At 44.1% G+C, this 60,608-nt stretch overlaps 1 protein-coding gene across 1 annotated transcript; it reads left to right on the forward strand.

Annotated features, from left to right (window-relative positions):
- Window positions 1-4,193: 4,193 nt before the first annotated feature.
- On the forward strand, window positions 4,194-53,819 carry UMODL1 (uromodulin like 1). The gene is made up of 21 exons (XM_069017459.1): window positions 4,194-4,403; window positions 8,946-9,188; window positions 15,549-15,714; window positions 16,122-16,224; window positions 17,297-17,489; window positions 18,331-18,471; window positions 19,245-19,364; window positions 20,634-20,888; window positions 22,331-22,443; window positions 24,964-25,183; window positions 28,980-29,117; window positions 29,684-30,325; window positions 33,287-33,399; window positions 37,881-38,094; window positions 41,032-41,489; window positions 42,300-42,442; window positions 43,555-43,791; window positions 44,624-44,783; window positions 47,374-47,461; window positions 49,989-50,196; window positions 51,729-53,819. Exons 1-20 carry the CDS (start codon window positions 4,316-4,318, stop codon window positions 50,174-50,176), a joined length of 4,023 nt encoding a protein of 1,340 aa, XP_068873560.1. The 5' UTR covers window positions 4,194-4,315; the 3' UTR covers window positions 50,177-50,196; window positions 51,729-53,819.
- The last annotated feature ends 6,789 nt before the right edge of the window (window positions 53,820-60,608 follow it).

The raw sequence follows: 60,608 nt of genomic DNA on the forward strand, positions 1-60,608 counted from the left end.
TTGATTTAAGCCAGTTTTGACAGATCAGCTGCAGGCTCAAAGACAAGTTTCTGCAGTTTTTGTGAAGTTTAGAAGTGTAGAAGAGGGAAGAAACCTTAGCACTGCCCCACTAAGGGAAAGACTGGCTTGAGCTCAAACATTGCTAAATATCTGAAATGCCACAGCAGGAGCAGTTTTTAAGACTGCCCTGATGGTGAGACAAAATTCACTGGGCACCAGAAAATGCAGTCATGGGGCAGAAATCAGGTGGAAATCAGGTCTCATCTGAACTTCTTGTCACCTTCATTGGCAGCATGGTTTTGCCTTTGCCTTCCTGTCCTGGATTTGTTCATTTCCACAATGAGATCTTCAGGACTGGTGGCACCGCCATTCATTCCCACAGTCTGCTGTGGCCACAGCCTGGACTTTCTCAGACTGACAGGATGTAATCAGGCTGAAACTGTAGGAGCCTGGGTGAGGTCTCTGGCTATTTACTGACAGCTGATTTTAAGAGGTTTTTGAGTGGTCAGAAGGTTAAGGGAGGTGGTTCTGCCTCTTCTCTCTGCCTTTGTGAGACCCCACCTGGAATGCTGCATCCAGCTCTGGGGTCCACAACATAAGAAGGCTGTGAACATTTCAGGGTGTATCCAGAGGAGGCCACAAAGATGATCAGAAGGCTGGAACACCTCTGCCATGAAGACAGTCTGAGAGAGCCAGGGTTGTTCATCCTGGAGAAAAGAAGGTTTTGGGGAGAACTTAGAGCACTTTTCAGTGACAAAAGGGGGCTTATAAAAAGGAAGGACATTTTTTGTATGGCCAAATAGTGAGGGGAAAAGGGGCAATGATTTTTAACTGAAGGAGGGCAGGTAAATTAGATATATGGAAGAAATTCTTTACTCTGAGGGTTGCCCAGAGAAATTTTGGATGCCACACCCCTGGAAGCGTTCAAGGCCAGGTTGGATGAGGCTTGGAGAAACCTGGTGTAGTGGGAGGTGTCCCTGCCCATTGCAGGGGGTTGGAACTGGATGATCCTTACGGTTCCTTGCAGCCAAAGCCACTCTGTGATTCCATGACTCTAGGTTAAATGATTTAATAGTTCTCAAGCTTTAGATCCTATTCATCTACAGGAAGATGTGCTGGCTGCTGAAGCACAGAGCAGTTTTTGTTGTATTCCCAGTGATATATTCCTCAAATATATATTCCCAATGAGCCCATGGTCCTGTTCCCCTCATGCAGATCAGTCTGTCTTGAAATATTGTGACCATTTTCCGCATCTGAAATAATGATTGCTTTATAGACAAAATAATACAAAGCAAGAAAGAAATGTTCCAGCAATGACCTTTCTGTGTCAAACCCCTTGCCTAGAGAAGATCAAGATCTTCTAAGTGACTAATTAAATCAGAAGTGAATCTGTCTAAACCAATAAATGCCTAAAAAGTATGATGAGAAAGCCTGCTGTCAGCCACAATATTTCAATTACTGATAGTACAGTCTAGGAGAGTCAAATCCCATCTCTAATAATCTCCTTCTTGATCCTGTAACATTATCCACGAATGGATTTTGATGTGGCTTTTATTGGCACAGCCCTTCCTTGTATAAATTGCAAACTTTAGATCAGTTTAGACATTAGAAACATAACTGCAGAAAGTATAAACAACAGAGCCAGGAGAAGTGATCAGCTCCAGATGACTGTGCCAGGAGGACTGGGATGAGCTCCTTCCAGGCTGGAGCCCAGCTCACTACCAGCACCACACAGGGCTTTTATTCCACAGGATATCTTCTTCTTCTTCTCCTTCTCCGTTCCTCTCTCCACTGTCCTTCCTCACCACCAAAGAGAGACTGGGCAAATCTTCTGGGGCCTGAGATAGAATCACAGAGTCATTTAAGCTGGAAAAGCCCTCCCAGCCCATGGAGTCCCAGCTGTGCCCAGTGCCCACCTTGACCCCAGCCCAGGGCACTGAGTGCCACCTCCAGCCCTTCCTGGGACACCTCCAGGGATGGAGACTCCAAACCTCCCTGGGCAGCCCCTTCCAATGCTTGACAACTCTTTCAGTGAATAAATTCTTCCTGATGTCCAACCTGAACCTCCCTAGAGCAGCTTGAGGCAGTTTCTTCTTTTTCTGTCACTTGTTCCCTGGGAAACAGACAACACCTACTTGAAAGGAATAGGGGAGAAAACACCAAAAATTTATCTGTGAAATACAATGATGGTTACTAAAAATGTAGTTATATGCAGTCATCCATGCCTGTACAGATGGTCAGTTATCCAAAATATCAGTGAATCTGTAGTTTCCCTGCAGGAGACTCTGTGTTGGCTTGTGCTGAGCAAGTGCAACTCATCACGGTAGTACAGAGATCAAGCACTGCTGCAGGGGATGCAGCCCATCATATTAAACTTGCTGCACTTAACAGGACAAGAATGTGGCTGGAAGATGTGGAAAGAGCTGGACAGGACACAGGATGCATCCTTAATTGCCTGAGTGGTCTTTTCCAGTGTCTGCATTGCTAAAAAGTAAATTGCTGTGAGCCTGATTGTAACTGAAGAAATAATGCAGATATAACTCATGGACTTGCATGCAGAACCTCATGGAATTTGCAAATTGCGAGATAAATACACGTGATTTCTGTATCCATTTCTTGTTTGGATTAACCATTCACTGACTTTTCTCAATTTTTTATTTGAAAAAGGGGGTTCTGCACATTCTGTATTTAGGAACCATTTAATTCACTGCTGCAATGCAGTTTCAACTCAGATGCAATCCAATTCACATGCCAGTCTGGCATTGCCTATATTTGAAATTGGACAAGACATATACTTCTTTATAGAGGGACCAAGTAATTTCTAAGTGCTAAAGATCTGGTTTTTGTCAGTTCTAGCCAAAAAATTTCAACAAAGATATTTTTCCCAGGAAATTTAGATTGTTCAAAAAAAAATACAGATCATAAAGAGAAATATTTCTGTTTAAACATTGAATTTCACTGACTTAAGTCATCTTCTTTATGATTATTTATTTATTTATTAGTGGGGTTTTTAAGTCAGATGGCATCCTCTGCCCAGTCTGCAGCCAGGGGCTCATTGTTGCCTCCCTGACAGGAGATGTAGGTGGTGCATCTGTGGATACAGCCTGGCAAGACATCCTGGTGCCAAGAAGCACATTCTCCTTGGAGCAGAAATGTTTCCAAATCAGTTCTTTTTTTTCTTTTTTTAAAATTTTTATTGAAGCATTCTACAGCTGATTTTGGGGTTTTTTTGTTTGTTTGTTTGTTTTTTCCTGGGCAAGCTTTATTTTTCCTTTGTTTTTCTTCCTTTTAATTTTCTTTTCCCCTTGATGAGCTTGATACTTGATTTTCCAAGCCGGAAGAACAGCTCAGAAGTGCCTCAATGCTACAAAAGGCCCCAGCTCTCCTATCTGAACACCCACAAATGAGAGGGTCTGTGGTTCCAGATCCCTTTCATCCACATGGAATTGTCTACAACACTGTGATACCTATTTAAGTGCTTCTCTGAACATATTGCCTCAGCTCCAAGAGCTGTACCTGTGATTTTCCATCCTTTAGTGTGAGCTCCTCAGAAAATATCATCCCGTGTTCACTCCTTGTCTTTGCATGAGCCAAGTGACATTGCACTGAAGTTATTGTCGTGTGTTGGAAAGCTGGAGGCACATCTATCTTGGGAATGTGCCTTCATTATTTAGGCAATAAAACAAAAAAGGATTTTTGGTTTCTCAGACCTGATTCACACCCTGCTTAACAAGGTTCTTGATTGCCTGGCATTGCTCTGGCTTAGGAGATGCTGAAATTGCAGTGAAATGAGGGGCACAATGAAAGCAGCTGGACAAACAGTTTAAACTCAGGAATAAACACTGGCATAGATATTGGCTTTTACTCTTAGTTTGCTTTCAAGGTACAGAATTAAAGACCTTCGAAGTACCACCTGATGTGTGGACAGGAACTGAATTCAGGATGCTTTATACCTGATATCTGAGGTGCGTAAATCTGGCTCTGAGATGTTGAGTTTAAGGTGTGAGAGGGAATAAGTGCTCTGGAGGATAAACAGGGACTAAACCAGCAGCTTTAAAATGCCTTCCTCTCAAAATCAGGCCAGGGGAGCCAAGCTGAACATGCAGAAGAGGCAGATTCCCCAGAGGGAACACGAAGGAGGGAGAACCAGAAAAATTCCCAGCAGAGCCTCTTTGTTTCTGTTGCCAGCATTTATCACCTCCCTGCAAAAGGTAACAAACCCAGAGCACCCTTTTCCCTGATCCAAAAGCCTACCTGTAGGGACAACCAAGCTCTACCACCTTGGAAACAAAGGGATAAGAAAGACTTATCCAGGATGGGCCCTACAATGACCAGGATCACTCTTGTTTCTGTTCTCATCCTCTGGGCTGCTGCACGACAGGGAAGGGGAGATGAAACTACAGGTGAGTGAAGCAAAACTGGCCAGAGGACAGCTTAGTTTGGATGTGGGATAGATATTTCTTTGAAATAAACCAGCCAAGGTGGCCACTCTCTGGAGAACTGGCAATGTCCCAGTGACCATTTAAGGATCCTCTGTTGATAATTAAACAGAGAAAATCTAACCAAGCAAAAACGCAACCTTTGTCTCCAGCCTTTCATCCTCGGGCAAAATCCTTGTCGTTTTCTTTGTGCCAGAAATAAACAAGGAGAATTTCTGCTTTGTCTTCAGTATTGTGCAAATTTTTAATGAAAATTGTCTTTGAAATAAGCTTTAGGAGGAAATGATGTAGTAATGTGCCTGGCAAATTCCTAGAGATGCATAAAATGAGGCTGTAGAAGACATATTTAAATCATCTGTGGTATGGGCTGTAATTTTGAAAAACCCTAACCCAATTGTAACTGCTAAATGAACTCCTAATTTACTCTTCATTTCTGCTTTGATTTATGTAGATGAGAAAATACTGTGATTTTGGCTGCTCTTTGTTGCTTTTCTTTACTTAAGTGGTTTTGTGAGTCTCAGTTAAATATAAACCGTATTTCTTAGAACCTTGCAGACTTTTCTGTTATTCTGTCAAAGCCACAGGTGAAAAGAGGCTTGTAATGATTAGGGCCAACAGAACCCCCATCCTAGTGCCATTTAAAGTAAATGGTGTTGACTTTAAAATTTGGAATTTGTAGAAAAATCGAGCCCGTGATCCATTTTTTTTTTCCATGTTTTTCAAAAGTGAACTTGAATCTGCCCTCCAAGAACCTGTTCCAGCAGACTACTTTTAAGGTTATGTCAAGATAAGAAAGGGGCTTATCTTTTGGTCTTGCTGCTCTCCAGTGAGAAAAGATTTTGCAGATCCCAGTGGTTCCTGTCTCACTTGAGGGGTGAAGTTTCCAGAACTGCAGCTCTGTCTGTGACATAAATGCTGTGAAGCATTTTTTACTGCTCTTTTTTGATCATGCTCTCAGTTCTGACATGGGTTTAACCTTGAGTTCTAAGGAGCCTGCTCCTGTGCAGCCTTTGCTCCCAGGCTTTCCTCTCAGTATTGGTTTCTGTTAATAAAGGGTTTTGCTTTAATTGCTTATGCTCTTGCTTAACATTAAAAAAAAAAAATATATTTTCCCTGATGGTGCTGAAAGCTGGTGGTCTCTGAGAAAAAAATTGTAAAATCCAGAAATGATAGGTGTAACATATCCATACTAACAGCAGGTGACTGCCTTCTGCTGTGCCACTGACTTCAGCTTTGAGTCACTGAAAACAACAGCCAGTGCATTTTAATTCCATTTGATTGTGCCATAATCCCATAGATGGGAGTAATGAGAACAGAAAGCCAATTTGCTAAAGAGCCCAAATTGATCCAAGCCACATTGCTCAGCAGCAAACTGCTGTCAGCAAAATAATTGAACTCTGTGAGTGTCAAAGCTTGTTTTGAACGGTACAGAAGTGATGGGTGGGGCAAAGGTTGGTGGTGCTGCACCTTTCCCTGCCACCTTCAGTCCAACTTCTTCCACTTCCATCTTTTTGTACCACCCTAACCTTATCTCAAAGCTTCTCTTTAGGCTTTGGCAGCCTCATTCTACACCTAGTGTGTGCACATATATATATACCTACTATTAATGTTTAAGTATGAAATATGACTTCATATCTGCTCTGACAGCTGTCGCTTCCAATTATAAACTGTGTCTAATTCTACACCATCTTATTCTCAGTTTCATACCTGTATTTATGTTGCACATTGCTGTAGAGACTAAGCCAGCTCAGCTGACACTGGAATTTTTAACTTTCCAGTGCTACATCCTCGCTGTGGCCTCAGCTCTGCACGGACAACACGAATCCTCAGTGCTCTCCTTACTCAGTTTTTCCCTTCCAGTCCCTGCTTTGCTCTTGCCAGCCTCTACATGAGCTCTGGAGAAAAAGAGGGGTCATAGGGATGAGGAACAAGGCTGAGCTCTTGCTTCTTACCTGCTCTACTCTCCTATAATGTGATTTTATACTATCACAGTCTGGTTCCTTAACACATGAGTTTCTCTTTCTCATTTTCATAGAATAAAATTTGTCCTGCTCCTCCCTCCTTCCCTGGTCACAACAGATGTTTGTGCACTTTCTCCAGGGAAAGGCTGTAACCAAAATTATTTAGGTATTACTTCTGTTCCACTCTGCCATTCAGGTTAAAAACTAATTTAAAAAAGCAGCCAAATAAAAAAGCTGAAGCAAGATTTCCCCCCCCCCCCCACCTACGTGCCTAGAAGCATTTGCAGAGAAAGGTATTCTTGGATCACTCTTAACACATGGCAAGGGAATGCTTTCCAAAATGCAATGACAGCTGCCTGTTTCTTCTCAGGCACTTGTGCCTCATGTGAGGTGTTAATGGATCAAATGCATTGAATAAAAAGCACCCCTTGATCTCTGATTTCTGCTCCAGAACCCACGTTTGTTTTCCTTTCCCCTTCTCCCAGAGAGTTACCCTAAAGTTAGCCAGAAGGAGAGGCCACCTTGCTTTCTCTGGCTCACTTCTCCTTCTGTCTCCTCCTGCACAGCCACAGCTGGGCAGTACTCCATCCCAGCCTTTGGGATCCTCTCCTGGCTCAGGCAGGGTCTGGGCTGGAGCCAGGCTTTGGGACAGGCTTTGAGACAGGCTGGATGACTTCCTGCCCCTCTTGACCACCTCCTTCTACTCCCTACTTAGGCACAAAGAGCAGCCCCGGTGCCTTTCAGGGATGTGAAGACCTTTCAGCCACTCTCCCAGAGCTTCAGGGACCGGGCACAGAGGTGCCCTGCTGGAGGCTGGGCAGGAGGAAGAAGCAAGGAGTGGGGTTTCCAGCTATGCCCTCACTCTCAGTATTTTCCTGCTGACCTGCTCCAAGCAGCAGCACAGAGTCCCTGGAGCCTGCTGGGAGGTCTCTGACTCTCACACGCACTCCCTGGAGCACAACCCGGCATCAGCTCTGCCTTTTGCTGCAGGAGGATGCACAGATGAGTGAGGCAAGCAGGGCTGGGCTTCCAGGGGCCATATCTAGACATCATGTCTAGTCCATGTTTTCTTCTGGACTGTCCCCAGAAGAAAACATGGACTAGACATGATGTCTAGACCCATTTGTGCTACAAATGGAGTGTCCTGTCCAAAGCTCTTTTCCTAGTCCTGCTCAAATTGCACAAATGTCTTTTGTTTAGCTGGAAAGCTAAATGTGATAAAAGCACAGGATTCCTGAAAGCCTAACAATTCTGGTTTGTCTTCTTGAATTGTTTTTAACATGTTTCATCTTTTCAGGCAGGAGATAAGTTGTACAAATAAGATAAGCTGTAAATGTTTTAATTGTATGCCTGTTGTGTATATTGTGTTAGCTTCAGTCTGTCTGTTGGCTGACCCTGGTGCCCTCAGAGCTCTCAGAAAAAAACAGTCCTGCTATATTTGAATCTCTGCAGCTAATTCATATTTATCCTTATTAAAGTTTCTTCTGCTTTGGCTAGAGGATGATACAGGCATTTTAATTCCATCCGATCTGTTTCCCAAATGGGACACAGGGTGACTCAGCCCCTCTGGCTCCTATAACATCTCATTAGGGAGCCAGCCTGATGTCTGTGACATGACTGTAGGTTGCTTACTGCTAATTCTTAAACTCCATCTGCTTTTGTTGCTGTTGTTGGGCTTTCTTTCTGTTGTTTGCTGTTGGGGTTTTTTTCCCTATCCCTGCTGAAGTATTTCAGTTTTAAGTAAAGCATGTAACGAGTTCACTCCTCATCAGAAATGGTTTCAGAACTCTGGAAGCTGAGTCCCTTCCCCAGCCCTGTGTGGAATGATGTCGTTAATGGCCTTATCACTGACTTTGTTTATACTCGAAGTCAATGATGCACTGCAGGTTTCCAGTGGCCTGATCAACAAGGCTTGCTGCAAATGCAGAGAGGCAGCACGGGATCTCCAGGAACACCTTTTGTGTCAATATGTGGAAGTGCTTCCCACTGATGTATGAGTACCCAGTTTTAGCCTAGGGTGATGTCTGAAGGATGTCTTATTCCAGACATCTACTGTGACTCATCTGCCCATGAGTTCCTCGCCCTTTGTTCCCTTCATAACAGGGGGGAGTGATGAAGGCTTTGGCAGCAGGAGGCTGGAGCGGGCATTTAAAGTACTGGGATGACTCTGCCCTGGAAGTGCCTATTGTGCTCTACTGTTAATTTAAATTAACATATGTAAATGTCCTTAATATTAACTTGAGTTAAATTGCCCTTTTTCCACCTCGAACCTGAAGGCACCAAGAACTCTTTGAATTTTCTGCCAATCTGCATCCTTTCATGACCAAAGTGATGCCTATGACAAGCAGTCACTACCAATTCTTTCTCGTGTCTGTTCTTTGAAGTGATGCTCATCCCAACATCAGCCTTCTTGGAAATCATTCATCTGTGTTGGTTCTGTCACTGCTTTCTCATAACACTGTTTTTAACTGGATACTGCAGGGAACTTCTGCTCCGGGGTGACAAGTTAATGCTGATCCCTTTCTTTCCTGTTTCTCTCCCCTAGAAAAAGGGCTCTCTTTGCTTGGGTACCATCTGTGCAACTACACCCTGACCAAAAGTGTGTTTAAAATGGTTACCTACCAGGAGTCCTATGAGAAGAACACATCCTGTGGAGGATGGATCCCGTGGATGGTGTGTCCCCGGACACACTACAGAACACAGTTTCACATGGTCCGAGTCCCTGAAACCATCACTCTCACAGATTGCTGTGAAGGATATGAACAAGTTGGACTCTACTGCTCTCTAGGTAAGTTTTAGTCAGATTAAGAGAGGAAATAAATGCTTCTTAGGGAAGAATTGCTTCAGCTGAGATGTGTAAAGGCTTAATTCAGTTCTAGGCCACAGGTTCCTATTCACTGAAGTAAATGAGTCTGCAAAAATGTACAGTAAACTTTGTCCAACGTGGCAAGGAGTAGACATAGCAGATTAAAGCTCCTCATCCTTGCTCTTTGCCACCCCTAGTCACAAATTCACTAAACTTCCAGGGGAGCCTGAGGAAGGCACCTGCTTCTTACCCCTCCAAGGGCTCATTACCTGTCTGGATTCAGGCCAATATCCCTGGCCAAGAGCAATAATTCACTGCCTGGTGCAGTGTCTGCTCTGAGCCTGCCTGCATTTACACCAGGAGCTTTCTCCTCAAAACTAATTCAGGATGCACTTGGTATAACCTCCTTTGATGTGGAGCAGGGTTTGTTCCCAGTTTACAAACCCAGTTTTGGTTCAAATTTAAAACAACCCACGACCTCAGGGCAACTTGGTACCAGATGCTTTCCAACCAAAACTGCACTAGGACCCATTTTCTTGGGGCTTCTGTGGTTACCTGTGACTATGTGGGAGGTCTGAAAACTGGTGAACTTTTTGGTGGATCTGATCTAACATCTGAGTCTTAATGAGGCTGCTCAGGAAGACTTAATCACCTTCCTTTGTCTCAAGATGGAAACTTTTTCCCCTTCCCACATCAGGGTTACCAGTTGTCAACCAGAAATTCCCAATTTTATCAGAACTTGAGACGTAGATGGAGGGGATTCCTTGGGGAAAAGGAACTTTCTTTTTCTAATGGATAAATTTAGATGCTCTTAAGCTGAACAGGCGTCTTGAATTATCTAAACTGTTGAACTGTTCTGTCATCCAGAAAAGTTCTGCAGGACATAGTTTTGTCCCTATTTTCAGTATGACATTGCATTTTCTCTATTTCCACTCTACAGTAGGGACCTGGGAATTTACACAATCACACACAGGAACACCAGACTGAAAGGAAAGGTCCTGTTGCAGCCCTAGCCCTTGTTTTGGGTCATAAGACTTGGGTGACTCAGATCTATGGGAATGTCCCCAAACCTGCTCCTGCACCGAATCATATAACGTGGCATGAGGGGGGATGAGCCATATGTCCTGTCATGGGATCTGTCAAGAGCAATGTGTTCATCCCACATTTAAGTTGCTTCAGAACACTGGAAAAAGACCTTCCAAACTTTTTTTTCCCCAGGCATTTTCTCCACAGTCACAGGTAGAATATTGTGTCTAGCAGGATTTTAACAGAAGGAAGCGAACACAGAAGTGGTCGATGTGTTTTACTTGTTCCTAAAATGATTTGCTACAGCAGAGAAATTAAAGCATTATTTTTAATTTACTGTATCCTGCCACTGTTTGGCTCCGTGGCTGTTGTGGAGTCTCAGCAAAGCAGAATTTGAGCTGCAGGTTACTGTGTGTCCAAGCAGATTTATCAGACAGGCAAAGGACCTGCTGTTGATCATCTGTATTTTCCAAGCATCAGTTTCACGCTGGGGAAATCTCCAGTATGTCTAATTATGGTTGAAAAGCTACTTCAGTGAAGTCTTTTGGATATACAGGCATGTGTATACATGTGTGCCTGTAAGCATCAAATGGCAAGGCTGAGGTAACCAGAGAAAATGGCTTTTTAGTGCTGTAGTACAAGGAAAGAGCTGTGCCAGCTAAATGTGAAAGAGTTGCCATGGTTGTCACTGTTTGCACAAGAAATCCAGGTGTTTCTGAACCTCTGAAAATCAAGACCATCTTCTTGTGAGGAGAAAAAAAGCACCCTGGTAATGCTTGAAATATTTTTCTCCCAGTATAATCTATGTCTCTTAAAAGCATCTCTAGGGATATTTTAGGCTTGAGAGCTGTTGATGATTCTGTTTCATCTAACAGGAACAAATCTGTAAATCTCTCACTGCAGAATTTCCACCCTGCCCTTGCCATGTTGTTGATACACTGGGCAAGTTTGTCCATGAAGTACTGTGGTCACTCTGACACTTTTTCCTGTCAAAGTTAATTTGGGAATATTTTAAACCATTTAAGGATTTGTATGGCTTCTAGGTGATTTCCGTGTTTACATTATTCCGGTATCTTTGCTTTTCAGGGCATTAGTCATAAATTCTGTGAATGGTAATGCACTGTCTAGACACAGTCTTAAATAAATGATGAGAAGAGAAACTGGAACTGCAGAAATTACTGCACAGCACGCTGCTGAACTACTGTTATTTTCTTCTTGATGTTATCCATGCTGACGTGCTCTCCATCCTGCCAGGAGTGGAAAGGTCTCCACGACCTTTCACAGCAACCTGCTCCTGGCCACTGCTCACCTTCTCTTCCTAGAAGGAAACATTTACCCCTGCCTGGGATATGGCAGGCCATGCTTTTATTTTTTCTTTACTGTTGGGGAAAAAAATGTCTAGATCATTGGTCAAGTTGCTGTGGTATTTCTCACTAGTTGTGTGTCTATCCATTGGGATAGTGCTACAGATACATACACAAATGACTTTGACATTTTGAAATAACAGCTGGAAAGTTAAGTATCTAAAAGTTAGGAAGTGCTGGAATTAATTCTAAAGGTAGAATTAAACAAAACAGCCTTTGTTTTCTCTCTTTGTGCCTGTGCTTGCAGATTAGTGAGTTCTTTTATCTAATCCAGCTTTGCAGTACCCCAAGGACCGCATTTCCCTGTGCCCAGGGATGATGGAGTCCCTCTAAGGAGCTCCTCAGAGTGTGCCATCCTGACCTCCACATTCAGTGCTCTGCTCAGCCTCTCACTGAGTAGAGAATTATTTATCACCTCTTAAGGTGAATCCTGGGGAATTCACAGGCAGCAATTTGTCTTCATGAAGCCTGTGGGAAGTGAGGGAGCTTCTCTGTCTTTCACAGATGGGCACCTGTGCTGCAGAGAAACTGAGATCAAACCATTCTGTGTTGGTTTCAGACCTGCTTTCAGACACCTTGGGTGCAGCTTTAATTTTTTCATAAATTTATTCTGATTTTCATGGTGCTTAGTGCTGCTTTTAACAACATGTGTGGTTGGGGCACAGGGCTGCAGGTCCAGCTCGTGGACCCACAGCTCTGAAAGGTTGTTTCACCATACAAAACTTCTCCCTGCATCTTGTCTTTTAGGTAGAGATAGGATCCAATTCTCCAGGCTTTTTTTCCAGCTGCTTGAATGGATGGTATGGTTACTTCTCCTGGTGACTGGCTTGCTGCCCACTTTCCAGCATAAGATGAAACCAGAGAGCTCCTTATCTGCCATCTAACCCTGCCTGATCCCCAGCTAGGGAGGGAAAGAGTGCATCAGCACGTGATGAAGGCTCGTCTTTAAGCACACATGTACAAAAATACCTTGAAATAAGAAGGCCCAAGACAACTTTAATTGTGGAGTTTTCTGAGAGCACTTGATTTGCATTGTTAAGGTCACACTTTAATCAGAGTGTGCTTTGTGTGCACAGCTTCCCAAGGTTTTCAGAAAAATGTCTGCAAAGTAAAAAAAATGTTCATTGTAGGTGCCCAAGCAGCTCCTCAGCAGGGCTGGGACCTTTCAGAGCTGGCACACAGATGTTCCCATGCTGACTGTAACCAGAGCAGCAGGAGCTGGGGCACAGCTGGCCTGAAAGCCAGGGGACAGTGGTGTCACATATGGGCAGCACTGCAGCTTCAGCCTGCGGTGGGAAGGTGCCAGAATGTCCTATGGGGCTTCACCCAGAAGCAGGTGGCTCTGGCTGCCCTGCAGTTTGGGTCCCTTGTGTGCCCCCAGCAGCTGCAGAAATGGGATTATCGGTGTCCCTGCCTGTTCCCAGTGGTGTCTGCTGATGGGAATCCCTTCTGGGAATTGCCTTGTCCCTTTTTGAGCCCACTGAAGCTGTCAGCCTCCACACACCCTGTGCTGACGAATTGCAGAAGTTCCTTCCCGTTTGGGTAAAGAATTGAGTTCTTTCACCCATTTTATTCTTGTGGGCTTTGGTGAAAACCGGCTCTGCCTCCACCTTGCCTTTGGGATTTTGTAAACCTTGATCACATCCCCCTCAGCCTTCTCCCCTCCAAGGCAAAAGTCCCATCCAGGAAGGGTGTTAAATATTTGTCAGATGCTGGACCAACATAAAACCCTATTAGCCCCTGGAGAGGCAATCAGGATGGAAAATGTCCATCTGAGCAAGCAAAGCTTACCAATGCTCAAAGACCCCAAAACCAGGGTTGTATGATGAAAACTGCCAGCCTGCCTTTGGAACAGACTTTCCCAGGAGCTTTCTCTATAATTTCGTAGATTTGCCTCCCCCTTCTGATACCTGAGACAAATGCAGGGTGCTGGTCCCTGGCTCTGCCACACCTTCTGGATGAAACCGTCCCTTCCAGATGGAAGAAGGGAGAGGGAAGGGGTTATGGCTGAGTTAATGTTGTCCCTCAGCATCACTCTCCTGGGAGATGGCCCATCCTGCAGTCACAGCAGATCCAGCAGCTCTCCAGTGGGCAGGCTGGCAAGTGACCTTTGGTTGCTAAGCTGCAGTTCTGCTTCCATACATTTATGTAAATAACAGAGCAGAAAAGCCTGTACTTCATCCAAATGACAGAGGAGTTGGCTGGCTTGCTCCTCAGTGCTTGCTTGGTAGGTGACTGTCCCCAGCATGATTGAAGAGGAGAGCATAAATTGGATTTCCAAAGTGCATCTGGTACAATTAGGCAGAAATGTGAAGTGAATCCATCTCCGTTTCCGCTGATCCGAAAAGGATGACCTTTTGATTTCAGATAAATATCTGCTGTGGCACCCAGCCAGGATTCAATAGTGTTTTCTGAGATTGCATGTGACTCATTAAACCATTTACACTGCAGTTAAACACACCAAAAAAAGAGACCCAGGTGGGAAAAAAAAGCTGCTTTGAACCTCAAACTTGCTTGAACTGCACCTGAGTCTCAGAGCTGGAGGAATTTACACACCTGGGTCCAGCTTGCCAAGATCCACCTGGTTTGAGCAGTAAGGAGCACTGGTGAACAGGGAATTTCCTAGCACAGGGCAATCCCTTGGTGCTTGTGTTTGTGCAGGCTGCAGTGTGAGAGGCTGCTTAGCTCCCTGCACAGGAGGCTGAGAAGGAGCAATCCCAGGAGACTGGAAATGCGTGTGAGACTCAGCTAAGGGCAACCGAGGCTGTATCACACCTTAATGTGGCTTTAAAAATCAGGAGGGATATTTCTAGGAGAAGGACCTGTTTGGGGGAACCACCTGTAGTGCCAGCCCCAGAGAGAGGAGGACCTGGAATGTGCATGTCGCAGCAAGTTACGTAGATTTAGTTTAAATCTTGATTCATCAAGATCATTTCCCTCATTAAGAAGGTTACTTTGCTGAGGCCAAAAGTGCTAGATTCAATATCCCCTCTGCTTCTCAGAAACCTCACATTTACTCTCATTCAGAGCCTTGGGATAACAGAAATTGGAAAGCCACAGAACTGACTGTTCATGACAGATTTATAGTTTGCTGTGAACCTTTCACTTGCTATGGGCTTTATGACGTCAAACGTGGTTTTCCTGCACCACAACGGTTTCTATTGCAACAATCAGGTTCATTTCTCTCCTGGCTGACTTTAATTGCCCAGTAAAGGATCAAAACCCTGTAGGTGCAAAATGAATGGAAAAGAGAATTCTTTCAGGTTGATTAGAAAGACCAGAGCTGAGCTTTACTTGGAGCCGTGTTTGAGAGTGTGGGTAAAGAAATGAGTTTGTAGGGCTTGGAAATATTTTCTCTTTCCACAGAAGAGATTTTGTGCTGGCACTGACCCAGGACCACTGTCTGCCCTTGGCTTGGGAAGCAGCAACCTCCTGCCTTAGCTGCCCTCTCTGCAGGGCTCTCTGGCATGGGCTACCAACCTCCTGGAGTGGCCAGCTGGAACAGAATTACTGCAACTAAGGTTAAATTTGTGCCACAAAATGTTAAATGAAAGTTCCCAATTTCTACCTTAGACAGTACCTGTTTCCTTTATCATTATGTATTATTTGGATTAGTCACAGCTGACATCAGGCACATTTTCTGTTTCGCAGTGCTTCAGTGTCTCCACATTTAGAAATGTAACTGTCCACCCATCCATCCATAATTATTAATGGAAAGTTATAAATTCAAAATTTCTGTAACAGAAACGTCATGGACAAGAGAAAAATCTGAGAATATTTACACCCTTGGAATGAAATAATGATATTTTAGGCTGCTGTTTTCTCCCCATTAAAACCTCGGAACAGACGTGCTTCTAAAATGAGGAGGAGGTGTTTGCTATAAATTAAATATCACAATTTTGTGGAAACAACTTTCTGTATTTTTGTTCTCAGAAATGTTTTTGTTACTTAGCACTCAACAGATCCAGTGTATTTTCCTCAAGACCTGGTATTTGTCCAGTGAAGGATATGGAAACATCTGATTTTCCTTGCACGTTCGATACTGAATGTCCAGGGCTGAAAAAATGCTGCAGCTCTTCCAAAGGAGCAGGCTGTGTGGATCCCATGCCAGAGGGTATGTTACTGATAAATTCAACACTGCTTCTAATAGAAATATCCTTAATTTTCCCTTCTGAGGGTGGGAGTGGGCAGGAAAACTGTTACCATAGCTCTTCCTAAAACAAATACGGGAATCTGCCTTGGTTGAATTCCAGGATATTCAGCTTCAGTGCTTGCACCCGTGAGCACTGAGTGGTGTGTGGGTGCTGTGGGTCCAGCAAACCTTCACTGGCTCCCTCTCCTTGGCTGGCTCCTCTGCCTGTGGCATATGGCAAATGAGGCAGTAGCTGGTGGCTGTTCGTGGGCCCTTCACATTTGCCAAGTTAAATCTTGCTTTGTTTCCTCAGAGACTCCCTAAAGCTCTGTTGCCTTCTGCAGCACCAGACCTCAGATGACTTGGCTGTTTTATTTCCTACACTGCGAGGAGGACGTTCTGGTACAACGTGACAGTGCTTGTGAAAATGGATTTTAATGAATTAATCCGGGTGGATTCCCACCTTCTGAATCATTCCCGCCTTTTGCACTCCATGGTATGTACAAACACAAACGCTTCCCTCGTTGTGCCCATGATTCTGTTACTCAGGGGCCACTCTTTGCTCCCCCTTTGTTCTGCCAGATTGATTTTTTTGGCCTTATTTCTGATTATTTCTGTATTTCTGATCACTGAATGCCAGCTGTGTCCTTGAGCAGCTCAAGCATAATGAATTTATCAGCTTCTTTAGCAAATTTTTCAGGTCTCTTACCAGGGCAATTTAAAGCCATGCTGAAATAAAGGGGTTTTTCCTGCTTAAGTGGTGCTTGCTCCAGCTCTGTCTCAGTTCACTTTTGGGACTATGACAGACTGGGACCAGACTTCAAGACCTTCAAAGCATGATGTTTTCTGATATGGAATTTCCAGTTAAAGTTTTCCAGAGACAAACCTATCTGCCATAATCTTCTGGCACTGATGGGCAGGAGAATAGAAATGTTAACAAAAGAATGGGTGTAATTCTTCCTCCTATTTGATTTCCCCTTCTCATATCCTAAAAAAGCAAGAAACCCTGGTCCTGTTGCTGTGTAGTAGGGAGCAGAGGGCAAGGATCCACCAAGGCTTTTATATCTTGGTCTAAAACAAGCTATGTGAAAGACAAGCACTCAAGAAATGGGGAATTGAGGTGGAGCTGTTCAATAAGCTTCTTCTCAGAGTGTCCTGCTGTCTGTCCCACTGACTCCTGATGCTCAGCCCACCAGCTGGTCCCTTCTCTCATTCCTGACTCTCAGCTGGGATGGTTTGGTCTCTCTGGGGTCTCTCTGTGGCTCTGAATCCCACCCCTCATCCCGAGTCTATTGCTTTTCCTCTTTTTCTTTCTATTCAGTCCTTCTGCCAAAGCATTTTGAGTTCAGCTCCACACCCCCCCTTAGCTTGGCAGGTCTGTAACATAAATCTGTTGTGAAATGGGGTAATAAGAAGAATTTGCCTTGCATAAATACAGGCCTAACTGTTACCACTTTGCCATGGTGTCTGAATTTCTTTCTACACTCAGATTATGATAAAAACCATTCCATAATTCATGTGCTGGGAAAGGAACAAGGTGCTCCAGTGTTTGCTGCCCTGTTTTGCAGATTACTGGTGCACTGCAGCACCTGAACACCTCTGTGCACCACATCCAGAGTAATTGTGGGGAAATCTACGCTGGGACAGTGCCCTCCCAGGTTCTCCTTGGAATGCACCATCCAGCTCCTCTGGCAGAGGTTTCCTCCTCCTTGAAGGCCATGGTGAAGCGCGTGTATGAAGTGATTGACACTGAAGTGCAAGGTCCTTGATTGTAATTCTGTCATATTTTAGGGGTTTTCATCCCTCTTCGCTTGGGATCTCATTTATATGACCATTAATTTGCTTTCAAAGATAGCATAGAGGACCTTGCAAACTTTGCAAACAAGGCCCTGACCTTTCTGTTAGCAGATGGAGAGTTGATGATTATTTTGGAGTGAGTAGTTTGGAAGGGAATGCTCCTGAACCCTCAATTAAATTTATTTTCTCCCAATAACATAGTTCTTCAGGTGAAAAAGCAAATAGGTGCACATTTGTAGCACAATCATTAGTTGTATTAAACAGGCTCTTAAAAAAATCTGTTTTCTTGGGAAGCAGATGGACTCTGTTGCCATGTTACCTCCAGTAGCTTGCATGAAACAAGTCATATTTATAGTTTGTTAATTACTATAGCATAGTACTACATACTACATTTCAATGGATTAATTTTAAATTCTGTCAATTTACTTATTGCTCTGTATTTATCTGAACATTTTCACTTCTGCAGTGCACCATAAGCACCATTTTCAACTCTTCTTATTCTGTGTTTACCCAGTCCAGCTTTCAGTGAGATCACTGGGTAGTTCTCCTTCCTCCTGTGCTGACATCTCAGGTTTGGATGGCATCCTACAGGTGCAAGCAGGAGCTGCCCCTAACTGTCCTTCAATTCCAAAGAATTGGGGCAAAAACTGATAGGGTGATAACATCCAGACTGGCTTTAACAGCATTAGTGCAGATTTACACTGAATTTATCGTACCCAGAGCCTGATCTACACACATCAGTCAGACGTGTGATCAATCTTGATGCTGCTCTCAATATCTGTGCAAGGTGTGCTCTTCTTCCTAGATGTCAATGAATGTTCCTATGCTGAATTCAATGCTTGCCCTGAGAAAAGCAGCTGTGTAAACCTGGAGGGTCATTACAGCTGCCACCCTCAGCACGAACGTGCCGGGGTCACCCCTCCCCAGCTGAGCCCAAGAAAGGAAGGTAAGAAATGTAGGTCTCACCTTGGGAAATACTGAGGATGTTCCTGCAGGACTTTGTGCTCCTTCACAGGAGGCACCTGCTGGGATTTCTGGAACACAAGTGCCCCTTCTCCTCCTGTTGGGAGAAAATGCCACATAAACCTGTGACCTATTTCTGATTGAAATGCAGGGTATTAATTTCACAGTTTGCTGTTTCATCTATTTCACCCTCAGCTGTCCTCACTCACCTGCCAAAACCTGTTAGCTCCAGACCCTGACTGCTTCTCAGAGCAAGTCACTTGTTGTCAGTGCACCTCCCCAGCCTCCTGAGAAACAATTAATGGCATTATTTCTACTATTTTCTTTTTTCCTGTTTTGACTGCAGCCCAGACTCAGTGGTGGTATGGTTCCACCCCAAGCTGCTGCACTGCTGCTGAGCCCTCTGCTGCAAGCAGCTGGAGTTTGGCACTGGCTGAAATAATTCCTTGTGGTACCAGTTCAGCAAAATATACTTACAGCCCACAGACATCAATGGGCCTGCTAATAGGCTTTAAGCTAATGAGATTAATAACTGCTTGCAGATTCGATGCTTTAGTTAGAAAACAATTTTACAATCCCTTAATCTCAAAAATTAAGGTAATGTATTACTTCATGCTTTTGTGATGTGATAATACTTTTATTTTCTATTTATATTACTTCTATTGCTGCTCTTCATGTGGAAAACATGAATGGTATTATTTTGGATTTGCTTTCTTAGAAATACTCTAACTCTTTGATAATATAATTTTCCCCTAGGCATTGCAGCATTTAGTCCAAGTTCAGCAGTAAATGCTGTTAACACTGGCAGTAGCTCTCCTTCTGTAAGGAAATCAAGTCTCTTGTCCATAACCAACCAATCTACAAATGGTGGGTGCTGTAAGTAACCTTGGATTTTAATGAATGTTTTCTTGATTTGTGATGGGAACAAACCTCAGTAGATTTGTGCTTCTACAGATGATCCAGCCCTTTCAGGCAAGAGTTACCACAATCCTTTTAACAACACCCTGTTCTTCTTGTGGGAGGAAATAGCTTTAAGTGGTTCTTTGAGAGTTCAGAGAGACAGACTGGATATTCTTGATCTTCATCCACAACTTCTGATCAAAGCTGAAGCCAGAGGAATTAAACTGAGGCCCCTCTAGTGCAGGGGGGGAGTGGCTTTTGAGGCATTTCGCAGCTACTTGGCTCAGAGTGCTGGAAATAACTGTGTTCTATTGAAGCAATTTATGAAAACAACCTTTTTTTTTCTTAGTCTAACTGTCAGCATGAAAGAATTGGAGCTGTGGCAGCAGCATGCCCTGGTCTCTGGGTTAGCATGGGGTGTGATGCTCATGTTGGCTGGCCCCAGCTCTCTCCAGCAGAAGTGTCTAGGCTGGGCTCTCTCTCTCTCTCTCACCAGACAGACTGGCTCTGCTGCAGGGCAACTCACCCTACCCAGTTTAGACACCTCCTCCTCCCAGGAGAGGAATCATCTCTGAAGGGCCCTGTCTTTTCCCATTGACATGACAATGATTGCACTGGACTAGAGTGGAAGAACAGGTGAAGTGCTGCATGCCTCTCTGCCCCCAGCCTCTGTTAGCTGGGGTCTGCGTGGGTTTTCCAGGATAAATCCAGGCAACCTTTGCCTGAACAGGTGCATTTTGATGATTAAAGTGACAGGAGGCAAAGCAGGTGTCAACACATGTAGAGTACACAGAGTCACTCTTCCAAAGTTATTCCTGTTGCTTGCACCTGTAGCTCACTGGTTGGTTATTTGTGTGATTGGAGATTTGGAGGAGATTTGGTTGTCCAGAGGAATTGTGGCTGCCTCATCCCTGGAAGTGTTCAAGGCCAGGTTGGATGGGGCTCTGAGCAGCCTGGTCTAGTGGAAGGTGGAACTGGATGGGCTTTCGGGTCCCTTCCAACCCAAACCATTCTAGGACTTTGTGATTCAATGGAAATGCATATACTAGAAGGAAATAAAAAGATTAAGCTCTAAGTCAGTCATGAGGGGACCTGGTAATGTGAGAGGGGAAGATTCTGTCCTGACATAAAGAGGATCTTAGCCTATTGACTGTCAAAGTGCTTGTGTGTAGTGGATTTAGAATAGCACAGTTTAAAGGAGAAATGTTGCTTTTTCTGTGCCAACTCTTCCTGGGGCTGCAGCAGATCCCTCTGCAGTTACAAACCATCGAATCCTCAGCGTTACCAGCAACAGCTTTGAAATGTCCTGGCTTGTCAGTTCCACTCTGAACCACACTTTCCAAGTCCGGGTGCTCAAGGGCAATGAGACTGTGCAAACCCTGAAGACAGAGGAAATGCAAATAGATGTGTCTCACCTGGAAGCAGGTGTGATGTATTCAGTAGAGATCAGTTATGAAACCTGTGGAAAAACCATCATCTCCCGTCAAAATGTTAAAACAGGTAAAGAAACACTTAAAAAAAAAATTAAAATAGATATATACATTCTCTCTCCTCCCTTCTCCTCCCTCCATCCCCACTCACTTGCAGTTCAGCAGTGATCCTGTGCTCCTCACTGAACAGCATTTCCCACCTTCTTCAGCACTTTTTATCTCATCTACTCCAGCATTTATCCAACCCAGAATATCAGGCAGCAGAACTTTGGCCTTAGTTGATAAAGCAGTGCTGGAGCTGATTAGACTATTACAGATATCAGGCTAAGCTATAATTATTTTTTTAAAATTTATTTCTTTGGTGCCTGGCACTGCTTTCTGCTGCCACCTATCTCCCAACAGGCCTCATTTTCTCCTGGTTGATGGCTGTGGCCAGTGGGAAATGCAGGCAACCAGTTTGTCAAGGGCTCAGCTGAGCTAACAAGAGTGCCCAGAGGAAGGGCAGATTCTGTTGAATAGAGGATTAAAGGGAATTACAAGGGCTGAGTAAGAAAGCTGCAGACTACCTGCCCAGTTCTGTTCAATTAACTGGTGATGGTAGCTTCCTGAGGCCCTAGTGTGTTGATCAAACATAATTTTGCTTTTCCCCTAGTCTTAAATTATTTCCTAAGCCTCTGTGCAAATAAAGAAATAAATCTCTCCCATTTCTTTCAAAAAGCAAGCAGTGAACTATTTATTCCTGACCACAGTGAGAAAGCTGCTGTTCATGTTTATCCCTAAGAGCCTTCCCTTTGATCAGATGAGGGATGACTCCAGTTTGGGTCAGAAGGGAATTACTCCTTTTGTGGAGGGAAAGCAGCAGGTCTAGTGGTTATGAAAACAGAGGGCTGAACTTCAGAGTATGAAGTTGGAGCCCTTGAAAAAAAAGAAAAGTTTTCCAAGGATCAGTCCAAGGAGTAACAGCCTCGGGGTGTTTATACAGGACAAAGCAGTTAGAGATTCCTTGGCTCTTGGTTTTGGCTCCTGTGCTCTGTACATTATCTGTCAGGGCTCACCACACAGACAAGGGACATGCACTGCTTTTTGTTGTGTTTTCAGTTTAAGAATGTATTTACTATCCCCACTACCAAGATCAGGAAAATAAATAAATAAAAATTGTGACTGGTGGGCCAGAGATGAGCCCATAGGCAATTCAACTCTGGGTGTAACTTCAAGGCAGGAGCTGCATAGGGCCAGGCCCAGGTATGTGTAAACCCACACATAAAGGTATGTGTAAACCCAGTTCTCATGCAGTTGCAACTAGGCACCTAAATATCTCTTTAGGCTTGATAAAAGTGCATGTTCTCAATGTATCAGAAGCTTGTAGGACCCTATTGATTTTATTTTTTTGATTTAATACCAATCTCTCAATCTTGTCCTCCCTTCTTCCATCGTCAGACATTTGTTCTGGCTACATCAGTTTTAACTGAATCCTTTCCTACTTTGTCAGTGTGTTTAATGTTGTGTCTACAGAGGCCAAGATATTTGCTGTTACTATGAGGATTCTCAACTACAACTTCACTGATGATTTCCATAATTCCAGCAGCTCAGCATATGAGGAATTTTCAAGACTGTTGCTTACAGAGGTAAAATGAAAATATCTCTGGGTGATACAGAGCTTTTTTTTTCAATTTATAATTGATTTAATCGAATAGAGGACTTCATGCCTGGATGAAATATTCCCTCAAAATCATCATACTGTTTCCTGTGACCTTTCTTTATCATTAAAACAAAATTCAACTGACTAGACAGATCAAGCCCTTGGCCTTGTTAGCAATGAAGCCAGTGAGGATTTTCCCCTACAGAAGAGTGAAGGAATTATAAATGCAGGCATGCAACAGAGGCTCCTTTCCTTGGATCTTTAATTTGGCAATAAGCTACCAGTAAATTAACTTGAGGCTTTTTAATGGATTATTGAAATGGCATTCCTGGCACTCATTTCAGCACAGTCTTCTCAATAAATGTCTTACTTCTCTCAAAGCTCTTTCTTCTTTTAGGAAAAGTGTCTGGACCAGGCTTTCTTCTCCAGCCCCATTCCTTGCCTGCACACATGTTGCCACTGTCCACAGTCAGGTGTAATCAGCCAGAAACAAAACTTGAGTCATGAAGTCTAATACCAGCTCTCAGCTTCCCAAAAAAAAAAAAAAAAAAAAAGATGGAGCAATCTCCTACAGTTTTGTTGCACAGAACAGGGCCCATACAGTGGAATTGGGATCTCCATCCAAAACAAGGCTTCCCCAAAACAAAGGGTGACTCATAATCATGTGTGAATTTAAATGCAACAGAAAACCCCAAAACGATAATGGAGTTTTACGTTCAAGGGCAGCAGAGAAGAGGCATTTGCCCAAAAGAAATTGCAAGTTGAACCTCCCGACGTGGTTTTATTTCCCATAGTTGCAAAGTGTTCACTTTTGTTGTGTAAGAGGATTTTGGTGAGTGAGTCTTCTCTGAGATTAATGCAGACCTAATGGGCTTCATCGGGTTGGGAAGAAAAAGGAGCATCACCCATCTGTGTTGCTTCTGCTTCCTTGGGTGTTGGGGAGCACAACATCCCCTTCTCACTTCTTCTCTCCTCATTTTCTTGCCTTCCTACCCTGATGTGAGCCTGGACCAGTTAAACAGCTTGTTTGTAGGAATCTTTTTGAGCAAGCTCTGACTGAATAGGCACAAAGCTGTGCTGACTTATGGCTCTGTGATTTGTGCTCCAAGGCATGCTCTGAGGTGTATGCAGGAACAAAAGGCTCAAGCAAGGAGCTCCCTTCTAGACATGTAAGGTAAAACTGCCAGCTCCTGCATAGCTCAAATACTGACAGCAGTGTGCCAGCTTTAATTTTCAGAGTAATGCCATTTGTTCAGCTGAAGTGTCTGCTCACTGGTTTGGTAATTAACCATGATGTAATTGTGATACTGCCTTGAAGCTGGGCTGTCTCAAACACCTTTTTTTTGAAGTTATCCACCTCCATTTTTCTTGTCTCTTACCCATGAGATTTCTTTGATTTTGGACTCAGCTGCAGGCTGAACTTGAACTGGGGAGTTTCAAATGCTCCCCGGGAACTAAAGCCATACCCACACTTGTAAATAAAACAAAATATGTATGTGAAATATAGAGATAACATCAAGGCTCTGCTGCATGCACTTACCAGAACAGTTCAGCTCTGTTGCAGGCAAACAGGTCCAGGGGGAATTCTGCTCCCTTGAGCCAAAATTTGGAAGTTGGTTTGTAGGACCAGTGGTCAGATGGATACAGTTTTCAAAGGTGTCATAGAATCATATAGTCACAGAATGGTTTGGGTTGGGAGAGACCTTGAGGATCATCTAGTTCCAAACCCCTGCCAAGGCCAGGGACACCTTCCACCAGACCAGGTTGCTCAGAACCTTGTTAAACCTGGCCTTGAACACGTCCAGGGATCCACAGCTTCTCTGGACAACCTATGCCAGGGCTTCACCACCCTCATAGTAAAGAAGTTTTTCCTGATATCTAATCTAACCCTACTCTCTGTCAGTTTGAAGTCATTCCCCTTTGTCCTGTCACTCCAGGCCCTTGTAAATAGTCTTGCCTCATTTTTCCAGTAAGTTCTCCTCAGGTACTGGAAGGTCACAATTAAGTCTCCCCAGAGCCTTCTGTTTTCCAGGCTGAACAATCCCAATTCTCTCAGCCTTTCCTGACAACAGAGCTGTTCTGATCTTGTTGCGTCCTCTGGCCTCTCTCCAGCAGCTCCACGTCCTTCCTGTGCTGGGCCCCAGGGCTGGGGCAGTTCTGCAGGTGGGCTCTCACCTGAGCACAGGGGCACAGGGGCACAATCCCCCCTTTCCTGCTGCCCAGGCTGATTTTGGTGAAGCCCAGCACAGGGGGGGTTTCTGGGTCCCAGCACACACAGCCAGGGCATGTCCAGCCTCTCATCCACCAGCACTCCCAAGTTCTTCTCAGCAGGGTTGCACCAAGGAGACTCATATTACTTTGTGCCACAGTAATCTCTGAAAAAGAAGACTTCTCAAACACTTTGAAACTTTTCTTTTTACAGCATCTTCTATGTTGTGTTTATATAAATATTTAAAGAGGTACCTGTTGGCTTCCTCATTCTCAATGCTTCTCTCCCTTTGTTCAGCTTGAAAATTCATTTCCACCCAATATTTCTGCCTTGTACAAATCTGGGAAGCTGAAAATGAAGATTGAATCCCTGGCAGCAGGAAGCATCATTGTGAGGCTCAGGATCACCGTGCAGGATCCCGAGTTTCCAGTGGATGCCTCCTCGTTTGCCCCAGTGCTTTCCTACCTGCACAATGGCTCTGTGCTTGTGGTGGATGAGCAAAACACTGCAGTAGAAGGTAATCTTTATTACTATTTTTTCAAAGAAGAAAGCAAGGCTTGTGTTTTGATCACGTGCAGTATCACCAGTATTCTTCACAAAATAGCGAAACAAAGGATGTGGTTTGTTGAAGAGAAAACCATGATGTGAGAATTCTTCCAGGGGTTTTATCCATAAGCCCAGAAGGGCCAGCCAAAGGGACATTGGCTGTCCCCAGGTACCTGCAGGCACTGCTTCCCCTCACTGTGTTGAACCCGAGTGGAGCCCTTGGCTTCCCTATTCATTTTCCTCCCTCTCCTCTCTGTCCCTGGCTGGAAGTTTGCCATATCTTCTGGTGCTGAATGGCAGACAGGATTACTGTGGAATATTTGTAGCCTTTAGATACACACACCCTCCAGACAGTGTTGTGCTCCAAGACTGGGGGACTGTATTTGGGCCAGGGTTTAAGAAAAGAAATCTAACATCTTCACTCTAGAAACCCAGCCAGAGAAATTCCCAAATGTCCTTACTGTGAATAGGACTGAAGAAACATGCATGGAATTTACATTAAACCAGGCCTTTGTTTGATCTTCAGTAATCAACACTTTTATCTTCAAAGGACTGAGTTCTGTCCTCAGGTTTCCCAGCTGACAGAGACAGCAGAGTTCAGAAAGTTGCCTAAGTCAACAGAATGGGTTATTCTTCTCTCTCTGTATTAAGCCTTTAAAAGCTTATTTACTGTGAGCAGGAAAAACTCCCTTTGGAACTGCAGAGCATACGGAGGTTAAGGAGAACAGGAGAGGAAAAAACCAGGAGACAAATTGCACTCGAAGCCTACAAATATCACAGTGGCAACAGAGACTGAACTGCAAGATGCTGATGTGTGCCAAAATACTTTATAACTGTTATTGATCCTGGGACCAAAAGGCTGAGGAGGAAGAAGGCAATAGCTCTGGACTGTCACTTCAGCTGCAGAAAACCAAGTGGCTTCCACACTTATCCAGGAGCACAGCCAACACCTCCACTCCTCTGTAGGGGCTGAGAAAAGGTGTTGCAGTGCTAGGTTTGGTTTAGCAAGCTGCAGCTTTCCCGGAGAGCACAGCTGGGCTGCTTAGGGCAGGGCAGACATTCTGCCCTCCTGTAGTCCTTTTGGACTTCCCTGAGCTCCTGCTCCGACTAGCTGGGCTCTGCAACACAGTGATGGCAAAGCAGGCGAGAAGGGTCTCTCCATCAGGAGCCTTTATTGTTTCCTGTTGTTAGCTGGTTCCCAGAACCAGAGTGCCCAAGAGAGGCCTCATGGTCGGGCAGCAGAGGGGTTTTCTCAGGGGCCCAGGGGCAGTACATGGGCAGAGCTGGGGTACAGGAACCAACAGGGAGAACCTGAGGGAGTGGCCAGGGCTAGGGACAAGGGGAAGGGGGGGAACAATGTGGAATAAGAAAAGCAGTGGGTAAATAGACCACCACAAAAAGGGGTTTATTTCTTAGGTCTATCCAAAGAAGAGTTTCTTCAACATGAGTTTCCTAAGTGGAAAATAAGGAGTGAAACACACGAAGGAAGGACTTGTATAATGGGGTGTTTTGCTTCCTGACCCCAGAGAGGCCCAGGACATGACCTTTGGCAATAAACCCACCCAGATCCTGTCCCCTGGATCCTCCCTGCAGCCTGGCCACCAGGAGGCTTTGTGCTTGGTTTAGTGACAGTCCATTTATCTGTCAAAAGCAGGGATGAGAAGTCAGAAAGGACAGCACAACAGAAGGGAGTGGACCAGATCTCTTCGAAGATTCATAAATTATTAAGTTGACTGCCATGATGAAGAGAAACAATAAAATCTGTTGCATGGGGCATGGTAAGAGAAGAGAAAGGGATGTGTACTGAGTCAGGCCCAAGATCCTTTAGCACAATATCACATCCTCAGTACCAGCCAGGAGCCAATTCCTGGAGAAGGCATCGCCTACCACTAATAATCCCGTAGCCAACAACTGTTTTCAGCTCCAGTACTCCCTGAATCCAGAGGAATTTCTTTGGGTTTCTCCTCCATGAATGTCCCCCATGAAATCAGACAAATCTTTAGCATCTGCAACATCATTCGGGAGGGAATTTCACAGATTTTTACCCTTTGCACATACCCCTTACAGGTATAATACGTAATCAGAATGTACACAAGGGTGGCTTTTTAAAAAATTTTTGGACTAGGACTGTTGGTTGAGGTGTGTGTGTAGAGAAGTGCCAAAGGTGAAAGGCCAGAGAGGTGCCAAGAGTGCAGAAAAAGAATCCAAAACACATCTTGGCTGAGATGTGATGGTTTAGAGAGGAAGAAAGTGCAGTGTGTGTGTGTGGACGTGCACAAGTGATGCACCAGTCAGCGCCAATGTTTTGACCTGATGCATGATTGAACGTGGCCATCAGAGGTGAAGGAATTTGCTTAAAAAGCCGTGCTAAGTGAGGAGAAAGGAAACCCTCAGAGACAATGGAGGCAGTGAATGTAAGTGATTTGGCAATTAGCATCTCTCAGATGGCGTTGGAAGCCAGCAAGAGTCACAATTACTTCATAGCAGCTGTAAGGAATTCACGAGATTTCATCTCTGGTGTTCAGTCGATCCCGCACCCTTCTGCATTCCCTCTAAGTGGCTTAGGCTGGAACGTGGTATGGCAGCTGCTGGCCACAGGCACATGAAATTGTCTAATGGAAACTATCATGGACACAGCAATTACCCAATGACAAAAAAGTAAAAAGAATTGAAATACTAGCTGGAAGGCAGGAAAAGCAAGCAGCAAGATGAGTGCATGTGTGTGCATACACAGGGAATGGGGCACTCCTTTGTTTCAGAGAAATAATCATCCTTATTAATCTGCAGGTTTGCAGGACAAGGACTTATGTTAATTTGTTATTCAGAACAATTTTCTAGGCTCTGATCAGAATGATTTGTCCCAAGACACAGTTTTTAGCCTCATTTGCTGCTCTCCCTCTCTCAGGGCTCTGAGGCAGCGAAGGTGAGTGCACGAGGGAATCACACGGGGAAGGCTCACCTGGGATTCACTGGCATTGTTCATGTTCAAAGGACTAATTCAGCCTTTGCAACTTTTCTGGAACAGGGTGTGAATGGCAACACAAGACTCCAGATATAAATTCCTCAAAGGAGAAGAGACTCAGCAATAAAATAGGTCTACAACTGCATGAAAAAGCATCTCTAACTGATTCAGAGCAGCTGAAATCAAACATAAGGAACACCCTTAGAGCATCTTCATGCATTGATGAATCAGGATGTCTTTTCTGACACTACTAGAAAGAGGGTCACAGTTTTACAGTATTACTATTGAGAAGAAAAATTGTATAAAAAGAGATTTTGCCCTTAGCACTTCCTCTGTTAAGAACAGAAGAGTGCTTCCCGTGGGAGTTACTAGCATTTACTTTCTATTTGAAGCAGATTATTTGGATTAAGTCTCTATTTAACGTTGTATCTGCTGGTAGCTAGTGGTAACAGATCTATTAATTACCTGATACATCTGGAGGTGCTGTACACAGAGCTCGGTATAGTGAGTGCTTTTGATATAATTGTAGTACAAACCTCGAGCATTTTTTCACTTTAAATGTGTTTACTTCTAAAAACAATTATTTAAAAAGTTTTTACTCAGAGAAAATACTTTTCAGAGTACAAGAAAAAGAAAATAACAAAACATAGTGTTCTGCATCACTCAGAACTTGGCTGACAGGTAAACGATGAAAAAGGAAGACCACATAAATACATTTAAAAAGGACTACTTAATGATTATTTCTACCTCAAGGCAGCCAGCAGGGAGGCTCTCTCTGACCCATGTTCTTGTTTTGGTCCCACAGACTGGGATGAATGTGCTTCCCAAGCTGAGAATGACTGCTCTGTGTTTGCAGAGTGTATCAATTTGATGGGCTCCTACCTGTGCAGAACCAAGACAACCGTGGATACCAACCCAACCCAACCTGGAAGAAACTGTGAGGGTGAGAAAAAGGCTGGCATGTAGTTTTTCTTTGCCATGAAACATTGGAATAAGTTGTGGGTTTTCACATCTGCTTTTATTGCATCTGTTCATATAATTGCACCTTTGCAGTCTGTGCCTGAGGGATTGTATATGACCGATCTGAAACTTTATTTATTTATTTATTTGGAAAAAAAAACCCCTATATATATATATATATTTGTATATTTCCAGATGAAATCTCCCTGAGATCCTCCTTGATAAGCCTGATAACTTCAAGGAGTACTTTTCCCTCTTTGCTATGTCTGTGGCTAATTTCCTCCCATTGAGTTGATCCATGGCCTTGCCAACCAGACCCAGGAGACCCAGGAATCAACTCTGCTTCTTTGTGTCAGCACAAGCCCATAAAAATCAGATTCAACCCCATAAAAATCACAAATTCTACAATGTGTTCATGAACATCCAACACCTGTTTTTGTAAGGCTGCCATGGGGGCTTGAGTGGCCTTGGGGCCATTTTCAGGCCAGGCCCTGGTGCCTCCTCACCCAGTTTGAGGCCCCATTTCAAGGAGTGTTTACTGTGTTGCAGGTGAGATTGTGGATCCTCTCACTGAAACCATGGCTCCTGAAATAAGAAACAGCACAGACTTTACTCTTGAAGAAGGAAGCCCTGCAGGCCCTGCTCCCACTGCCACCAGCGGGACGGTGGCTGCTGCAGACCCGGAGTCAAGCACCGTCACACTCCTCCCTGCTGCTGTGCTGCCCCTGGGTGACAAACAAGCATCCCACAGTCCCACCAGTGCTCCTCCAACCCCTTGGGAAAAAGGTCTGGCCCCACAGATGGGTTTCAGCAGGGACAGCAGCCCCACGGCCACGGGGGTCACACCCAGCGGGGCACTGGCCGTGGGCACAGAAGCCACAAGTCCATCACAGCAAAGCTCCGTGGCCAAGGCTGCTCTCCCAAATGTGCCCATGGGCACGGCCAGGCAAGAGCAACTCAGTTCAGTTTGGCTGTCTCCAAATCAAACAGCCTCTGCTGCCACCAGGACTCACACGGGAGGTGGCCCTGACACAGCTCTGCTGGGCACAGGGAACATTCCCACCCTCAACGCCACTCTCAGAGCAGATGGAGAGGTGGGGAGAGAGAAGAGCTCTTGGTCTGAGGAGCACACTGGAGCCCTGGGGTCACCTGCTTTGCCAGGCACCTCTGCAGCCCCCAGCCCAGACCGCAGTGAGTACACATCCCACGGGATCTGCACATGTGGGAATTCAGCTGGGGGAGAAGCAAAGCCCCACTCAGAGTTGGGAAAAAGGCATCTAAAACTATTTTTTTCAATGTCAAAGTAATTTTCTTGTTGTCTGCAATTTTTTCTATATCAATGATATTTTCTGCAGGAATCGGCACTCTCTCTTTTCTAAATCAGCTTGTGAAAACGATTCCTCTTCCTGGCAATTTAGCAGTTGCTTTTATTGATGTTACATTTCTTCAGCTCAAAGAGGAGGAAGCACATCAAAGAGTGCACTGCGAGTGGCTCACGGCAACATTTGCTGCTTGCCCTTTTGCCGCAATCCTGGTTTTCCCTGCAGCCTCTGGCACCGGGGCACTGCAGCAGCAGCTGTCTATGGAGTTAACTTAGGGAGCTGGGGAGGAAAAGGACCTGCCTTCCCATTCCTCTCAGCAGAGGATGATTAGTCAGAGTCCTTCACAAATCCCCTGTGAGGCAGGAGCTGCCTGGAAACCTGTGAGACAGAGTTTCAAGAGCTGTAATTGAGAGCAACAAGGCTGGCAAAGGTTTCATCTGTTTGGGTTTGGGCAGACGTGTTGCAGCTAATGAGGGGATTTTTCTGTTGGTTGGAGATGAATCATATGTCAAAGAATCAGATTTGGTCTTAAAATTACAGTTTTGTTTGAGATAGGACAGCTGCTGTCTCTGCCCATCACTAAATATATTTTTTTTCTGTAGTGTGTCACTATTCAGTTTGCCTATGTCAGTTCTGCTTCTGCTTGTCTTTGTTGTGTCTCTCATGCCCTCCACACCTCTCTGATCCCAAGTCACACTTCACTCTGCTCTTTTCTCTCCCCCTCCCCTGTGATCTCGTGTTCCTGGTGGTCTCCACTCATCCAGCCCCACTTCTGGTTCTCCTTCATTCCTTTCTCCCTGGAAAATGCCTTTTTCAGCCATGTAAGGCCAGTTCTGCTGCTTCTCCAGCCTCTCTCCTCCCCCAGCCCTGCTCCCCTCCTGCCACCCTGCCCTGCCTTTTTTAGGAGGAGAGAAGACAGGAGCTGAACAGGGCATTGGCGCAGCCCTGTTCAGCTCCTGTCTTCTGTCCTCCTAAAAAATGTGTTTGGTTTTTTTTTAATGAAAACAAAGTGAGTTTGCGGTTTGTTTGTTTGTTTGTTTGTTTTAAGTATAAAATTAGCTAATTTTAACTGACAAAAAAACCCCATAAAGGTTGTTTTCTCCCAGCTGGAAAACAAACGGAAGGATTCTACACAAAAAAAAGTTCAGTTCGTAAAAACTTGTTTTATATTCCTTATGAGTCAAATATTTAACCAAGAGCTTTTGCTGGGAAAGAAGCTTGTGAAAGGATTATGCCTAAGGAATAAGAGCAAGAGTGACCAGAGTGGCATCTCACTAGCCCAGGGCAGCAAATTCAGAGGGCAAATGCCCACATTTGGTGAAGTTTCATATGCAGCTCCTCCTTGTGGCATCACCTCTGACCTGGAGGCTCAACCTCAGCCAATTTTTCATAGTCTGGTCTTTTAAATACCAGGGTTTTTTTATTATTATTTGAGAATTGTTCAGAACATTTTCCCCTCTCGCCTGAGATGTGTTTTATCCCCTAAATACCTGTGTTCATGTGACAGGACAAGAGATGGCAAAAAAACCCTGCCCAAATCCTTTGATCTGACTGGTGGTGGTGAGGGCTCCTTTGGGATCAGAATTATGCTGGGATAAAGGAACCCTCCTTCAGTGGTGTCGCGGGTTGGGGCTAACCTATGACAAGTGGCTTGCTTCAAGCAGGCATTTCTCCCCTCCTCTGCAAAGCTTTACCTGATTATTAATTCTTTTTCTCCAGTATCTGTCCCAGTTCAAATGATTATTTTTCCAGTGTGAGTAGAACTTTGATGTAAAGTCATCCACAGAGTTTATGCAGAGCTTTATAATTCCTGCTGCTTCAAGGAAAGCAGCTAAAATGGGAGATGAAAACTGAATGTAGGAGTCTGACAGTGTCAGAGCTGGAACCTGGTGCCTGGTATCCTGTGGAGATGCACTCAGGTGTGTGCAGGGAGGAAAGCAGGTTGCTACACCAGAAAGTAAAGACTGGTAACTTGATTCACAATTTTAAACTGAATCCTTAGCCAGATGACAAAGTTCTTGAAGTTTTGGGTGAAGACTATCCTATATTTATATAAACCATTGAGACATTAGGTCTTGCTGTGCCAGGAGTGATGATTTGTTAGGAGCTGGGGGCAGAGTGGAGGCAATTTGCTGGCAATGGTCACAGTGTTGGGTGATAGCAGTCATCACTAAATGGATGCCAGGGGCACAAATCGTGCCTTGAGAAGCCCTTTCTCTCATCTCTGATCACCTTCAGTGACCACAGTAACAATGCCAAACCCAGAGATATTGGGAAACACAGAGAAATCGGGAAATAAACTAAAATGTTTGAGTCTGCCTTAATGCCATTCAGCAGATGTGAATTAATGGGGAAGTGTACACCCAGCTGGGATTCATCCTGTCCCACCACAGCTGTCCAAAGTGTGGATGTCTAAGCTCAGGCAGCCACCCAGCCTTCCTCTGAGGCTGCAAGGAGGACTTGGTGCTGCAGTGGTTTCCCTCTGGAGGGATTGGTGGGACAACCAGCTGAGCCTGGGAGAGCAATTCCAGTGCCCGAATAGAGCAGCATTTCAGACATCCCAGAGCATCCAAGGCAGAGCTGGCAGATAAAAGACCTACAGGAGGTCAGTGCCTTTCTCGAGAATCGTCTGGGGCTCTGACAGGGCAGACTAAGATGCTGGGTGTCTTATTTTTAGACTTTTGGGGTTTTGGCTACATTTCAGAGGGCTGGCCTTCTGCTGCTATGGGTTGATGGATGTGGCCAGGAATGTTGGACACTGTCACATACCTGTCCATGCACTACAGTCCATAAAACACATATTTAAATTGTCTTTTTTCTTACTTTGCAGACTTCCAGAAACTTAGTGGCACAGTTTGGATAACAAACATGGAATACTTTCCAGGCTTTAGCAATACAAGCAGTGAGGAATATCAGACCTTTGCACAGCTCTTTGTTGATGAAGTAAGTGGGGAAGAAGGACGTGACCTGTTACCTGTCTCAGTAAAACCCCATGTATGGTCTTTTCCCCCAAAGCCTGGATAACTCATGTGTGTCACTTGACACACCTGTAGGGTCTGGCTTCCCCTGACTGCCTGAGATGAGTGTGGATCTTTAGAGGGAGATCAGGATTTTGGGATTCTCTGGTGCCTCCATGTCCTCTGCTTCTCATGCCTGGTTATACTGAATTATTGATCTCCTCCAGGGGTGTGCTGGAAAGTTAATGGAACTCACAAAGTGCTCTGATACCCTTGCCCTGAACAGCACTATACTAATTAGCTGAATGATTGTTGTTATCTTTTGTAGCAGTACCTCCAGGCTGGGAGTTCTTGTAATCATCCTGGATTTTGTAGCCCCATATCTGGAAAGGGAGTGGTTTCTTGAAAAGTCACCTCTGCCCTCACTTCTAATTAGAGTGCAGGATATCAAAGCACAACATGGTATCTGCAGTACCTTTAACCCTCTCAGGATTCTCGGGCATTGCCTTTGACAGTATCTAATATTGTAGTGAATTTATCAGAAGTTTGCTCCTTCTGATGCTCCCTCAAACACACCCATGCCTGGAAAGCTTCTGGTTATGCTGGGCTGCTTTATTGCCTTCCTTATCTCCCCTTCACTGTCTGTGTTTTCAGAGGCCTTGATAAGTGTGGTGATAAATCCATCACTGGCAATTTTATGGGTTTTCAAATCCTGCAGAAGCCTCCCCAGACTTACTGGGGACAGAGCCACGATGTGCCACTGGAATACAGCTGTCACAGGGGCACAGGGCACAGGCCAGCCCAGCCTGGGGTCACAGACGGCTGCAGGGAGGGAAGAGGGTGATCCATTTATCCTTCCTGGACATCAAATCAGTTTCCCACTGGTCCTGACTGGTTTGCACCTTTCTGGGTGTGTTAGGAGAGCACAGCTTTCCTGGAGCTGCTTTGGCCCCAAGCTGTCACATCAGAAAAACTGTGACAAAACGAGAGTGATGTGATTAGCAAAGTGAAAAGGGAGCAATTCTCCATTGACCTCGCTCTCATTCAGCACCACACTCTGCCCGAGGCTGTTTTAGAACAGCACAGTATTGAAATGGACTGAAATTAATGTATTTTCTTCGTTCAGTCAGGTATCTTAGTCCAGAAAATCATGAGGACTAATATATTTAGGAAAAATTGTAAAATGGTTGCATAAAGGAACAAAACAAAGTTTTGTGTCAGTTTTACCTGGGTCTCAAGTTTTCAGGCAGAAAGTGATTGCTTGTGATTATAAGGAACTAACTCCTTTTCCCAGCACTCTGGTTTCGTGGATCAGCTGGAGAGATGTGTTAGTGTTGATTCCTTCCACCTCTGAGCCACTGTATATGGGCTATAATTGCATAGCTGCTGTAAATAATATTACAAATATTGCATTTCTAGATGCCAAAGAAAATTTAGGAGACCAGAAAAATCTGTATAATTTCTTTTCAGGTTATGAGGACCAGAAATGGGTCTTTTAAAGTAAATGAGGAAAGTTTTATGAGCTTTAAAAGCACTCTCAGGTTCCAGTTAAATACAGTTTGGCAGAGATTTTTTTTTAAACTTTGGACTCACCATCTACAATTCAGAGGATTTATAAATCCTAATGTGTATAATGTTCTTTAGCCCCAGCACTTAAGTGCCATGTGGTTAAACTGGCAGCACAGCAAATGGAAATATCATCCTTTAAATAATGTGTAGATGAGAAGGAGGTAAAAACTTGATGTTACAACTTGCACTGTCATTGTCCAGGCCAGTTCCACCGCCTTTCTTGTAATGCAGCTTAAAAAAAAACATGGCTAAAGGTAAAAGAGTATTTAAGTCCTGGGATTCATTCAGCTTGTGTTTTGCAACACCCCAAAAAGAGTACCATGGCATGTCCTCAAGAAAATCAGTCGGGAAAGAAAAAGGTTTGAGTTGAAAACACATTCACTGAGGTGCAATAAATTCCCAAGTGGAAAGCTTGTTTTGAATTTGGGTGTCTTAAACTTAGCTGAGTGACAAGAGGTGTGAAACTAATAAATGATAATGCCTTATGAAGGTGACCCCCTCATTTGGAAGGCACAAAGCCTATGTTTGTGTAGCTGAATGCACCTAAAATGATTGCAGTTAAAGCCATCTGAATATGGGATGAGTGTTGGTACAGGGATTAAGGAAGTTTCACTATTCCAGTGTAATTTCACCCCTTTTTTAGTTTGAGTTTGCCCACATCCACATCCTGGAAGCTGCTGCTGATGGTGGCTGGGCAGATGTGTGCTCTGGTCCCTTCTTCCTGAAGGTGCAGCCAAACCACAGACACTGGGGAGGGATTTTTAAAAAAACAGAGTGAAAAAACAGGATTCATGCAGTTTTCTGTTCAAATTCATTTACCTTTTACTTACTTATTCCCAGTTACCAGACTGTCAGTGCACTCCCTGCTTAGGTTTCCTTTGTGTGCTACAGAAATTGCAGTACAATGACAGACCTGAAGAAAATTTCTCTTGTAAGAAAACCCCATACTCAAGGGTATTATATATTGAATATTTCTGTCCAAAACGTTCAGTTCCCCCCCCCCCTCCTTTTTTTTCTAGCCCTGCCTCATCAAGCATTATTTTGATAACCCGGGGTGTGGTACCTGTTGGGAAATCCTGGAGTCTCTTGGATAAAGGGTTTTGTAGTGTCACCTAGTGGCTAAATACAAATACTGTGAATGTGCCCCGACGCTTTTCAAGCTCCGAGTCCTGCTTTGGGAGGAAAAATAGGAATAAGGACAGAAACAAAACAAACAAACAAACACTGTAGCCAGCTGGGGACCGGGCTCTGCTCCCAGGGAACAAAGGACAGGACAAGAGGAAACGGCCCCAAGCTGGGCCAGGGGAGGCTCAGGTTGGACACCAGGAGGAATTTCCGCATGGAAAGGGAGCTCAGGCCTTGGCAGGGGCTGCCCAGGGAGGTTTGGAGTGCCCATCCCTGGAGGTGTCCACGGAAGGGCTGGAGGTGGCACTCAGTGCTCTGGGCTGGGGACAAGGTGGGGATTGGCCAAAGGTTTGACTTGATGATCTCAGAGGTCTTTTCCAGCCTAAGTGATTCTGTGATTCTGTGAAAAAAAAGAACTGATAAAATGAAATTTCAGGATAGACAGGGAAAGAGGATGAAATCAGGGTGGGCTAAGAGGATGTCACAGGTGTCTGTGTTTAATGTTGAGAACTTCAGACAAAAACTATGAAAGCTGAAAACTTAGGTCTGAACTCCAAATTTCAGTACCTGCTTGTGAAACAGCAGAAAGAAAGAGTAGAAGGAGCCCAAGAGGCCCTGTCTTAGTGAAATGGGAGATTTGGGGTCTGACAGGGCCAACCTACATTCTGCCCAGGTTTTTAGAGAGGAGTCAGCTGTCTCCATCCTCCCAGCTCTGCCTGCGTGCTCCATGGGGCACCCCAAGCTTTGCTGAGTGGGACTTGCAGGCACATGGGAGCCCTTTCCAGGGGCACACGTGGGGTTTGCTCTGTGCCATGTTACCTTGGCACCCAGCACGAGAAACACATCAGCTCTGGTGACTCAGGAAAGGGCTCAGGAAAGGGCTGCAGGACACCTGCAAATCCTGGCACCGCCTCAGGGCTGGGTATCAGACAGCAGGGAAGTCAGGGCTGGGTAGTGCACAGCAGGCAGGGCACAAGGGGTGCAGAAGCTGTGAGAATCCAGCACTAAAGGCACCAGGCTCTGTGTGTGGGTGCAAGGCAAACAAGGATGCTTCTCCTGATGCCTCCCAGCGCTTGCCTCTTCCCTGGGCTCTTCCTGGTGGGTGTCACTGCTGGGGTCCCCGAGCATTACCACTGAAATAAACTTGGCCTTAAACTCATGGCTGAAATCCAGCCCTGCTGCTCCAGATATTTCCTGCAGGAATCATGCAGAGGAAGATGTGGTTGGAGGTGGCCACAGTGTAGCCTCCACCTGCCCCCTTAATACCCTGGTCTGGGCATTTAAAAAGAGGTGGGTTTTGCTTGGCTCTGGTGAGAAATCAGCTGTAAAGCAAGGCTTGAAGGTTACCTGCTCTAAGTTGTAACACTTCTGGGCTGAGAGAGCCCTCTGAGGCAGTGTGGAGTGTCAGGAGAATCTTTAGTTCCACCAGCAATTCCTTGCACTGGATTGCTCCTCTCCCCAGAGGCGTTTTGAGAGGCTGAACATGGGATTGTCCCTGCAGTCCCCTCCCTGCCTTTCTGTTAGCAGAGGCAAGGTCTTGTGCCAAATGACAGATGAGATATCTTAATCGCTTGGCTTGTTTAATATTCATGCTTAAATATGCACCACATCCTTCAGCTGCTCTGGAATGAAAATGTTACAAACCAAAAGGTCAATTTTCTGCTGCTTCCCTCCAGAGAAGGAAGCACAACACTCATTTCTGGGCAGTGTACACAGCCTGAAATGTAATTGCTCCGTCTGCCCACGTCCATGTACATTTTGTTTTTATTCCAGGTGCATAAATCTCTGCCCCTTGAGGTGCTTCAGCAGATGGATGCTGGTCTGATTAAAGTGCTGGTAACGGGTGTTACTAATGGGACCACAGTGGTAAGTTTCAATCTGCTGGTTGCAGAAGATGTGGATGTCCACCACGTCATCACCACTTTTCGTGAGGCCTTCGAACACAGCTCCTACTTCACCATTGACAGGAGCAGCCTCTCCATGCACAGTAAGGAGCAGCTTGTGCCCCAGTAGCTCTTCAGAACTAGACAGATGACAAAGGCTATTATTAATCTGTATCTTCTGAGGTGAAAGCATCTGGAAAACACACGGATGAAAAGCCTTTCTCTCTCCTTATATTGCTCCTGCTTATCCATCCAATAAGTTTTTCAGAGAACACCCATAGGTGATGTAGGAAGTGAGGTACCACTGATCCAAAAGGATAAAACCAACTGGTCTTTTTGCCTATATCCAGAATCAGTTTTAGAGAGAAAAAGGCAAGGGGATGTGATGCCTTTTCCTGGTCTTAAAATCAAGAATCAAGCATGGTTAGGAGGGAAAAAGGGATTTTACCTTGGTATTTATTTTAAGGATCCTTAGGTGCACACGTCCAGGTTGAATGCACTCCAATGCACACCGCAGTGCACACACACAATAGATCGAGTATCACGTTATAGGTGTTACTAATTAGCAAATCTATCAAAGATTTCCCAATTAGAGGCTCAAGTGAGCCCCCCTCCCCAAGGAACCTTCCCCTGGATGGTTCTATCTTAGTTTACAGAATGTGTTCTGGAGAGGACCTTGGGCTCTGGGGCACACTGATCCCTAAATACAAAGCTTCTAAAATATTTACTCTCCTAAGCTTGACAAACAAGTCCAAGAATGCAGGCAAAAAGCACTAGGAATACAGAAGTTGTAAAAAGGTATAACAGGGGTACAAAAGAAAAGGCAAAAAATCATCACGGCATCAGATGTTAGAAAAAGTGGTCATGACTTGAGGGGTTTATAAGCTACCAGTGGAAATGGGTCCCTGAACACAGCCGTAACTAGCACTGTTTAAAATTCTTCAAGAACACATTACCCTGTGCTTTGCACTGATAATTTTTCCATGAGATAGGAATCCCAAGAAGTAAATGAACATGTGAATTCTTCTGCAGTGGGAATAGTTGTTTCCCTCACACACCTGTGGGTCTTCAGGTGAAAGCCCACACTTTGCCAAGCCCAGCATGATGGCTGATTTTACAACTTCTTTTCTTTTGTATGTAATTGAGGTAAGTAAGAAGAAACATTAGTCTCCTGACTAAGAGAATTCTGCTGAATTCTGTTTCACAAGTCACCTCTGAAAAAAATACCAAATCACTGGGAATTTATAGGATCACAACTATCTTGTGGTAGTGCTTTGTAGAGTGCTTGCCCCCTTCAAACCTGGGCTAAAACAAAGGGTTTGTTGCAGGGACAGGTCCCCATAGAGCAGTGGTTGGTGCTGCTTTCTGAGTCCTGCCTATGGTATGGTTTGCCCTGGTTTTTAGATTTTGGAAAGAGAAAGAGAAGTAAAAGCATGTTTCTCCCCTCAAAAATGAAAATTTTGGCCAGGTAAAAATTAAGACAGCAACTAGACTGCAACCTGGACCAGTCACACAAGCTTTCTACTTCGCTTATGCTGGGCATTTACTCAGCATCTCCTCAGGAGTGTGAAATGGGGAAAAACTGAGGAGGCCCCTGGGGTTAGAAGCATCCCCTTGGGCTGTTGAGCACTTCAGGATGAGAATGTACTATATTAATATTTAATGCTGTAAGGTTCTATTAACAGTTCTGTTTCTCATATTTGCCTCAAAAAATAGACAGGATTGCCAAGATTATTGGTGATTTTCATTAGCAGAGGCAGAGGGGACAGAGGAGGTAATAGAGAAGGTAACAGAAAGTACTTGATAGGTGGCTTGACCTCTGTATGGCAGCAGGGAGGAAATGCTGGTGTTACAAACTACCTTTTTGTATGAGCTGATTCCTCTGGCTTCTCTCTTTCCTCAGGCCATTTGTTAGCTGATGTATGATGGGTCTTTAATCTCCTAAATTCTCTTAGGCTTCTTCAGTAATTTATATTTGGTTTTGTAACCACGGCGATAAAGAATGTTTTTACTGAAGCCACAGCGATTTGTCAATTGACACCAGCCTTTGTTCAGTTTTGTTTAACTAAGATATTAATGTGATAACAAGTTTCTGGGAGATCCAGCTCTGCAGGAGCTCCAACTTTATTTTCTTTCCTCTATTGTGCAAATCAGCAACTTTTTCATTCAGGGCATTTCTAGAAGCTGGGCAGTTCCAGAAGGATTTATGTATGTGTACAGATTTTATATATTGTTTGGGAAAGAGATGGTATTTTTATGTTTAAGCAACTAAAATTATTTAAGGGAAGTTTTGAGCGATGAGACACGTTGTTCATGCTTCCCTGAAAATGGAGTTTATTATCTTGATTCTCTCTCAGTCAGTAGTGGGTGAATACTCAGGGTATAACCAGGGAGTAACCCCAGACCTGTGCTGGATGTTGGGTGTTTGACACACACATTGATCTGAACCTGTGCTTCCCTCTTCGCCCACTTTTCCTTCCTGGAACCATTACTGATTGCTGCATTTGTTCATCTCTCTGAGGAGACACTTGTGCAATATGGGGCTGCCACATGAGGTTTGTCCCACACTTCTCCCAAAATGGGTTTTCCAAAGCACTCAAGGTCCCATCTTTTGGGTAGTAACTGGTCACAAATGAGGCCAGGTTTTTTGTCAAACTCCTTTCTATGCCCCCAGCCAGAACTGGGCAGTCTCCTACAGCTCCAGGCAAAAACATACAAGCACTTGTTGAGCAACTTCCAGTGGGGGATATTGTGCAAGTACTGATCTTCCAAAAGCTGTATGTACATGTGTTACACACTAATTAGTGCAGCTACCAGGAAATAAAGCACTTCAGCTTTACTGATGGGCACTTTATGTGTCTCTTGGGCTCCTTTTTTAAAAAAGCCCCAGCTTGGGCAGTAAGTAGAGCAGGTTAAAAGAACAAAAGAAGCTAGTTTCCTGCCAGTGACTGTGAGTTTCCTCCTAAGAGTTTGCTTTTGCCTGATGAGACCAATCTGAACTTGTAAATCACAACAGTTCCTTTATTTTTGGCACTCTTCAGCATTTCCCTTCAGCCAGAAGGCAACAGTGACGGATGAGAAACCTGTGCACAGCACAGTTCTGCCTGTGACATCTTTGCAAACCTCAACTCGTGTTTCCTCCCCTGCTTCACTGGACTTCTCTCCTGCTGAGCATGAAGCTCTGGAGGACACCATGTTCTCCAGCACAGTGCTGCCTCCTCTCACCATGGATCCCATGGCAACTCTTGATGTTTCTCCTCGAGCATCTCCAGTCCCCCTTGTCAAACCCACCCAGGAGGTTTCCATTCAAGACGCAGTGAGCGTGTTTTGTGAAATTGAGAGGATCGTCCTCGCCATCCAGAAGAGATTCTTGCAGCAGGAGTCTATCCCAGAGAGTTCCCTGTTCCTGGGGGAGCCTGGCTGCAATGTGAGCACCAGCAATGGCACCCACGTTGTGCTGCAGGCAGCCTGGAGTGACTGTGGCACCCAAGTTGAGACCGTAAGTCCTCTGATCAAGGGAATGCCAACAAGCTCTGGAACGCTTTTTTTTCTCTCTTTCAGGAGGGGAGAGGCAGTGGAAGACCCTTAGTTGGGTGTACAGTCTATTAGTTGCTGAAATTCCTTTGGAGAAAGAAATCCCCTTCCTGTGACGGAAAATTACCTCTCAGTGTGTGATGAGAAGCATGAATGAGAAGGGGACTCTTTGAGGTCAGGCAGCAAAACTCAAGGGCCTCTCCAAACTGAGAGACACTTACCATGCCTCTTCTGGGTTCCCTTTGCAGCTGTCTTTTCTTAAAAGCAATTTCATTGTCTCATGCTGACAAATACTTCAGTTGCTACCAGGTGTGGGGACAAAGAGTGCTAGCTCTCTTCAGACCCCAAACCACTGGCTATGCTCAGACCATGCCTAGGTACAGAAATTCACTTGATGATCATTCACAATGATCATTGCCCCATCCCTGGAAGGGTTCAAGACCCGGTTAGATGGGGCTCTGAGCAACCTGGTCTAGTGGAATGTGTCCCTGCCCATGGCAGGGGGTTTGGAACTTAATGACTTTTAAAGTCCCTTCCAGCCAAAGCTGTTCTGTGATTGTATGATTCTGTGATATGGTAAAAAGGTAAAAAGGGGGAAGACTGGTGGATTTTCATTGTCTCCCTGTGCAGCAACAAAGATACTGGAGGTTTAATCTGTTTGATTTTTGCCGTCAGGAGAGTGGGGAACACCCAAGCACCTGAAGATGGAAAGCTCTGCTATGTCCCTGGAAACACTGATGTTCACAGGCTGTGCTTTCTCCTTTCTGTGCTGCAGAACATGACTACTACTGTAGTGAAAACCACCCTTCGGAATGAGGTTTCTGCTCAGGGAATAATCCACCACTTGAGCATTGCCAGTCCCATTCACTGCGTGTTTCAGAACGATGTCTTGACTTCCTCTGGGTACACTGCAGAAGGGTGAGGAACAACTCTCTCTGTTTGAAATGCTGCTGCATTGGGAAAACTCCCAGGGACTGTAGCTGTATCCAGTGACAGTTCTTGGATCAGTCTGCCAGCCTGGGAGTGCTGTGCTCAGGAGATCCCTGCTATGTGCTTCTCTTCTACTCCAACTAATGTGCCAGGAGTTCCAACAAGCTTGGCCTTTACCTGGCTAAACCACAGGTGAAAATAAAGCTTTGGGAACCACTGGTTCAGGAGTCAGAATTCCTGACTCCTCTTTGCCTTCCTGGGCAATCCCTTGTAGAAATAACAGCATTTTCCTGCTTTTGGAACATATCATATATCTTTTCACTGATGGGGGCCTGCAGACTGCTGTGTGGCTTCTGAGAATGGCAATTTTTAACCCCCCACAAATCCTTATTTGGTCAACTTGAAAAACCAGTAGATACGTCATGCAAATACTTTTTTCTTGTGGAAGGCCCCATCTTCAAGTAAGATGGAATCAGAGCCACACTTCACAGAAAATCAAAGCTGTGCTCATAGAAAAATGTGACACCACAAACTTTGCTCTTGTGGGGAGTGTTCTCCCTTCATACAAATGCACCTCCTCTCTTGTTTATCATCGTGCTTCAACTCTTGGCACCAAACCCAGTTTGTTTCCTAGCCCTGTCTAGAGATTGTATTTTCCTTTCTATTCCTCAGCAAAGCCTTTGTCAGGCCACTTCTCTTGGAGCTTTGTAATTTTCTCAGGCCTTTCAGTTCAGATTTGCCCTGTCTCATTATTTTGGCTCTTCTCTTCTACACAAAGCTTTTACTGTCCTTATTTTGAGCTTTCAGAGAGGTCATAGTCTTGTTCCCGTTCTGCTCCGCTCAGGCATTTCTCTCTGCCCTATCTGAATTGCTGAGACATTCTACCCTTTGGGTTTTCCCACTTGTGTTTCCATGCTCTCTACCTTCCCAGCTGAAAACTCGATGCATTTTCACCTTTCCTTTTGAACAGTGTCCTGACATCCTGGACTGCAGATAACCCTTCGCTATTTAAATGTGTGGAGTCACAGGCACTGATTTATGACTTGCAGAAACTTACAGTCAAATTTGTGGTCTTTAAAGAAGGATCATTGATTTTTCAGACTTTACACCATCTTTGAGGATTTGCACGGATCTGGACGCTTCAGAACAGAAATGCAGTTGTTTATTGGAAACTCCCCAATCCCCAAAAATTTCAGCGTCTCTGCCAGTGAGGACGTGCTGATCGAAGTGGGGATGCAGAGGGCAGACAGCAAGCTCAAGGTGGTTCTCACTGACTGCTGGGCCACTCCAACCAATAATTCAGTGGATCCCCTGTCATTTGTTTTTATCAGCAACAGGTACAGCAATGTCAGTGGTACTGACTAATAACATGTTATATTTTAAATGCCTTTTGTGTGTGTTCTCATCATTCACATGCACTGTCCCTTTCCATTTGGCCTGGTTACACCTTCTTTGAGCAAGAAAGGTAGATGTGAAAAGGGATTTCGAAGGGCCATGTGGAAGTTTCTTGAGTTTTGTTGTCTTCCCTACAGTTTTATCAGGGAATTGTGCTTCTGACCTGAGGAAAACACTTGAAGGTGATTTTGGCAGTCAGTAGTGAAAGAGCATTTGAAAAGTGGGTTCTTTATCTCCTTCTCTGTGGTTCAGAGATTCCTCTGTGGTTTCAGCTTCACCAAGAGCTTATGTGCCTCTTGTCAATGAAGAAATAGGTTATTTGATTCCTCACACATGATATTAAAGCAGCCTCTGGTGAAAGAGGAGGTTTGTTCCTGTCTTGATCTCTGATCTCACCCCAATGTCATATACCTTGGGCTCACCTGCCACCTTAAAATACAGGATAATCCTTTTGCTCAATAAAAAAACCTATTTCTTTTAATATTATGTTCTTTCAATTTGTGTTTGGTGAAGCCAAGTTTAAATCCTTCTTTCTGTTACTCTTTCCCTTCTTCTCCAACTCTCCAACCACATCTCAAATCTCTACTTGGTTACTGTGAGAATAAAGCAGCAGACAGCCCCTTGTCACCACTGCACTGCCAAAGCTGCTTCATGGAGGGTCTGGCTCTGACTTCCTAGAGGAAGGAAAGCCTTGAAACCCAAGTTCTGTGCTATAACCACAACCTGCCTTCTCTAGCCTTAGCTGCTCTGTGTGTTTTTTGTCTCCCTTTTCAGCTGTCCCATCCCCAATACTTATACCACGCTGCTGGAAAATGGGAATTCGAGCAAAGCACAATTTAAGATGAAAATCTTTTCCTTTGTCAACAATTCTGTGGTTTACTTACACTGCAGGATTCGTATTTGTATGGAGACACCGGGAAGCACCTGCAGGACTGTAAGTGTTTTGCTCTAATACACCGTTTTTCCCCCCAAAATATATTTTTCTCAGTGCCATATGGAGTCCTGCAAAGCAATGGAAGGAGTAATGTTTCCAAACAGGCTTTAAAATAACTCTTGAGGCTTCCTTTGTTCTCTGCTGAGAGCAGAGAGGAGTGGGGAAACACTACAGCCATATGGAAGTGTCAGTCTGTCTTCCCCTTCCTCATCCTCCTAGATAAAAGCATGGAGCTTGCACAGAGCTGGGGAACCTGAGAACTGGACCTTTCACCTCTGCACATAGGGGTGACTAAAAAGCCATGAAATTAGGCTGGTTGGAAAAGTATCAGCTGAGATGGATGTGTCATAAAATAGGAACTCCCAGAGTAGCAGTCTGAAGAATGTCTGAGTAAATTTATACATCTTTCTGTCTGTTTTTTTCCCCTTTGCAGATTTGCTTCTTCAGCTGAGAGTTTAGGTGCCAGGAAAAGAAGCTCAGTGTCTTTAAGTTTCTAGGGCTGTGACTTTAATAGAGTTTACTATGGCTTTTTAAAGCCTGAGTACTTTTTAAAGCAATAAACCAAGCCATGTCCTGATAAGAACTGCAGTTTTTGTCTGTGCTACAAAGCATTGCTTTGTTTCTTTTCTCTTCCAAGTAAGTGATACACAACTTTATCTAAAAATGTGTTGCTAACATAGAAGTAAGAAAAAGTATGTTTTACTGTTGGCTTTTTTTTCTTACTAGCAGACACTTGGGAATTCTCCTCTTCCTCTGCCAACCTTCCTGGATCTTTTTCTATCAAGGATGTTTTCATTAGCAGTTTGGTGTTCCCCCATTGTTTAACACTTTCCTCTAGCTCTAAATAACACAGTTCAAACCAATTATAAAGCAAATGATCTCTTCCTAAAAGATTAAAAAAGGCTACCAGAAGATGCTTGTTTCCTTTCTCAAAGTGTAAGGCTTCCTCCAGATTAAAAACAAAACAAAACAAAACAAAACAAATCAAGTAGGGACAGGAAACATGACTGACAATGGTAAGATGGCTCCAGTTTTGCAGCTGAGTATGAATATAAATATATATATGATGCATTGTTCTTTCTCCTATGTAAAATTTACCCCTATGAAAAGTCAGTGAATTCAGTATCTTAGATTGAGGTTAAACAGTGATGTGGGAAAGACAAGCACCAGGCACATCTACACAGGGTGAGAAATGGCTTTACAAAGAAGGGGAGAGGAGCTGCAGAAGGTGCAAAGATCAAGGAAGATGAGCAAGAACAGAGGGTATTTGTAAATAATGTAAAAATGGCTGGGAAAGTGCCCTGAGTCTGGGATCTGACCCTTTTATCTGTTACTCTGGGGAAGACTGACTTGATTCAGGGCAGGTTTAGTTCATGTAGCTCTTTACCCACAAAATTGAGACTTACATCTTGTATTATTTCCTCTTACTCAGTCTCTTTATTCTTTGTTTTCTCTGTGGAAGAGAGTAAGGTGCTCTAAAGTTTATAGCTAAAAAAATAGACAAGTTGAAGAGTAGTAAGAAATGAGTAAGAAACATGACTTTGAATGGGAAGAGGAGGGATGTGCCACCACCATGCAGATGTTTGGTGGAACGTGGCTGCTCCATGGCCATGTGGAACCAAAAAATCATTGCCATCAGGGAGCACCTCCATAAATGTGTTCTCCAACAGACCCACCTGCCTGGGAAAGCTATTTGAGGGCAGGCCAAAGTCATAAGTAACCCCATGGGTATTTTTCTGGGGGCTGACCCAGGCACTGTTGCTGGCAGTGGATTGTAGAGGTTTTCCAGTGCCAGACTGGTAACACTGGTGAGACATTCTTGAGTACACAAGCTGGTAAGACACCTGCTGGTTTTGCTGATGGTGGTATGATGTTGCAGTTTCTCTGGGGATTTTTTGCCCTTCCAGGAGAGCCACAGTATCTTTTGAATAATGCCAGTAGCTTTTGGTTCCCATCAGAGACCTTTAGGCTGCAACTTAAAACGATAAGGTAGCAAAGAAAAAAAAGGAAGTGTGCAAAAAATGCATGTGCAAGTGCTGTTCACAGAGAGCTAAAGCAGCTGACCCCCAACATCCCACAGGACAGGGATTCCAGACTTGCAGTTCCCAGATTAGTGGTTCCCATGTCACTGAAGCTGTGGGTAGCTCCAGAATGACACGTGGCTCGTCAGGGTCTGAAAGCTGCTGCTGCTTTTGCTGGTGCTGGTTGCAGTATCTGCTGTGCCTGCCATGGGCAGGAGAAACATCCAAACAAAAGTGCTTACAAAACCCTGGCATTAGTGATAAATTTATTCTCCCATAAGATTTCTCTAAAATAAACAGAAAGTTAATGAAAAGGTTGTCTGTGCGAAATGTCTGTTCACAGCAGTGTGTTTCAGTGTGACTAATTACAGATTTTATACTGATTTTTCCCTGATGCCATTTCTTTTGGACTTCCTTTTGATGCTAATTTCAGTTTAACAGAGCATAACATTAAGAAACAAAAGCCCGATGGTGAGAGTAGCACTGGGCTTTCGCAAGCTCATCAGAAGGCTTTGTATTTTTAATTAGTAAGCCACATGACTTTCTGGAGTTTGAATTGATCATTGCAGAGATGCCACGCAAGGGCTCGACTCCTGAAGGCTGGAGAAACCATCGCCCTGCACAGAACATCCTGGGGACCCCTGTGTAAATCAGCTGGTGAGTTGTGAACAGACGCCTCAAAAAGGGGGCCCAGCATGACTATCACGCCAAGATTCTTTTGTGCTGGCAAAGGAACCTGGAGGCCTGTGATACACAGGGTTTTTCTGCCCCTCTCTATTCCTTGGGAGCAGGCATTCCTGCTGGAGCCACGTGGCAGCGTGGAGAAGCACGTGCCCTCCTCGGAGCAGGGACTGTCAGGCTGTCAAGGGAATGTAGAAGGGAAGATAAAGTGCCTTTGTGTAGCTGTTTGCACAGGGTAGCAAGTGCAACAACCACAAAATCAAACAATTATTTCAACGGTAAGGTGTGAAAGCAGCATCGATCGTTCAGACTGCAATCGGTTTTCCAAGTGTTTACACTGCTGTTAGTCTGCAATTATTTTGGGCTCTGAAGTCCCAGATCGGAGGATGTAAGAGATTTCATTGTTGCCTTTCCTGTGGCTCCCTGGTATTGACTTCATTACCACGGTGAGGGGGAGTGGCAGAGCCCAGCTGATGCACAGCACCTCTGGTTAATTTGGTGCAACACAGGTTAATTGAGGGCAAACAGCAGCACTATGGACAAGCAAGGTCTAATTTGTAATGCACCTGCCTTTTCTGCATTTAATCTGAGTGATGCTTTCCAGGGCACCTGGGGTCTCTCATGTTTTCAGTCATTTGGTCCCCTCCAGCTTTACATTTATAACTTATTAACATAAAACACTCACTGAGAGTGTTTTGGCTCACCAGTATCAGTCTTAACATGTGGCTACCTTGAGTAGACAGTTCATAATGTTCTTTTGGATCTAGGAACTGACTCTGACTTAAAAGAATGTATTTTTCTTCCATTACACAGTCTGTTCAAATAGGCCCTCAGTGCTCATTTCTGAATTAGTTATTAAAAAAAAAAAAGTAATTAATGCAGCTTTCTTTGTTTAGCTCTTACGACAAGTAGCTCTCACTCCCATTTTTGCTGGAGATCCTGGTGCATTTCTAATTTTGAAAAATGGCCATTTCCCTAAAAGGCCTCTGGTGAGAGGAGCTTTATTTGGGTTGTACTATGCTGATTTCTAGGCAAAGGCAGCACTACTGGCTGCTGTGTCCTATGTCCAATTTGGATACTCACACCACATTTTAAGTGATCTACATCTCTGTGCTGAAGGAGACAACGTGAATTATGATGTCAGGTAAAACAGGTGTAACTGCTGCAGTGAAACATGAAAAAGCTTTACCTGCTCTGCCAACACCTGGTCACATGTTACAGCAAAAGCCACTGTTCCACATCCTCAGGAGGGCCTGTTCTGTCTGTGTCTGGCTACAGGCTGCCATTTCCACTGTGCATGTTCTGCTTTATTCCTTTGTTTTATGCTGAAATGCAGAAATAAGACTAAAAATATTACACAGCACTGCTTTGCCCTGCCTTGGAATGATGCCCTGGGTGTTATGTAGCTTGGACACTGCTCTTACTGACCTCTGTGGTTGCTAGCAGTGCCCTTTGGCCACAAATCTTGTTCCTAATTGTAGGCATGTGTGCAGTGGTATTATCTTCTGTGTACCTCAGGCACCACACAAGTGCCTGGCAAAACAAGTGCTGTCCTGAAAATGTAAGCAAACAAATGCAAGTTTTTGTGGGTGCATCGAGCCTTTGCAAGAAGGAATTACAAGAACTTGTGCAAACATGAAGAGAGGCACAATGAAAAAGGGAGAGGGGTTTCTGCTTGCAGATTTGGACAAACATGTGGAAGTGGTTAAAAGGGAACCAGGAGAACACTTTCTGTCTGTGGTCTGTGGTGCCTTGGGAGGCAGTTGGCAACGTGGGACTTGACTCTTGCCCACACTGGGGCACTTGGTGTTTGTTCTTTCCTCCCCCTCGGAGTCTGGGTGCTATTCCAGCAGAGCACAGGTCTCCTGCAGGTCCTGTGTGTGCCCTGTCTGCCAGATTTGTGCAGACACTGCAGACAACTTTGGGCTGCTCAGTTGGCTCTAAATAACTGCTCAGATGCAGAGTGGAACCCGTGGTGACCAAGCCAGGGTGACTCCAGTGACCACCCCAGCCACACCTCTGCTGGCTCAGCTGGGAGCTGAGAGACCCAGCACACACAGAGAATCCTTCCCCAAATACTCCGTGTTTGAAGAGCAGTTACATATATGATAAAAGCAAATCCAGTCATTTGTATGATCATAGATGGATGGAGGCAGGACTAAGATAGGAGAATGCTTCACCTCTAAAGTCCTCCTGAAAGTAAGGCAGCATTTCAAAAAGTCACCAGCGCTGATTCTTTAATTCTTATTTTAGCTGAAAATCACACTCATGTCTGCAAGGACTCTACACTTGTATGCAGAAAGAGAACATGGACTGTTCTCACACCCTTTCCAAGAGAATCATCCTCCCCAGAAGGCTGATACACTTCTGTAGCACAGTTCTATACTGGCATGTTGGGCAATTTGTAGGCAACTGTTTCTCTCCCCAGTAAAAGATTTAGGAATTTCAAAGCTTTTTTCTTTCACCTCTTGATTTTTTAAATTTTTTTTTTTTTTTTTTTTAGCATCTGGTATGAAGAGAGAGAAGAAGGCTGGAATGGGAATTGGGTACATCATCCTCATAGCCCTTGCTGTGTTTGGTTTTGTGCTGGGAGTTGTGACCCTTCTCATTTTCCAGTACCAGAGAAAGATGGGAAGATACAACTTCAGGATCAAGTCTGACAACTTCAGCTACCAAGTGTTCTATGATTAGTGATTCACAGGTTACCACATGTAAGTACTGAACTATGATCAGTTACATTTCTTAGCTGTTTGTCTCTTCCTGAAATGGTGAAATACTTGTAGATGATCATCCTTATTTTGAGAGTGTTTGAACCTGCTGTCCTTTTTGCTGTGGGTAAAGGCCATATAAGTAAGAAGGAAATTCCTGCTGTTCTTCCCTGTTTTCAAATACTGCAGACTTTAAGAGGAGGAAGACAGCACTGTGTCCTTCATCTTCCTTCATGGCTTTGAGTAAATGGCACATCACTTTAGAAAACACCAATAAGCATTTCCACAAAAAAACCCCATGTAATTTTTGGGTTTAAACCAGTGATTAGTATAATAAAGGAGAGAAACTTTACCACTCTCTTTATAAATTTTCTTCAGAAGTTGTCTCTTTCTGCAAAAGCTGGGGTTTAATTATTATTTTTTGAGATTTTTTTGAGAAAGTAGTGGGATGTTAAATATAAAGAGCTTGAAATATTGATGATGCATAAGCAGTGCTTCCGTGTGCCTGCAGAGAGTCTGAAAAGACAGCTCTGAGGAGACTTAACCACTGCCACATTTCTGCCTCTGAAACCTGGGAATTCAACACTTTTCCAGGATACCACAGGATTCAGCACTTTTTCTGTAAAATTAGTGTGCTCTGGCAGCTCACCATCATTTGCATGGTTGTCTCTTTAAGAGGAGGAGAGAGAAGTGAGAAAGCTGGCAGGCTGAAAAACAACACCTAACGCTACTTCAGAGCTCAAGGATGTTTGCTGTGGGTCGGACTCTGCTCCCGGGCTCATTTGCCATTATTGCCAGAGTTAGTCAGTGACCCTTCCCTGGTGCTGGCCTCACACAGGACAATGCCCTGGATTCATCACGATGGCATTTGCAGATATTTCATTTCAATTGACCGAGCACAGTGATGTTTAATATACACCACAGGGAAAGGGCAGGGAATGCTGTCCCAGCTTCCTGCTTGTAAGTCTTGGATAGTCACATTTAGCTGTATTTCCCTGTCTTTCATCCCACAGACCACCCTCTTATCCATCTCTGGGCAGCTCCTGGGAGATGGCCACAGGTGAGGGTGATGCTCTGGTGGCTTCCCAAGGGCTGGATGTGTCAGGAGTCCCAAGGGAAGGTACCTGGGACTCCTTGGTACAACTCCAGCAGCTGTAGTTCCATCAGGGATACAAATCCCACCATGAAGCCAAAACCCAGCATAAAGGGCATATCGAGGTTCATTAAATTAAAGCCTACACATGAAACCTCTGAGTCTCTCCACAGAGGCAAGAATGGCTCCTCTTGCATTCATCATTCTGCTCTCCTGAGTAATACCTCGTAGTAATGGGAATTCTGGAGTTGTGCAAAGAGATTGTAGCATAAAGGAATTACCAGGCTCATAACGCTTATACATCATGTTGGAGTCTCAGCTAACAGCTCCTTTTAGGAGCTGGAGCTGCTCAGCTCTTCTTTCCTCTGTATTTACTGTCTTTGGAAGGTAGTTGATCACCTGTCTCAATCCTGATTAATTTGGTTTTTATTTTTTTTCCTAGTGGGGATCATGTCTCATCACTTGGAGAACTGAAGTTTGTCTTCACTCAACATTTGGCTTTCCTTGCTCTACACAACACTGACTTTTCCAAATTAATGTCGTATTTAAAAGGTTCCTATACCACCTTTCCCCCTTGACCTCTTTTTTTCTTAGCAATCTGGTTCTTCCCTGGTGTCCTAAGAACTCTTTGTGACAACAGCTCCAGGTTGAAGTGAATTTTGGTAGTTTGCCCATGGATAAAATAGAAGGGAAGAAAACAAAGACCTCTGGTTCTCTCTTCAAGTTCCAAGATCTGGTGTTCTCACTGTGACACATCACTATGAGCCCATGTTAGCATCACTTGTGCCATTAATATTGACAAGCTGCATGTTCCCATAGATATTCGAGGAAGTAAATCAGCAAACCCCCATAGAGATCTCTTTTACAGTTTGTAACTCGCTGTTTACTTAGGGTGAGGTTGAAACTTTGAGCTGCAACAGTGTTGAAGACCTAATTGTGCAACGCCTTAAGTATACAGAAGATGGGAAACAAGCATTGGATTTGCCACCAAGTAAGGAAAAGCCACTGTGGATCTGGGACTTAACCTACTCAGGGTGTTCTTCAGCATGAGTTTTTAAATTTTATTCATTCTGTAATTGACAAGGACTCAGTGGAAGAGAAAGAAAAGAAAAAAGAAACTATTTTTGTTGCTGGCAGCTCATGTTTTTCCAGCTAAATCAATTGGTACCTGTGTATTCTGCTTAATTAGACCCTAATGATTGTGCAGTCAGGCCACACAGTGCTGCCCACCTAAGAGAGAGCTCTCCAATTGCAAATGAAGAGTTATAAATTTGACCTGGGTTTTTCCTGGCTGCAAGACCACCAGTGCAGCAGCACAGGCTCAGTTTACGTGGTCCATTGGGTACAACAACAGTCAGTTCAGATGGATAAACTGGAGCAAAAATCTCTTCCATGCAGTCAGCATGTCCTGCAGGGCTCTTTCCTGGGCTGCTCTTGCCTGCTGCCCCAAATCTCCACCTCAGTGAGTGTGTTGGAAGATGGGGGGTGAAGAGGAGTCAGTAACCTGTCCCACCACCCCTTGGTTCTGTTTGCTGCAGTCACTCCTCCTACACAGTGATAATCTGCTGTGCCTGGGTCACATCTAACTCAGTAATTTATAGACAAACTAATTCCTCCTTAAGCTCAGTGGACACCATTATAACTAACTCTTAGTGGAAATTGGTCCTTAGCTTGAAGCCATGAATGTTTCTAGTAGGCACTGTACTTAAGTGCTGATTTTTTGGTACAGAATAGCACAAGAAAGTGGCTTTTCTATCTTCCTAGTCCAATTTCTATTAGGTAGTAAGATTACTGGGTAAAAGACTTCCACATTTTGCAAAAGGTTGTACTGATTGATTTTAGAGCTTTTATATATACCTTTTAAATATATCAATAAATTTCAGAGTAATCATTTGCATTCTGCTTTAGACTCAAGGGACTCTGTAAGGAGTAAGACACTTTGACTTGCCTTTTCCTTGTGGAAATAAGAGTTACCAGATCCTGATCTAAAAAAACAAAAATCCATTTAGTTGTAAGTGGTGAAACTGTAAATTATCTTCTCAGTCTTAGTCTGATGAATGTGGAATCATAGAATGGTTTGGGTTGGAAGGGACCTTAAAGACCATCCCATGGGCAGGGACACCTTCCACTATCCCAGATTGCTCAGAGCCTCATCCAGCCTGGCCTTGGACTCTTCCAGGGGTGGGGAGTCCACAACTTCTTTGGGCAACAACAAAACCATTAGTTCTTGTTATGTGGGAGTCTCTTAACCCTTGCTCAGCTTGCTGTCAAATGTGAACTGTGTTTGCCTTCTGCACTCAGTGACAGGATCAGCTGTTTTACTATAAATACTTTTCTAGTTTTTGGTACTTACAGTCCTGAACTTCTTGGAGGTGACAGGATGAGAGATCTGCCTGTTTATTTTGGTGGAGCTGTGCCATTTACAAAAGCTGAGCACTACTCCTCAGGATTAAATGTGAACCAATTGCTTGTATTTGATACCTTGCATGCTCAGTAGAAACTGCTATTTGTATCTGAGTCTATTTATAGGAATTTTGGTATCTTAATAAAAGCAGTCTTGTAACTTATTGTTGACTTCTCTGCTGTTATGTTTTCCTGTGTGATTTAGTCACAGGCATTAGGATGATGCACTTGGTGGCTGTGGCAGCTTCTGAACCATTCAAGTATCAATACAATGTTCAGACATCACTGAAAACATGACACAGGACCTTATCCAAACCCCAGTGGACTGCAGTTACCAACAACTACATACATGTACTTCCTAAGGGTCTCTTTCTTCATCTTTACAAAGGGTGAACATACTTTCTCATGCTTTTTAGCAGAAAACCAAATGAATATTTAACATTCCCAGTCCAATTTATTGCAATGCATTGCAACAATGCGGTGATTCAATCTGAAGCTACTGTCCCACCAGCCTCCCTAGGTGTTTAACTTGCACAGTTCTGACAGGTGCTCCAAAAGAAGAATTGGGTGTTCTTTGCTTGCAGAAATAGGTTCTTAAAGAGTGGACAGCTCTGTACAGCTCCTTTATCCCTGAAGGAAGTGGTCCAGGGGGTCCCATCCACTGATTGCTTAAATAACTGCAAGTTTGCTCTTCTAAAATTCAATGTTCTGACTCTTTGCCTGGCCCATATACCTCAGACTTGTGAAACCCACGAGGGCATTGTCACTGCAGCCCAGGCTGCTGCCAATATTGACATCTCTACCATTTAAAAACATACATGTAAATAAATAAATATATAAACATAATTAAATATAAACAAAGCCCTCAACATTTATTTTATCTATGCTGGTAAGCAACAGGTGTAGTAATGCTTCCTCTCTTTTTGCACTATCACCCGGATTAAGAAATTATCCTCGTTGCATTCCAAGAGTGTCATGGATTGCTTTCAGATCCTGTGCTGCTTTTTCCCCTTTCCAATCTGGCATTGCCCATATTTTGTTCTTTCAATGAAGCACTGGCTCTAAATAATTATTTAAAAGAATGGATGAAAAATACGTAGAAATGAAGATTTAGTTTTGACTTCTCACACTGTTTCCTAAGAACCACTTCAGGCCAGTGGTGTGTGTGTCCAATATCCCCATTGTTCACTGAGACACAACACTGCTGACACCTGATGCAAAACATCACTATTCCTTTCCCCCATATCATAATGCTGCCAAATTCTGGTCCCAGTGGGGTCGGGAAAAAGCTGAGATAATTGGAAAATTTCCTCATCCATTAAAATATAAACAAGACTGGCTTTTAATGCTTGTTTGGAGAGTTTTCTTGCAGGCTGCGGAAGGAAACAGGTTAAAGGAACTGAGAAAGTTTGGCTGCAAGTGAGCTAAAACCATGATGTTGGCTATGATTTAGTCAAAGCCTAGAGCAGAGAGCCGCCTAATGGCTTCCCTGATCCACAGGTAGAAAATTCCCTTCCCTGCCTCTCCTGCCCTTCTTTCCCCGGTGATTTTTCCTCTGAAATCCACAGAAAGAAGAGTTTCAGAGACCTAACACAAAGGTTTATACATTAAAACAATCATAGCACAAATGTAAAAGAAGAATTGAGAAAAAGCAAGAATATTTGGAGATGGAAAGGAAAAGATCAGAGCAATGAAGTTCAAATTCTGTGTGGAAGTTTCACTAATAAAACACTGGTGTAGTGCTTGCAATGGATCTCAAAACATCCACTCACAATATTCTTTAAATCAACTGGTGCTCCATCCTATCTATGATGAAGGCTAAAGGAATTAGGATGGTCAGGGTAAATGAGTGTTTCTGCCTAGAAACTGGATTTGTTGAAATAATAACTGGAAAATACCAGTTTTATCAAACAACCTTTTTGTGTGTTTAGGTGTGTGTTAGAGAAAGCTCAGCACATTTAGGAATACTGCAGTTTTACAGCGCAGTATTTTCCCTTTCCCTCTCCCTGTCCTTACAGAGGAAATATTAGTAAAAGTGTTTTTTCCCTAGGTAATTTTCTCACATATAAAAATATTTAATACCTTCTGGAAAATTACAAGTATTTGTAGGAACAGTTGAAGTAATAAACCTTTATTTAAACAGTGATTTTCTGCTTTTCCTGCTTTGCTACGGAAGTAATCAATTTCAAAAGGAAAGTGGCATTTCTCTTCCACAATATTTCTGTTTAAGCCCATAAAGAACACAATCATTTGGCAGTGGCTTTTCTTTGAGATGTCTGGTGTCTGGTTTTGCTGCAGGTAACTCTGAGGAGGACCAGAACCTGAGGAAAATGAGAAGAGAAAATAAGCTTTGATTAGTTTATTACTGATGCAGTGAATGTTTGGCAAATTGCTGCAGGGGACTTTTTTACTCTTTCCTCACCTGGATGGAGCCTTTGGGAAAATCCAAGGAAAAAGTTGATATAAGCATTGAGGAGTTCTTGGGACCTCCAGGTATGGTGGCATTAAGGAGTTACTTTCACTGGTGTTTGGAAGCAGATCAGACAGGTTTCGGTAGGATGTGAGGAGCTGCATTCTCAGCAGGCTGGCACAAATCCATCCCAAAAACCTTGCTCCCTCCAGGACTGTGAAGGTGACTCTGAATTCCAGGAAGAGGCTGCCTTCCTGACAGAGACATTTGGGTAGAATTTTCATTTAGGTATAATCATTCCTGCAAACAATATCACCACATCCTTGGGAATGTGCTGGCAGCTAGTAACACTACTGACAGTGTGGATTCCTCATGGCTTATGCTCAGTAATGCTGAAATGCTGCAAATCCACCCAGGAAATGTCTGGCTTTGCCTCTCAGAGTGTCTGGAGCTTTGATACAGAACACTGGCCACAAAGAGTCCTCTCATTTATTAGCTGCCTTTGGCATCTGGCAGTTTGAAAAGATGAAGGAAGGGATTCACAGCAATTTTTTGAACAAATACAGCTGTTATTGGTACATGGAGACAGAAGGGTCTTGTGTTTGTTCTAGTGCCAACCTTGAGAGGCTAATTACTGAGTGTTACATATGAATAGCATTCTCAGGCTTATTCCAGCACATTTAATTGTGCTCTGTATCATACCTGCCCAGTGAGCAAAGTTGTCCACTGGGTTACTCAGCCATAAAAGTGGAAATATGGAGGAACTGGAACTCGGAACGTCATGTTTACTGAATCCAACTTTAATTTTTACCAAGCAGCTCTGGGGCCACACCTTTGTCTGTGTCTGTAAGGAATATGTCAGGAGTTACAGCTGAACAAGATGCTATTTGCTTCTGGGCATGTTTTTATTGTCCCAGCAAGATTTTTCAGCTGATAAATTGTTTGAGATTGTATTTTGAAGCCCATATAAAAATCAGCTTAGTCACAGGAAATGGTCGATATTGCCACAAATTTCCTGAGTTTCTTGGCATTTATTTGACTACCTGTTAGCATTTATTTGACTACCTGCTCTCCTCCTTTTCACTTGTTTGGCTACAGCTGTGACATTGAATTCTTGAACAAGAGAAAGGCACCTCTGTTTTCTGAAAGATCTATGAGGAGCACAATCTTGTAAAGTTTAGCCTCTTCCCTGGAAGGGCATCCAACTCTCACCTGACTTCTAAGAGAGCCAAAGTCAGTGTGCCAGGATGTCCAGGCTGTGTCCTTGTCCTGTATCTTGGTTGTCCTGTATCCTAGAATTCTCTTATGAGAGAATACTGCCAAAGATAATGTATTTCTTATGTTCTTATGTACCTCTTCTGGTACTCCCCATACAGACCACTGGAGGCTGTGTGGCCTCCCTGAGAAAATACATATTTAGCATCTTACAGGTTTGTTATTTCTAGCACTTCCCCCAGCATTTTATTTCTTAAACTGATACTGGGATTTTCATGGAATAAAGTCATACACACCAGAGAAAGGAACGCCTGGGGTAGCCTAAGCTACTGATTTAGTGCCTTCTTTTGTTGTGACCACAAATGGAAGTGTCTTCCCCTCCATATGAGCAACTGATACTTGTGCCATGTCTTGGTGTGGTGGTCCTTTGCTCCTTTGCTTTGAGTTCCCCAGCAAAGCACCAGTGCCACTCAAATCCATTCAGCTGCTGTGGGTGCCTCAGGCACTTGTCACTGAAAGCAAGATGTGACACACATTTGCCTTACAGCAGCCTTCATTCAGGCATGTACAGGCATCTGCTCAACTTTTTCAAGGAAATTCAAAATTAAGTGTAAGAGATGCAGTTTGAGGTTAATGTGATGGTGCCTGGGCTTTTTGAAAGTGGGGTGCTGAGTGAAAATACAACCTCCCTTTGTGCAAGTTGCTGATATTTGAGGTTAAGTCTTCATGGCAGCTTCTTACTGGAATTCCTGCTGCGTTTGGCAGATGATGGATGAAGCAAGAGATACCATAAAGGATGAAACAAGGCCTTAAATTGTTTCTGTGATTGTACAGCTTTTGTTTGCTTCAGAACAGGTATTAGTGACTGTCAGCTGAACAAATTGTATCTGTGTTCTAAAGACACTTGATTGGAGTTTGTTTCTTTCCCAGTCTCCATAAAGACACAAACAGATCTGTCTCTATTTTAGCACTTCCTCGGGGAGTCAGATGGACCCTGCTAGCCTACATCTGACAGAATCCCTTAGCCACACTCTGCACATCGAGTGACACAGGTTTACTCACTTGCAAGTGTCTAGTTACGCACAAAATCTGCAATTACTGCTGCTGGAGTTAATAAGTGCTTCATGGTGTCCTTGCAAACCAACCTTGCATTATTAATATGTCCAAATAAAATCTCAGGGAGGGTTTTACTGCATTTTCTGAGCCAATGCAGCCTTGATCAATTCACTCAGCACAGCCAGGTGAGTTAATTTTGTGTACCTGTTTCCCAGTGCTCTGAGCTCTCTCCTGGGAACTCACAGCGGTGCCTTTGGCCTCTGCTTTGCTAGGAGAGGATCTGCAGTCCCCAGAAACAGCCCTTCACAGTTGCAAGCAGCTGTTTTGAATACTCAGAGGGATTTGAACTGGCAGAGACCAGGAATCTGGCAGCTGATAAAACACCTTCCTCTGAGGTCACACCTGATAAAACACACCTTCCTCCTGGAGATGCCCTGGTTGAGGATCAGCCATCCAGTCCCTGACCCCTGGGCTGGCAGTGAGTGGTGAAGGGAGAGGGCAACTCTTCCTCTAACTTTGCACACAGAAAATGTTCTCCCTCCTGCCAACAGGGTTTGGGTTTGGGGTTTTTTTCCCTAACCCTGCCATTGCTTTGCCATGTGCAGGAGCACCCAAGGCAGGCAGAGGATACTGTGAGGGTGGTGAGGCCCTGGCAGAGAATGCCCAGAGAAGCTGTGGCTGCCCCTTCTCTGGAAGTGTCCAAGGCCAGGTTGGACGGGGCTCTCAGAAACCTTTCCTAGTGGAAGATGTTCCTGCCCATGGCAGGGGGCTGGAAATAGGTGATTTTTATGGTCTCTTCCAACACAAATCATTTTATGATTCTGAGTCCTAAAACTAATCTCCTATGTTTAATTCTTGCCCTGTTGTGTGACATTGCAAAGTCAATTTCCTCCTTTTCTTTCACAGATTTCATAATCACAAAACCAGGGGCAGGCAGCTGTATTACACATGCCAAGGTGAGCCAGCCCTGAGTTACACGTGGACAAAGTGCTTTTGTCACATTACTTCCTTGTCACATGATTTGGCACTGATGGATTTTCCTTCCCAGCAGAAGGTGGAAGCTGCTCAGGATCTGAAACGAAACTGTTGTTTCATTCTCAGTACAGTATTTCATTCTGCAGTGAGAACTCTTTAGCAATCTGGCAAATTATTCCTGTTTATCTACCAAGCTGAAGAAGACATATAAATAACTGTTCAAAGTAGTTTGAAAGCATGTCCCAAGAATACCACAGGTTCCCACATTTTTTACAGGCAAACAATAAATGGTTTTGGGTTTTGGTAGGGTTATTTTTTCCTGTTGTGACCATACTTATATTTCACATTCAAACTTCTCAAACTATTATAATTTCTGCCGTATTTTAAAGCTCAATGACTGTCCATGTCTTGGCAGAATGCATTTAATACTGCACACTGTATGTCATATTCTTTTGTACCACAGATATATGTAAATTCTCAATGTGTGGTTTTAGCTGACAAAGAGAGTTACAGAGTCGTGCACAAGAAATGCATGTTGTGATCAAGAGATCACACACAGAACATATAAAGAGCATTCTTCCAGAGATGTCTGTCCTGTAACTCCCTCTTAAGTCTGTGCAGGTGGTTCTGACCACAGCACAGAATTTTTTTACTCATTCCTCCACACCTTTCTCAAGTGCTCCCTTTAAAGCAGCAACATATACAATAATTCAGTTTTTCACAGTCTGTTGCTACTCGCTGTGTGCTTTTATCTGGTTAACCCACATTGCCTGTGATTTTCTCTTTCTTTGCCCAGTGGCAAATGGCACATTCCCATAGAGATCAAAAGCCATATCACTTTATAGAACTGGATACTCCGTTATTTCTATGTTTCTTCACGTGGAAATGGCTTTTGTAATACAGATCCTGTTCTGAGGCTTGAGTCACTCAACTGAGCAAATAGAGACTTTATGTAGGAGCATGTAGTGATAGGACAAGGGGGAATGGCTTCAAAGGGAAGGAAAGTTGGTTTCGATTGGATATTAGGAAGAAATTCTTCCCTGTGAGGGTGGTGAGTCCCTGCCACAGGTTGTCCAGAGAAGCTGTGGATGCCCCATCCCTGGAAGTGTCCGAGATGAGGTTGGAGGGGGCTCTGACCAATCTGGGATAGTGGAAGGTGTCCCTGCCCATGGCAGGGAGTTGGAACAAAATGATCTTTAAGGTCCCTTCCAACCAAACCATTCTATGATTCTATGAAAGAACTCATCTCTAATTGCAGCCAGT

This window comes from Aphelocoma coerulescens, chromosome 1 (genome assembly GCF_041296385.1).
Source record: "Aphelocoma coerulescens isolate FSJ_1873_10779 chromosome 1, UR_Acoe_1.0, whole genome shotgun sequence".
Taxonomy (NCBI): domain Eukaryota; kingdom Metazoa; phylum Chordata; class Aves; order Passeriformes; family Corvidae; genus Aphelocoma; species Aphelocoma coerulescens.

What these genes read in the sequence shown, in the direction of transcription:
- UMODL1 (XM_069017459.1), top strand. Translation starts at nt 4,316, where the DNA reads ATGGGCCCTACAATGACCAGGATCACTCTTGTTTCTGTTCTCATCCTC. An exon ending in GTGGCACCCAAGTTGAGACC is followed by an intron (nt 41,490 to 42,299) that starts GTAAGTCCTCTG and finishes TCTGTGCTGCAG; the next exon opens with AACATGACTACTACTGTAGT. An exon ending in TTTGTTTTTATCAGCAACAG is followed by an intron (nt 43,792 to 44,623) that starts GTACAGCAATGT and finishes CTCCCTTTTCAG; the next exon opens with CTGTCCCATCCCCAATACTT.